This window comes from Chiroxiphia lanceolata, chromosome 3, assembly GCF_009829145.1.
Source record: "Chiroxiphia lanceolata isolate bChiLan1 chromosome 3, bChiLan1.pri, whole genome shotgun sequence".
NCBI lineage: Eukaryota > Metazoa > Chordata > Aves > Passeriformes > Pipridae > Chiroxiphia > Chiroxiphia lanceolata.
In genome coordinates this window covers 82,984,391-83,056,479 of record NC_045639.1, presented here as the reverse complement: position 1 = coordinate 83,056,479, position 72,089 = coordinate 82,984,391, and the positions used below count along the sequence as shown (strand labels likewise).

General features: G+C 38.2%; 1 long non-coding RNA gene across 1 annotated transcript; it reads left to right on the top strand.

Moving 5' to 3' along the window:
* Positions 1–34,082: 34,082 nt before the first annotated feature.
* Positions 34,083–48,391, top strand: LOC116785237. The gene is made up of 4 exons (XR_004356441.1): positions 34,083–34,285; positions 39,739–39,804; positions 47,688–47,828; positions 48,244–48,391. It is a non-coding gene; the product is annotated as an uncharacterized LOC116785237 (long non-coding RNA).
* The last annotated feature ends 23,698 nt before the right edge of the window (positions 48,392–72,089 follow it).

The following is a 72,089-nucleotide window of genomic DNA, read 5'->3' as shown; positions in this document are numbered from 1 at the left end:
TATTACTGGAAAACTGAAAAGCTGTCATACCTTTGAAATGATGCATCATGATGAAGTGCTAAACCAGAGTTGCAATTTACTCTAGCCTGTAAATTTCTGACAGATGCCAAGAAGAGGCAGGGAGCCCTCTTTGACTAAACTGGAAAAAATTCCACAAGGAAAGTAAGTCTACCTCTCATTTTATTTATCATTTCCATAAACTTGTCCACCTCTTCAGTCAACATCATAAATAACAAGGGTAAACAGTAAATGTCTATAGAAGATTGGCAGTGGCTTCCCATGCTTTTAAAGGGCTGTCCCTGTCTCAGTCAGGGCTGCAGTGCACTGCAGGTGCTGGAAAAAGGAGGTCATGTTGCAGACATAGCAGCGAGATTTCAGTCACTGAATATCAGAGGCTACTTCTGCTTAGCACAATGGGACAACTCAGCCAACCTTATCAGACTCACAGACAGCTGATTAATACAGTCCACAATGTACATTCTAAATAGTAGATTCAAGAAATCTCTTCAGATTTTTGGTGTCAAACTAAGTTTTAACTGTAAGCATCATCCAATGACTTTGCAAGATACAAAGTAGTAGAATCATAGCTCTAATTCTGTGCATCCCAAAAGGCTAGTTCTGGTCTTAGAACTCGAAATTCAAATTTGAAGAAGTAGAACTCCTAATCAGCGTCTGAAACACTTTCTAAGGGGTCTCTTAATAGACAATAGAGCTCAGCTGGCATTTTGAGAGTGGAGGTTGTCAGTCTGATTTAGACATCAGTAGGATGAGATTATCTGCTTTCTATTGGTCCATTAGTGCAAAAAGGACGGAAAAGTCTTATGTGCGTGGGTGCTGAGTATCAAACTGGTTCTCATCCTTTGCCAATGTGACATTTACAAGGTCCTGGCAAAAGCATGTGGCAGAGGAAAAATTTTAATGAGACTCCTTTCCTCTCACCCTAAAAAATGGACAATTCTTCATAATCTCTGTTAATTCCCACTTTTAAAAAATAGTCATCAAACTTTGTAATACATTAAAGTGTCACTGATGACTTCTACTCCAGAATTTGCCATGAGCTGCAAAAAAACAGAGGGATACTTCAGATAAGAATCAGTGCTTTTTGACAGAGTTGTGTGTGGGTGGAGAATGTTTAAACACCACTTGTCCATGCTAAACCTGATTCAAATCAAAGCCACAAGAACATGATACTGTGTGATACATTAATAACGAAATGAATGATGAAAGAGACATATCAGCCCAGAGGAAAAAAAATAGTTCTACTTTTTTTTTCTTTTTTTCTTCTGCACCTGAATGAACAATTTCACTCTGAAAGAAATATGCACAGTACTTCCAGAAATGACGTTTCACTGCTGCAGACTCAGAGGAAGGTGTGTACACTTTAAGACACAGGGGTAATTAACACTTCATTTTATCATTACCAGTGGTAATGGTAATGATAACAAATAATAATAAAATAATAAAAAATAATTGGTGAGTAAATGTTAACTTCCTTCATGTCCTTTTTAAATTTTATGATTTAAAATAACCACTGAAAAAGGGGTTTACTATGAACATCCCGAAGAGATAATCTAGACATTCAGGATTTTAACAATTAGTACTGCCATCTTACTATCAAACTTCAGTGTTTTCCACTGATTTGGTACCTGATTCCTCAGGTGTGTAAGTTGTCAGAATGAGATAATTGGATTCCAGTTGTGAATAGAGTCCAACACAGCAAAAACTTTATGGCATGCAATTGGTCCAGAATTGATCTAGTCTCACTTTTATGTGATAAATATAACCTGCTGAAACAAGATAAGGATGGTAATGACTTGGAAATACAGCACATCGACTATGTTGAAGATTGGTTTATTCTCACAAGGAAGAGCACCACGTTGCCTGCAATGCTTAGTTATGGATCTGCTGTAGCTGTTGAGGTGAGTGTGTAATAATTCCTACAGTCTGGTAAAGAAGCAGACTGAACTGTCAAATGAATAATTGGTTCTCTTTCTAAGCAAATCTTTTTCCATTTTTTGGTAGTGAGAGAATGCTGCTGTTGCTGTTGACTCTGTTCTATAGTGAGAGAGTAGTCTTCCTTTTCAGACCATTGGTATTTGCTTGCAGCTGAAATCTGTTTGGAGCCCCGTTCTGGAAATGAAGCCTGGGAGAGATGAGCTTGCAAGTTGCTGTCACCTGGAAGAAAACTATGGTCTGACAGTTTCACTGGGGCACAAATGTATCACTGCATTATACCAGGGATTTGTTTCTTTTCTTCAGAACCAGGTAGGAGCTGGCCTATGGGAGGTCCTTAGAAGCATTTGAACCTACATGATGGACTATCCACCACGAGGGACTAATCTTTCTTCACCCTGTTGTGAAATAGAAAACTTTCTGAAATGCCAACTGTGGATGTTAGCAACTTTCTATTGTACCTCTGCAGTGTTTTTTACTAGCCACACAGGACCGTGCTAAAATTCCAAAATTTTGATGGCTTCTTAGATTTTGTCTTCAAACCTGGACATATGACTTCCAGAATTTGCCCTCTTAAAATTATATCCCACTAAAATAAACTCTAAAATTTTTAACTCACGTAATTTTTGCAAAATGGGCACTTCATAGTAGATATGTCACACCATGTACTTTCCCATGTTTATTTTTTGTGGTATGTAATAAGGGCTGCTTGTTCATCCTTTATTTATTCTCATAGTCAAAACAAAAATAATTGGAGGGAAGAAAACACTGAAAGGGAGGTGGTGCTTCCTTCTCTGCATTCCCTATAACGGAAACATCTACAATTCCAAAAGGTGATGCAGAAATCCAATTTTTGAAGTCAGTACTCTGCCTTTTCTATTGAGAAGAGTTGAGGTGATATGAGGTACTCACTTATCATTAAAGAATGACTCGTTCTGTTTTCCAGAATGACATCTGTTGTTCACAAAATCACAGAAATGCTGAGATTGGAAAGGTCGTCTTGAGATCATGTAATCTACTAGCCTGCTAAATCAGGGTCAGATAAACTAGGTTGGTCAGGGTTGTGTCTTGTTGGGTTTTGACTACCTCCAGAGGCAGAGACTCCACACCCTCTCTGGGCAACCCGTTCCAGTGTTTGACCACCCTCACTGTAAAATACAGTGGATTTGTGTGTTCACATGGAATTTCCAAAGTTATCAGTAGAGCTGCCTTCCAGCCAATTGTCCCCCTGCATGTGCTGGTGCCTCCTCCCCAGATGCAGGGCTTCATATATCCCTTCCTTGAACTTCATGAGATTCCTTTGTGCCCAGTTCTCCAGCCTGTTGAGATTCATTATATTTCCCCCATTTACTAAAAGCCCCTAGAAAGTGAATGCAATCTGTATTGCAATTCACAACTAAAAAAATGTCCTTCTCCAATTGCAAAGATATTTTCATTTAAAGTAAAAATCAATCGAAATCCACCTGCTTTTTTAAAATATGTGAATGTATGCCCCTATTAAAAGTACATGCCATAAACTGAAATTTTATTTTTTTATATAAATAAATTGTAATGGGGAGAAATTGAAACCCAAAAATCAGGACCTTCATGTAGCTGGGTCTTTTTAGTTCACAGGCAAATCTAGATAATGTCTTTCAAAAATATTGTTATGACCCCTGTGTTTCTGCTATCCAAACAGAAGAATTTACTGCCTGTCACCTACTAGCTTTGTCATGACTTCATGTGACTGAGAAACTGAACCACAGAGCTGTTGGAAAGGTCATAGTACTACAAATATTAGAAATGAGGTGGCAGATACTGCATCCAAAATGCACTCCACTGAAAAGTCTCTGTTTTGTTTCAACAATGATTTATTTTTCTGTTTGCTTTTGTGAGATGATGCTGATTAGAGAGATACAGAGGGAGTGAGAGTACTGGTGGCAGGGGAAATGAGAGCAATAACTCAACCTCTCTGCATTCTTCTCCATAGCAGTTGGGACTTTAATTGCCCTCTTATCCCTCAGGCTTGAGATGTTGGGGATGTCTTCCTTTCATTCCTCTTCCCCAACCCCCCTCTTTTTTAGGAGACAACATTGGTCCCAAATGGACATTTTCCAAAGCTTCACAGATTGATCCCTTGCTTCAACTTTGGGCATGTGCTGCCAGGACTCATGTGTACAGAGCTGAACATTATAAAGCAAGATGAGGGGTAGATAAGAGCTGTGGAAAATGTGTTGTAACATAACCTGTGATACTGAAGCAAGAAGGCAGAAAAAAAAGATAACTGATGGTCTGCTAAAGCTATGTTTATTTACCGAGTTTCTCTGTGCTTGGATCTGACAATATGTAAACGTTTCACCTGATTTCTAGTAACTGACCAATCCTATGGCAAATTGTGCCTCAGTGCAGGCAAGTCTTGAAAAGACAAGGGAAGAAAGTGAATGAAGAACAAAGATTACCACATCAATGAAGTCTGAGGGCTGACAAAGTCATAGCAGTGATGGAGGTACAGCTTACCTTGCCAGTCTGAAACAGAACTATTTTCACTCAAACTGTCTCCCGACAGATATTTGACTAGTATTTTCTTGAAACTACAAAAAGGTGAGAGATTTTTAGCGCTTCCGCTAACAAAAACTTGCCATGCAAATCCAATGTAAACATAAACATCCCTTGTAGCCATTATTACCTAATTTTTACACAAGCATTCAGCTTTGGTGCTTAGTCTTCTTTCACTTGCTTTCATTGTACACCTTTCAGAGGGCATATGCCATATTCAGAGAGTCAGGGCACTTTGGATTCCACTCTTATTGAAAACAATACATGCAAGGCCTCCCAAGTTGCTTTGATGTGCACATTTTATATGTTAATTGTGCCAAAACCTTCTGTTTCAGCAGCTAACTGAAAAGATTTCTTAGTAGCGAATTTATAGTGGACTCCTCTAGGACACTACTTCATCTGCACAGCCAGTTTCACAACACATTACTTACACATGTTCTTTGAGCTTGACTTACAACAAGCTGTACTCTATAGTAGTTAGCCAATCTTTCCCCAAGTTATTTATATGTCACATGGGATGATGTCCCAACTTTACTACAGCAGCGTTATCCTAGCCTGGCATCCTGGCTAATTTTCCTGTCAAGAAAGGATCAGGTTGGTTCAACTTGTTCTTCAAATATCCATGTTGTCCATTTCATTATCTTGTCACTCTCTTGGAGCTTTCAAAGGATTTCTAGCACATGTCCCATTGCCCAAGCTAGGCACACTGCACTTATTACCCTGCAGTTTTCTTTTTCTCATAAGAGTACATATTCCACTGATTTGTCTTTAGTGTTTTGGATTTCATTTGCCCTTCGTGACTTCACAGTGGCATCGAACAGTTTCACAATTACTTCACATTGTTCTTTAAGTTTTAAGTACTTCAGGGTAAATTGTATCAAGTCATGATACTAGTTTATCTAAATAGCTCTTGTGTCCCTTTTCTTCCTTTGTTTTCATTTCTGTACCAGGTCAGTTACCTTACACATATGGTCAAAAGCATTCTTTTCTTTATGTGTGTGTGTGTAAGGAATGAATCGAACAGGATATGGAACATTTTGATTTTATCAGTGGCGCCTGACTGTTTCTTCCCGTTTGTTTCAGCATCTGTTTTTGTTTTTAAATGACCACGCAACTGTTTTGCAATGAATATTAAATGTGTCAAACTGTGGAATATTCAGAACATCAGTTCTGGTATACATACCTTTTGTGCACTGGGCCCATCCTCTGCCTTTGAACTCCAGTGGTTTTTTTTCTCCTACTACCTAGTATAATACACTCCTTTTTGCTCTCTGTGGTGACATCACTGTTTTTAAAGCTGAGGAAATAACCTGAGGCTAGGAAAACCATATGAGAGCATAATAAAGATCACTGGGCACCTTGAAGTACATACTGACTTTGTTATTACTCCTGGTATGACAAAATCAATAACATTAGCCGTACTATAAACCTCTACTTCACTTGAGAATGCTTTTAAATTTGCTGACCTGGTTGTTTATGGTTCTTTGTCCTCCCACAGAGGGACACTTCAAAGGATTCTTGAGCTTGCCTTTGACATCTCCCCCTCCTAGTTCGGGCTCCTTCTTATGTCCTTCACTATGTGTTTTTCATGCTCTGCAGGAGCTTGAGCCTATGGACATATATTTTTGTCACTGGAATGCCCTAATGAAGTGTTCTGAGCAATGGAAATTATCATACATGTGACATCAGTCTGGTTCATACAAACAGACTATGGATGTTTTTTGGGACTTCAACTGAAGACAAACACAGAGAGAAGATGTTTGCCTTTAAGAGGCTTTTCAATAACTAGTATCTGCCAGAAATCTGACTCATTTATCACTGAATACTATGATCAGTTCAAATAATGGGAATTTTTGACAAAGAATGAGCTACACTCTCAGATTTTTATGGTTTTCTTTTGGTGTATGGGGGAAAGGGAATGAATTTTTCCTGTTTTTTTGTCTCCAACAGAAGACCTGTGCAAAAAGTGATTAGTGGTTTCTGTGTTGAATGGGTAACATAAAAAACCAGTATCTCTTCCAGTGTCTTAAAAAAAAAAAAAGAGAGAAAGAAAAAATAAGATCAAAAGCTAAGAAAAAAATGACCCAAGAAAAGTACAGCAAAATTACTCAGCCAAGTATGTTCTATATTCAGGTTTATAACAACCATGGTATTCAAAAGCTGTGTTGCCTGAAAGACTGCGGAGAAAAAAAACTCCAGGCCAATTTAGTGTAGGAGATAAGATAAAGAGAGCAGGTGCTTTAATGAGTCCGTAGGCCTAGAGGGATACATACCACACGTGCCCTCAGACAGTGGTTCTATGACTTTATAATAAAGCCCATCCAATCCCAATTCTGTCCACCCTCAGTTCTGCCCCCCAACATGCCCCTTTGGGAGTTGGGTCTGGGGGAGTTTGGGACCCCTTCTTCCTCATCTTCTCTTCTTCAAAGCAGTGCAGTCCTTGGAGTTCCTCCAAAGTTCTGGGCTTGAAGGTCGCTATGTCTGTATGATATCTTCTGGTCCAGGCCTTAAAGTGTTTTTCTACAATTCTACCTTGAAAAGAAGACTAAACACACTAACGGAATTTTGAGGGATGGATATGAGACGGGGTAGTAGGGTTGGGTATGTGTTAACATTATGCTACAGGGTAAGGGATATAATACAGCTACATTAAAATCTGCATTCACTACACATCTACTTCTAAAATCTATAAATATTTAAAAATCAAAAAAGCTCTGAGGCATCAGTTGAATTGTGGAGCAATGACAAGGATCAGTGTATAAAGACATCATTTTCCCTCAGCCTAGAGATCATGACCCTTTCTCTGCTGCTGACACACGTGAGCTGTGTACAGGCAGGCAGTGGGGAGCGTAGGTGCTATGGCAGATATCAGCCATGGTGGGGCTCTGGCACATGAGGCAGTGGTGCTCATTCCCTGGCTCATGGCCTGCTGTCCAGCCACAAGCCCACTTTGTCACCAGTGAAATCCTTCCTTACCTTCAGTTCTGCTGCTCCATTAAACATTCATGAAAAAACCCAGCTTCCTAGTGAGTATCCATTAGCCACCAATGCTGATGTTAATGAGCAAACTGTGAATGCACCAAAGAGCAAACTGAAATGAGTCACAAAATACACTTAGGATGTGCTTCCTGTCAGTATTGGTGCGTCATTGGTAAAATACTGGTTCCTTAACAACAGGAGTATAAAGAGCAGGAATACAGCTGATTGAAAAAAGGCATTTTTTAAAGGAGTTCCATTAAAAAGATTAACTAATTTATGAGCAAATGAATCATATCTGCACATTAGCCCTTTATTTGTCATCCGAAATTGTTTTCTATTACATTAAAACAGTTTTAAATTAAAATGTAGCATTAAATTAAATTAAGGCCTGCTAGAGAAACAAGATGTGTTTCAAAACAGACATAATTTAATTACAGTTAGCCTGTGTAAATAAGAGCAAATAATTAAGTTGTGATAGTAAAACTGTGTTGTCTTGCCTTCTTTGTTCAATTTAAGACATATTAGGGCCTAGAAGTACAGTGGTTTTTTGTCTTTATTAATTCCTTTCAGTTTTACACCTGTCTGAATATTTAATGTGAAGCAGATGGTTGTTAAAAACATATTGATATACATCATTTGGCCAGATGGGAGGAAATTCTTGCTGCATTGCACAGGATGACAGCTGGCACTGATCACAATTTCAGGTGACAAGTCAATCCTCAAAAACTGGCCAGAAAAGGAGCATAATCTGGGTTCATCCCAGCTTCTCTCCTGTCGTCCACACAAGGGAAGGGACATGTGCATTCGCAGTAAGATGCTGGCCACTGCCCCTGTAAGAGTGGTATGACTACAGCCCTGTGCCTGGGGACAGGCATCGTATTACCTGTAGGAACTTCACTGTAGGCTTCAGACACCTGCTTTGTACAGGACTTCTGTCTGTGATGTTAGTGAAGTGCCATTGCTTAAAGCAGGAAAAAACCAGCTTGGAGTCATTTCATAGGGCTGAGGTGAATCAGCAGGCAGAAGAGGAAGTATGGGAAACCTGGAGGTAGTAAGGAAATCAAGCACGTGGTGGAGTCTGCAGATGGGTGCCAGTGGTGGTGGAGGCCTTTCTGGGAGCTCCTCTCTTTTCCTCCTCCATTAATAGGGTTAAAGACCCAACTCTGCCAGAGTGGCTACAACTGGGCAAATTCAGATTCTAATATCTGTATATATAGAATTATCCAATACAAAGGAGCAACAGCTGCCTTAGAAGTGAGCTGTTACCCGCTGGCAATAAAGGTATGTACATGGAATATGAAAATCTAGAGATCGAGGAGCTAAAGATTTAGAGAAAAGCCCTGAAGAAAAACATGCTTGATTTTCTGACATTTTACAGTGTTCGTTGTGACTAGACTCATAATAATCCAGTTTAGTTCCCCCTGAAGTCCATGGAAAGACTCCAGCTGAGTGCAGAGGGTGTTAAAATTTGTGTACAATAAGAATGTTACTTACAGTTGGTTGAAAAGCCACTACGGAAATCTCCACTTTGACCATTCTTTGATATAAACATCTTCACTTTTGAAGAACTTTCATAAAAATATTTGTTTGAATGTTTATGAAATTAAGCTTATGAGCAAGCATTGGCTAATCTGAAAATCAAATTTGCTTCATGAGCAAAATAAATTAGTTCTGGGCAGAAATGGAAGTAGTCTATTTATTAAAAAAGGGGTTTTAGGCCATCTGTCAGGAAACTCAAACTACACAATCTGCTCAGTTCTCAACAGATGTAAATCTGTGAAGCTCTGTGGATTTTGAGTGACCAAAAGCACAGTTCAGGTGGAAGTGAAAAAATTACAGTTTATTCGCAACTGATAAGTTGAAATTTGATCACAGAAATATTTGCCCAAAAAAGTATTCCAAACCAGCTAGAAAAAAACCCAGAAACATTTAGAAATTAATGAGATTAAATTCGCTACATTTTCCAATCATGTATTTAATTTATCATTATTGTATCTGTCTTGCTGCAATAACCCAGGATAGTTTCCCTGGAAGACTTTTTTTCTGCTTCTGCCCCTTGAAGATGTATGCCACACAGCAAAGTGGCCCAATTACATGTACAGTCTTGCTAAATACAAACTCCCCTATCAAAGGGTGGTGCTAATGAGTTCTCTTAACAGTGGTCATACTGGAAGAAATCATAATCTCTTCATTAAGTGGCCTAGGGTAGGCAGTAATGCTGAGTTTACAAAGGACTTCTGTTTTTGAACAGTGCTCTTTAACATTCTTTATTCCTACTAAGGTGTACAGAAAAGAGGAGAAAATCAAGATTGAAATATTTGAGGACATTTTTATGTACCTTAGAAAGGATGTGCTTGCAGAGAGTTAAGTTGCGGCTTTCAGCATGGGGATAAACACAGAGAATTACAGAAGCCTAAAGCTTCTGAATCTTGTGGAAGACAGTGAGCAAATCTCTGGGCTGAAGTTTTGCACTGAATCCCATGAAACAAGTCCAGTCTTAGCACCACTGTCTATAACACACCTCAACCTGGCATGTTTGAAACACAGCTCTGAGTTTCATTGCAGATCTCTATTCTCATTTTGAAAAAACGGGGTCAGTTTTGTCAGCCAAAAATGGTACACAATGAATCTTCCAGTGCTTTGTCTGAATTTTGATGGTCCTCTCTGTTACCAGTATCAGCTCTGGGGTCATAACAGAATCTAAACTCAGCAAAAATGCAGAGCTTTTTCTTACATGAATCCCTGCGTGTCCAGGCCCTGAAACTAGCACAGCATGTTTGCAACACCTGGATCAAAAACACTTAAGGGGGCCACTCTGTATGAATTCTCAGTGCATTTGTTGCTTGTTTGCTAATTAATCTTATATTTGATGCTCTTTCAAGTTTGTACATTCCAGAATCTTAATCTTTGCTTCAAACTGGGCTATAAAATGGCTGCAGAAAGGGATAAACTGTAGAAATGACTGGAGGTGGGAGAGAGAAAAAGGACATGATCTAAATTTCTAATGCCTCATAATTACCAAAGTGTAACGAAAGTTTATTCTATTATTATTTTGTCCAGCTGTCTCTTCCCAGTCTTTGGTTCTGGCCTTACAGACTGTGGCGATGTTGGTGGCAATGGGAGATGGCTGACAAACTCCATCTTCAGTAAATCACCTTCCAGTCAACATTTGTTTTTTTCTGCCTGGATCCCCTGAGCTGGGTCAGCTCAGGTCATAGAGAAGAGGGAGAGTCTGGCTGGATGTGTGAGCTGTTGATGTACTACTGCTTTCTTTGGGCCTGAATTTGTAGCCACTCCCTCTTGAGAATTCCTCTTGAAGGCAGTGGTAATTCCAAACTCGAGCAGCTGCAAAACCAAGCTCTAAATCAATTCTACATGTCTCCTTGTCAATATAATGCTACTGCTTATTACAGCATTGACAGAGAGGCTTATGTATCCATGGCACTTACGTTTAGGTAATGGGAAAAAGGAAAAAAATGATTACTAGTGCAGACTAGTAGATGCTGGGGAGCTGGGGGAAGAAATATCTGCTGAGTTTTCAGCTTTTTTGTTTCCAGAAACTCTCAGTACCAGATTTAATGGAATATATGAATCTTCTGGAATATATCTGGAAGATATAAATCTTCACAGATCCTCGACTGCTATAAGCAGTTTGGAAGGGATTTCTGACTTTTTTTTCCCCCATCAGGTCTTTCATGTAAAATAAAACAGTGCATAGTGGAAATCAAGAACTGAATCCTTCTAAGAAGGAACCTGAATGGATCAGAGAGAAGGAACGTGCAGAAGCCTTTGACAAAGCAGCTGGTGCTAGAAGCAAGTACCTCCTAGTGGAGAAAAGCTGGAAAAAACTCAACTTGAGTCATATACATCAAGTTTCAACCTTGATTTGCACTTCTACACTTTTAAAATGTTACTGTCATAGCTCTGTCAGCATCAGTCTTTTCATTTTAATGATGTTCAAGACAGTGGAGTTCAAGGGAAAACTTTACTGAAATAATTTCTCTTTTTGTTGGCATTGCATTTCTTTCATTTAACAAGCAAACAAGATGTACATAGCTCAGTCTCCAAGTAGAACCTCTAGCACAGTTCTCTGGCTTCCAAGGGGCTTAATTACAGTATTAGATTATAAACATACAGGAATTCAGATCCTGAATATATTAAATCCTTCCTCTAGACTAAGGTTTAAAGATATGACTCAGAGATGCTGGTGATGGGTCTGTTTGTTTTGAATCAAGGGGCTATGCTTTTCTCCTGTAGGTAGATAATGTCACTCTTCCTTCAGAAAATCCAAGCAGATGTTGCTCTTTTCTTTTAATTGTGGCAATACGGAGGGGAATGTCAAGACCTGGATTAGTCAGATAACGGGATGAGTAGTAGAGGCATCAGCAGCACGGGTCTCAGCTTTGCGCCAGTGCTTTCCTGCATTTCCAGGTGTGTCCTCTCCTCCACAGAAGTGAAGGAGGTAGAGGGGGGTTAATTCTCACAGGGCCGTGGGTGACTCAGGAGGGGAGAGTGAGCCATATAGGCACCAGAGGTGAGTTGCATGCATTGAGCTACCGTGATTTCTCAACCAACACACATGCAAGTGTGAAACGGTGTCTTTGTTTGCTGTTGTTTCCTTGGATCAAAGGATTCATGTCCATGTCTCCCAGGAGAGAAATTTCTATTCTCTGAAAACTTGGATCCAAACTAGATGTGAACTCTCTGTCTGTAATTACGTTTAATAGGTTTCACCGATACACGTTTTCTGACTAATGAACTTTAGCTCATTCAAGGTTGCCTTCGCTGAAAGCAAATCACATTCTGCCATGATTGAGAGAGGGAAAAAAAAAGAGAAAGAAACAAGGCTAATGCAGTATTAATAAACCTAATATTAAGCAACGGGTTCTGTTCCAACAGCTCTAAGCATTCAGACATGTACATTTTTAATCAACTGCTGATTCTTATTGAAAAATATATGAATACAACTTTCAAGAGAGGATTACACAACAAGTTTCAACTTGTTTCATTAATTACTTTTTTTTTTTTCCAAAGGAACAGCAGGAAATTGCTGGCAGGAACCTTGGCGAATTGTGTCCATGGGCCATTAAGAATGGATTAAATTTACTTTTATAACCGCATTGATTCAAGACTTTTTATTTTTTTCTTTTCTGAGGCAAGTTGATTTGGAAATGTTATTCAGAATTGTTCTTTTCCTGCAGTGAAAGTGCTAAGAAGAAAGAACACATTATTGGATTTTGTTGTTCTTTAATACTGAAAATGACAAAGGGAAACAAAACTGAGAAAAGCTAAGTCCATCTATTATGTGCCATCGGGCACAACACCTCTAGTAATGGTTTTGTCTAGTAACGAATAAATTCTACTGTCACTTGCTTTGACCATTATTATTAGCTTTTAATTAAAAGATGGTGGTCAAAATGAACTATGTGACCAGATTATAGTGTCCTACAGCAGGAGTTCTGCTGAGGTATTTAGAGAAAAGAAATGTTGACTGCATTATTCTACCTCATTTCAAAAATGTGGAAAATATTTTCCGCTTGCAGTACTAGTTTCATTAAGATTTCTGTTACCATATTCAAGACAAAATCACGAGTCAGTTTGCATGTCTCCTTGAAGGGATTAACGGAGTAGCATCTCCATTCATATGCTTAAGAAACTAATGCAGATCTACCATCCCATCATGGTTTTCCTCACTTTTCTAATTTTTAGTTGGAATGCATGATATAGTTTGGAAGTGAAACAGTTTAAGGTTTTGCCCAACAATTAATTTAATTACTGACTTGAATCCAAACCTTTTACCTAAAATCATACATAGTAGCACTAACTATTATCTTGATGATGTTCCAAAGCATTGAAGCATACAAGCATGAATCTGGTATTAAATATGTGCATTCTCTTTTGTATAGAAGGGATTATTTGCATGATTAAAACTGAGTTTATGCCTAAATCTGTTGCAGGATGACAGCTAGTCCCAGTGATATTTCTGAGTTACTCTATTTGCTCAGGGTTGTATCTGAAAGCATACTCTAATGCAAATGAAGTAATTTTCCAAATTTCAAAGATGTCAGTGGGATCCTGCAGCCTAGCACAGGGTGTATGGTTGTGTCTACTGGAGCAACTAAATTACTATCATTCTTATATATTCAAAGTTCAAGATAAATCCTTTGGAAAGACATATAGTCCGCTACTGGTCCTTTTTAGTGGTAGGAATAATTTTGGTTCATATTAGAAATTGTTTTGGCAGAGAGCAATGTGATATAACTGCAAAATGTGACAATAATTTGCAGTTTGAAGAATGCACGACATTAACTGAAATAATAATCAAGATTGCAGTAGTAGTAGTACTGTGGAAATATAAAATACAGTAATTTATTCTGTGAAAATGATTATGTAGTCCAGTGGATATTTAATTTTTAAGACAGAAGACAAAAGACAATCAAATTGTAGTTTTCCATTTTGGTATTTTAATGATCTTGGCACAATTCTTAAGACAGATGACAAAAAATTATTCATCAAATACACAATAATATTCACTAGAAATATTACATTAGAAAGGCATTGAGGGTGAAAATTACATTCACATGCATAATTTTGAAGAAAGCAATGTAACAAACTGTACTGTTGAATAAATAATTCTACAAGGTGAAAAGGTTTTGTTTAAAAATGAGAGCTGCAATAAATTTAACCTGTTTGTTTCCAGTCTTTTCTGAATGAAGATTTACATATTCTTCTTTACTGTTATATCCAGTTATTTTCCTGAATTTCTGAGGTCCATGGAACATATGGCCGTAAGGGCTTGGATCACACTAGAGATCAATCTAGCATGAAATATTGCTCCATCAGGGAAAGAGAATGAAATCTGGGACAAGACTAAATAACTACTTCCTCAGAATTCTTTCCATTCCTTTTGTTCCTATTTCTTTTACTACACAATAATTTCAGTGAACCATCACTGGGTCAGGTGTGACCATGAGAAATAATGAATCATCATTCCCCAGTCACCCCTCTTTATCCCCTTCATGACTGTATATAGCATTACACTCCTCCTCCACCCCAAGTAGAGAAGTAGCTTTTCCAATCTGAGTGCTAACCTATGTTGTATCTCTTTGAAAAGGAGTTGTTTTATGTCTCAGATAATTTTCATCACCATTTCTTTAATCTTTCGTTTGTGTTAGACCCCTCTCAAAAAGAGATGATTACAGAAGCTGGTCAGATCATTGTAGAGTGACATACTGGTGTCCTCTGCTTTATTCTTCATTCCTCCCCAGCAATCCTGCTCTTTTTACCTTTCTGATCACTGCTGAGTCGACATGTTCAGGGAGCTATTGATGGTGTCTCAAAAATCCTTTTGCTGATTAGAGCTGTTAAATAAGAGTCCACCAGTGTGTATGCAATCTGAGAGGAATTTTGCCCTTTGCTCATGACTCCATGGACATCAACAGTGAATTTCATCTACCACATACCATTCAGATCTGCAATATTATTGTATATTTTTCAGTTCTTTACAAAATTCTTCAGGTTTAACTCCCTCAACTAAGTGTGTCTCACCAGCAGTATTTTTCCCTTCACTATATTCATAAGTAGTATCCTCAGGGATACCTCCACAGATCTGCCCTGTTTTTCCATTTTGGGCCTTACTTAGTTCTTACCCGAAGGCAACTGCATATCTTCAATGAGGGTCTTCACAGATAATTTTATGATTACTCAAGGGGTTTTAGCAAGAGAATTTTGTTCTTGGCTCCTTCAAAGATGTCCTATGACGTATTATTTTCTTCAAAAATTTAAAGACTGAATAGGTCATATTTATCTACTATTTCTATTAATTATTGGTTTATGATTTTTTTTTTTCCCAGTTAACCTAGCTTAGCCATTAGGCTGGCTTCTAGCTTCCAGGATCATACTTGAAACTTTTTAAATAATTGCTGTCACTGTTGCTGTTTTGATCCTTCTGGTGATTTAAGCTACAGGTTACATGCTGTGCTTACTGGTTCAAGAGTTTCACATATGAGGTCTCTTCCAGGGTTCTTGAATAAATGCCATCAGGTATCTTGGTTTGATACCATTCACTTAATTGCTCCACTCTGAAGTTTCTTTTATTAGATCATTTGTTCTTTTCCTTTATCTTTCATAATGCTACCTGCTAACCCTTGGTCTGATACAATTTCTTGCTTAATATAATGTACCCTGTTCCATTTAGCCTTCAGGAGTTCAGACCGTCATGATATAAAATTATTCAAATATTTGCAGAGTGAGTTTTTATATAGGTTTATCATAGCAGATAAAATTACCCCAGCCTAATTCAAAATTTTACTGAATATCTACAGGTTTCTTCTCTGAACCAAGAAGATTTTAGTTGAACTACGTTTTTAACAGCTTAATGGTTACATTTTTGCATCAAACACATCAAAAAGCGACAGGTAGAAAATGTAGCTTGAGGGAAACTGACAACTTTTCTTTCCAGTTGGTGAATAATTCCCCTACTATTATTCACTCATCCTCTCCTGGACTGATCCATGTTTTGGTACTCAAATAATTTCACATGTGCATTTTAACCAGCTTTCCTGGTTTAACTCATATTTCTCTACAGAATGTCCCTTTAACTTGAACATCAAGAAGTTGGAACTCAAGAAAGAGAATATATTAAAGCAGAATGGACTAATTACACACAGCTGTAGGTATTTCAAAGTATTAAAAGCTTTTATAGTTCTGGATTTGTATTGACAGAAAGAGACAAAAATGGGAAAAAAATCAAAAGCCTTAGTTCTACTTTCCACAGATTAAATTTTGCAGGTGGGATTTTTGTATCAAAATATGTTATATTCTAGTCTGGGACATATGAAAGGTCCATGTTCTCTGCAGGACTGACTCTCCCAAAGGATCTTATTGTCATACCATTGCAAAGTTTTAAAAGGAACAGGAAAAAGGGCAAACTTAATAAATGTAACTCCAACTGCAACAATGAAGTGTTGCTTTTGGCTAGTATAGTTATGTGGTTACACATATTTCAGTTTACTCTGATTTATTGTATTGCCTTGCCTTCTTTTTCTTTTAGGAATATGCAAGAGATTGTACTTCATTTTAAATCAGAGTTATATGGTCTGAAATACCACTGTGTTAAAAAATAAGCTTGTGTGAATCAATAGACCTTTATTGACTTTCTCCGATTTATGCAAACTGAGGATCTGACTCAGTGTGTCAAACATGGTGATGAGTTAGGGCAAGCAGAAATAATACTATGCTTTTCCTCTATGAGACTTAACTTCTCACGGAACCTAAGCTGGTGTTTTCTTGGTACCTGCAGAATGTACTTTTGGGTGGAAAAAAATTTCTGCGTTTCCTTACCTAGATCTACATACAGCTTCCCTTCTTACACAAGCAAGGTGGCCTGTAGCAGAAGAAGTCTTTGTAGGCATATTTCCCCTTCCTACCACTGCAATTTGTGATGAATACAATACAATTTTCTGTCAATTTCCCATGCAGACCAGATCTTAGGTCTGCTCCTTCCTTGTTCAGTGAGTAAAATGATTTGTCTTTTTCCTTTGTAAAAAAGTTCTTCCACCTTTGACCTAGATGTCAGTTCACACAATATTTTGCCCTTCGAAAGTGTGGTCTTGAAGTATTTAATGTAGCCTTTATAGTTAGGCTCAGAGGTTACCCCCTCAAGAGAGGGTATTCATAAGTATTATATTGATAAATTTCCATAAATGACACTGTCCTAGTTAGAACAGCTGGGACCAGTTCATCACTGTATGGGTGTAACCCAAAACTGTGTATTCTATAGCCCTCCATGCCATTTCCCAGAAACTGTTATCAATAGACCATTTACACCATCTGCCTAGAGCAGGCCTGACCCCTCAGTCTATAAACTGGGTGTTAAGAGGCCTGTGAGATAGGAGGATGTTCCTGTCCTCACACCCATTGTGAAACTCCCCGCCCTGAGGGAGGTACTGGGCATTCCTGCCTGAACTGGAGGATATCTAATCTTGGGGTCTTGGGACTTTTTTAAACCACTCGTGGGGTCCAGAGGAAGACTGCACATCACCGCTCTCAACCAAACCACCACTCTCAACCCGACTGCAACCACCACTCTCGACCGGACTGCAATCACCATTCTTGACCAGACTGCAACAGCACTCTCACCAACAGGTTTTTCCCTTCTCCTTTTACTTTGGACTCAGGGGGCCCAACAAACGCCACTCTGTTCATGCCCCAGGGTACTGGGTTATACATTTGGGTTTTGTGAGTTAAAACCAATTGTTTGTCTGTATAATCGTACTTATTGTATTACTTTATTAAATTGTTATTCTGACTTATAATCTCTTTTAAGTTGGGTTCATTTCCCCTGCTGGTTTACCTTTAAACCAGCACAGACACTTTGCAATCAATTGTGCAGGAATATCAAAGATCATTCAGCATAAGTGTGCTGGTTTAAAAGTTAACCAGCAGAGGAAACCAAGCCAACTCAAAGAGAGATTACAAGTCAGAATAACAATTTAATAAAATAATACAATAAGTACGACCACACAGACAAGCAACAGGCACTAACCCACAAACCCCAAACGTACAACCCAGCACCCCGGGGCACAAACAAAGTGATGCTACCTGGGCCCCCCCCTTGAGTCCAAAGCAAAGGGAGAGGGGAAAAACCTGCTGGTGGGAGAGCTGCTGCAGTCCAACCAAAAGTGGTGATTGTAGTCCGGCCGAGGGTGGTGGTGAGCTGCAGTCTGGCCAAGAGCGGTGAGCTGCAGTCTGGTTGAGAGTGATGAGCTGCAGTCCTCCTCTGGATCCCACGAGTGGTAAAAAGGTTCCGAAACTCCAGATTTATATACTCTCCAGTTCAGGCAGGAATGTTCAGTCCTCACCTCAGAGCAAGGAATTCCATAAAAGGATGTTTAGTCCTTCCCTCAGAGCGGGGAATTCCATAAAAGGGTATGAGGATGCTCATTCCATAAAAGGGTATGAGGGTGCTCAGGAACATCCCCCCCACCACCTCGCAGACCTCTACTGACAACAGTTTCTGGGAAAATGGCATGGAAGGCTATAGAATACACAGTTTTGGGCTACACCCATCTAGTGATGAATTGGTCCCAGCTGTTCTAACCAGGACAAGAAGAAACTGAAATGCTTAACTAATAGATTATATACCCCTTAGAAGATATATCATCCTAAATACATTTGACTTGTTTTACAGCAGGCTCTGGAGACTGTGATCTAAGGACCTTCCAGTTATTCTTCTTGAAGAAAAATGAGGAAATAATATCTATCAATAAGATATTAAACACCATATGTGACATTCAGCTTGAAGATAGTTTGTTTGTTTGTTTGTTTGTTTAGGTTCTTTTATTTTTACAGGTCATTTTTAATTTAATCAAGGTAATTCCTTTAATGAGTTTTCAATGGTGAAGATCAGAAGTGGAATGCGGGCCTTGAATTTTATACCTTTTTGTAATTCCTTGAAAGGAACTACATACTACAGTAGTTTCTGCTAGATTTTATTATCATTAATAAGAAACTGTGTACATATGAACAGTTATGCTTTGTCGCTTCAACTTGAAGGTGAAGATCAGCTGACCATTGGAAGACACTGAAAAAGGAAAGATGGATTTCTGCCTTTGGGCTGTGGTATTTCTTAGTGAAATATGTATTTACAGCTATGTATTACAGTGTGATCAACTTAAACTGAATGATCTGTTGGTATAATATAAGTCATCATTGACCCTTATGGAATAAACCCATGGCTGCAGAGACAGCATAACTTGCGTTGTGGTTTCACTACAGTGTTAACAACAGCCAAATGTTTGCAACGTAAGTTAAAGCCAGCTTGCACCTGCTCACAATATGTCATACAGATAAGTGGCTCAGCAGCCACAATGCAGCAGTCTGAGAAAGGTCATTTGTGGGTGGTAGGGTTTATGACAGTACCTAGTTCCTCGGCTGAGACTTTTTGTGATGGCTCTGGTTGCGTGGTTCTGGTTTCTGTTCTCTGAGTTCTTACTCATTTGAGATTAGACTAAGACTAAAATACATCTTCAATCTTAGCATCAGACCTGAAGTTTTGTCTGGCTTTCTTTCTTTAGGAGGTAAACCACTCAATGTGATTAAAAGTCTGTTTCAAGCCTCTTAGGGGCAGAAGCAAAATATGATTTAAATCTAAATATCAGTCCCATAAAGTTAGCACTGTTTTGCTTCTGTGCACAACTCCAGCAAACACACAACAAAATTTGAAAAGCAAAATAATACCCATTTGGGAAGGCTCAGCTCCAGATGGAGTGCTGGAGACATTTAACACATCACCACCTCGACCAGAGAGCTTTCTGAAACCATCCAATGGAAAACCCAGGTACTGGTGATATGGTCAAATCTGGATCAAGTGTCTTCCTGAGGGCTGCAGGGAGATACTGGTTCCTGCCAGGAACATGGGCTGGATGAGTGGACAGCCGCTACTCATTGGCCCCAGAAGAGCAGGTTTCCCTTCTCCCTCTAGGAAGCTGATTGCTGAGGTAAAAGTGGATGGAAACAGAAAGGAAGATATGGGAAAGGCTTTGATAAACTCATCAAGAAGAGTGACACTGACCCTTTTCAGATCTGTGCATTTGTGATATTCTCCCACAGTCCTCTGAACTTGGAAAAGAGAGAGATTTCAGGCACCTCCAACATTCTCCTCAAGTTGAATTATTTAGAAGGTAGTTCAAGACTGATTGGGCTAAAAAAACAGAACACAGCATGGATCATTGAGGCTGGAAAGGTAATCTAGATTCTGGTTTTAGAATTTAAGGCTTTTAACGTGTTTTATATTAGGCAGACTTGAAATATAGGGCTAAAAGAACAAGGGGGGCAAAGACCAGAAACCCATATATTTTCTCATAAGAAACTGCTACAACCACGGATTTAAACAGACATCAGACATCCAGTCTCCAGAGTGCACCAGTTTTTACAGGAACAATCCTGATAGTGCTCTGCCTATGAAACCATGGCTTAAGGCATAGGGACCTGAATACCATCAGTCAAACAAAGACTTTTTTCTGTATGGGTACTCTAATTACTAAGCTAAGATAGAAAGTTGTTCCAGTCTCCTCCTTCAGAAGTTCTATTGCGAAACAAAGAAAAATTTCTCACTGAATTTTAGGGGTCTGTCCCTATTAGATGAGGCCTCACTTATGCAAAAGGAAGCCTTGTCTTTGAATACTGACTGGCCAAGGAGGTAAATTCTAGGCTGCTCGTACTTAGGCAGATCAGAACATGGGTATGAGCGAAGTACTCCCTGCCAAAGAGAAGGAGAGCTATCAAGTATATGTGTCTAAAGGACTAGGATAGTTAGGATTACTGCCTGAGAAGAGGTTTTTATGACAGTGGTTTGGGATTCAGGTCACTAAATACTGCCCATGTCCTGATTTTGGGTACTTCTTTTCTAACCTAACACTTTGTTTTAATTGTCAAATCCAATAGCTTACAAATGTATATATCAAGAAAGACATATAGCTAGTTGATAGTATACACCGTAATTTATTATTTGGAGATGCAAGAAATCTGTAGTAATGATACAAGCTCAGTGACTATAGCATAGTTTCTAACATATGTGGAAACAATCTGGGTCATGTAGATCTGATAATATGCATATCATTTGAAATTGGAAAGGTGGGATCATTACTGTATAAAGTATGCATTCATTCAAAGGTATGCACATTTGAACTACAGAGAAATGTCAGCTCTTTCCAAGAGTCTGTGTCCCTTGGTCTAAGCTACAGAAACTTTAAAACAAACTGGGGGTACAAGGTACAAAGGTACAGTGAATTGCATTGTGGCAGATGTATATGCCTGTGCATTTGAAAAGCAAGAAAAGGAAGGCATGATTTGATAAGAAGGAATCTGACTACTTGACAAATTTAGCTCTAATTTACCCTGGGAAAATTTACTTTTTTTTTGAATGGAACTAAATATCCTTCAGTGTTTATATCATTGGTCTGAGGCGATTTATAATCATGTCAGCTTGACGTTCCTTGACAGGTTAATGAGGTCCATAGTCTCAGTGAGACTTTAATAGTCAGAAATAAAAACAAAGCAACTTTATTTCAATGTTCTTTAGGACCAGCAATGGAAACACTGGGCAGACAGATGTCAGCAGATTTTAAAGTTAATGAGTCAACATGGACAGTAGCAACTTGAGAGAGGTTGAAAGGACCTTTCCTTGTTTGGACACTCTACAGGTCTTCATATGTGATTGAACTATATGGTCCAACACAGAAAATTAATGGAAAGTTAGATATCGATATTTGGGAATGACCATATTTGAACTTTAGAAAGTGTAAAGCATTGTTTTTATCCATTCGTATTTGGTGATATTCATTGAAGGTAATAGTTCAAACATTATGAATATTGGAGATTATTTGGAGGTCAGTTTTTCAGTTTCAAATAACAAGCGGTTTATTTATGATTTGCACCAAGTGATATGGATTAAAATTTCTGTAGGATTTCTTGTTTCTAAGGATCAATGGAAATAAGACCTTTAAAAATCTGAACTTCAGAATCTGTTTAAAGCACAGGATTATTCTTCTTAACCTTGTAAAATTTACTTCTTGTACTGATTAGATTTAAAGAAATAGTTAATGTAAACTAATTTATTCATTCATGCATTCATCCATTCATTCAGAAAAATAAAATACAACAACAGCAAATCTTACATTTCTGGACCCTAGTTCTGCAGATCATAACACATAATACAATTTCACACCCAAATGAATACCTTGAAATCAAGACTTTTTTAAAACTATATTAATTAATTTTAAAACACATCGTGGAGAAAATTATTAAAGCCACTCTTTATTAATTAACCTACTGTTATTCATTGACACGTATGAGAAAATAAGCAGGCCCATACTGAGTCAGCAACTGTAGAGGTATCCCAGTATGTATGCAGCAGACTGCAGATGTGCAAGGAGAGGGTAAGAAAAGTACGGAATAATTCTCTCCTAGACTTCAGTTATTTTTGGTTCTGTAAATTTCCTGAGTTATATGTGAATTTTGGGGCTTCAATGACCATCACAAAATGGCTTTTCCACCTGTTTCTTCAGACCGTCCTTAGCTGCCCATAAACTTTGCATCCACAGCATCCTTTGGCAAGGAGTTTTGATGGCCAGGTGTCTGATGTCAGTTTTTTTTTCTTTGAATCTCACTTCTTCTTTTCTTTTCCGTCCTGTACTTTTTTCTGTATTACAAAACTGAAGGAACAGTCAAGCCCTATCAATTATGCTTAAGTCAGCATAATTTTGGAGGCTTCTATTCCATCCCCCACCTCCCAGCTCTCTCTTTTCCAGACTGAATCCAGTTTATTCATTCCTACTCATAGAAGGTATTTTATTCATTTAGCAGATCTGAAAACTACGATGAGCACAATTAGTTGCAAGAAGAGTTTTAGCATGTTTTATATTAAAAAAACAGTATTTGGGTTGTGGGAAGATAATACAATGAAAAATATTTTGGGAGAAAATTACAAATATGTCCCTGTTAGCTACATTTCAACTCTGTCTCAGAATTTGCCTCTGTCACTGGTTTAATGAGGGATTCTTCCCAATCTTACCCTCTTTGAAACAGTTATGTTTTCATCTTGAAAAGAAAGAAGAGGGATCCCGCTTTACCTACCTTTTTATTAACAGTTACAATATAGTTAAAATATGTTGAATATTTGGGACAATAAGCAATAAAAATATATATATAATTTTTTTCTTTTTAAGTACTACAACCATTGAACAATGCAAATGAGAAGAACAGAAATAAGAATAATATTATTTTTGTGACTAAAGGATGAAAGAATATTAAACTCTTTCTGCTTCTTCTCCAACTTTTTCCTAGGAGAGATCCAGTTGCCTGTGGTTTTGTCTGTGATTTCCAAAATAGTAGAAACAAGACTCGGATGGATGTCAAATAGAAATGACTATGGCACTAAACTAATGTTCGGATTTGCAGAAATCCCTTGCCTAAATCTGAGATGTCAGTCTAGATTTAAGGTTTTGTCTTGTTAAAAATAAACTGTTTTAGATAAGAGTTTATATCAAGCTTCTATTTCAGCTAAATGCAAGAGGGATTCCTTCTAGCTGACATTTAACTCAATGTTTCCAGATATTTATATTGTATGGAGAAGTAAAACTGAGTTTTGATGGACCATATTCCATTCTCAAAATAAGAGAACAAATTATTCTTGAGATTAACTCTTTCCAAAGAATTTAGCTTTGTTATGTGAACAGATTGATTTCTTTCTAAATTATCTGTATTTCAAGTCTATTCTATAATGATCCCCGAGTATATTACTCTACTGATGGACCATAATTTTACAAACTGAAATGATGCCGTTAAGATTACAGGGCAGTGCAGATAAGACATAAGGTACTTGTCCAGTTCCCTGATTACAAGAGCATGCACAGACTTTCAATCTCAATGCCTTCTAACATTACATTGAAGTTTGATTTTTAAAACTACTTATGAATGTAACTTTGAAATCCGTTTTCCATGAACATGAAATGCAATCACTTGCATACTTCCAAAAAGTAAATCCAAAAGGACGATGAACATAACTAACGCAAATTAAATTGCTCTTAAAAAATGTCAGTAGAAAATCTGTGGTATTATTTTCCCAGCTTCTCGCTGAAGATATTAAGGGATTTTATGTAAATATTATTGAAAGGTGATATCCTCTTTTTTTGCAATGTAGACACACTGCTCATTGTGTGCTAATCCAACTGCTGTGGTGTTCAGTACTTCTGTAGCAATTTCTACAGAGGAAAACACATGAATTTCATTTCTAAGGTACCTGCTGAAGCATTCATCTCTAAAGATTAGCAACCACTCAAAATGATGTTGTATGTAGAACTGTGCCATGCTTTCATTAAACAATCGCATTTGTACACTTTCATACAGAAGCAAGCAAATTTGATTCAGATTTCTAAAGACTTGTGAATTTTTATCATGAGGGGAGTGGGTTTTTTGTGCTTACCAATACATTGTTTTGAAGGTAAAGTTTATGCATGATCAGCACCCCTCCCTATTTTTCCCTCTAAGTTATAATTTCACCTCTTTCTTTTTAACTTGGTGTGTTTCTGCTCATTCTGTATCTGGGAAAAGTGCAAATAGTCCTGCACTTTGGGCTGAGTCCTTGGATGATTGAAAGAGTGCTTCCTGACACCCTCCTGTTTTCCGACTGTGGACTGGAGACCACAACTCGACTTTGAAAGAGATATTTTTCCTCTGTAGTGTACTTGAATAGAGACTAGTCTGTTTTATTCTTTTACCCTGACTAATTCACTCAGAAACCTATGATATTCCAAATCTTAGGTTTAGAAGAGGCCATACACTAGAACCAGTGATGTTGAAGAAGCACGAAACTCATGTATTTCAAAATACAGGCAGTTAATGAAGAGGTGAGGGGACTGAGACAACTGGTGTGGAGACAGAGATTGCAATTCATTAGGGAAGGAGTAAAGGGGTAGAAAGAATCCATGCTTGAAAACCAGGAATGAATTTGCTTTCTGTGTCCAGGAGGGGGTCTGTGTGAATGTCTCAGGTTTTCTTGGCCTGGCTTTACATGCAGGGTCTGTAGGGACAGAATAATCATCATGGTTCCAAAGCGTTTTTGGGGCAGGGAGTCATGATAGCAACAGTGAAGGATGTCTGAGCAGAAACAGTCATGGAGAAGGGACACTGTGTGATATACAGCCCAGGCACAGCCATGACAAACCCAGCTTGCCTTGTGCCCAGATGTGCATAGAGGAGATATACTACTCGGGGGAAGTCCTATTACTTAACCTGCCATCCATTTACATTAGGAAAGAATTAGATGGCCTATCCATGGCAACTGAATACTGCAGTTTGGGAAAGCGTGTTACACCTTGGGTCCTTAATTTAGGGGAGAGAAAGGCCAGCCTGAGTGACAGCAAACTGATCTCTTCCCTTAGCAGTTTGTTTGAATGGCTTTATTACTGATGCCATTTAATATCTATGGTGTAATCTAGATCTGCTTTACCCTGATGAAATTTGTTAATTCCCCTAATCTCCCTTATATCCCTCCTCCTAAGTACTTTACATAAACTGTTATCTATTGACTGTTTCAGAGCACTGAGGTCCTGGGATTCATCCATGGCAGTGAATGTTTCTTAGCTCCATTTTTCTTCTCTTGTGCCATGATTTGTTCAAAGATTCCCAAATAAATACAGCAGAAACTCTTAAAACAGTCAAAACAATGTCACAGGACATGGCAACATATGCCCATGCCGTGACTCTTGGAATGTGAAAACATGAGAATCTTGACTTAAAAGGAATGTGTATTTGCTAAATTTCAGAGAGGAGGACAAAGCTCTTCAGAGATTCAAAAATGCAAATATTATTCAGTCTTCCAAACATAAAAATGATAGAACATGTTCTTACAATGACCAGGATATGTTGCTTCTCTCAATGGCTGATGATTTTTTTTTTTCTGGAACAGTTTTTACCAGATTTTCTAAAGAAGCCACTGAAAAATCCTTTGGAAAAGTCATTCTGGTTTGCAGTATGTTTACTGTTGAACTGATGTAATTTTTCCAACCACGTGAACTCAAGAAAAGTACAGAGAGAAGAATGAAGAAAAAAATCCCACCAGTTCTATTCAGTTAGGGATTTCTTTGACAAAATCTCCAAGTAATTCCTTCTCAAATGTAAGATTCAGCTCCAGGTTCAAACACCTTAGTTGTTGTCAACTAAAGTACCTAAGCTCCCATAAAAGTCATAACCCTGTTGTATCAGCTGACCAGCTGTCTGAGCTAGGAATTCAGGTACCTCAGCTTTCATATCTAGGGCTATTTTAGGTGTCTGATGGTATTTAAGGCACCTGAAAAAAGCTTAGAAATGTGACTAAAAGGAAATCCTTTTCTGCAGAAGCATCTGGAAGCTCAGTGTGATTGTTTATTTTCTTATGACACTCAACACCTACATTTACGCAACAGAGCTGACAAGCACAGCAAGCATTTTCCCCCTTAAATTTACAAAATAATTCCAATTAATTTGGTACATTAAGGACCAAAGAGCATCTTGATGGAGCATTAGAATGACATAAATGTCCAGACAGATTCAGCAACAATAAAATCAAATGTGAAAATGAATCAGTACCATTCAATGCAGGTTCCAGTAAGTTCTCTAGTTTTTTTTGTTTGACAATGTTTCTACAATAATACTTTTTAAAGTCTTCAACCAATTGTTTCATGCATTAAAAATCACAGAAACTCTGCCCAGTATGCATGGTAGGACTTTCTTATTTCATATCCATGAGTTTCTACAGTTAATTACTACACTTTTAATTTTAGAAATAACTGAAAAGTCCTTTTTCCAAGATTTATAACCCTACATCAGCATTAGCAACGTTGTGGAGACTTGGCAACAAGAGGACCAGTCCAACAAAAGATCGGTTAGTCAGCTATTTACAAAAGCTTGTTTCTGCCCTTCTCTGTTGTAGCAAATACACCTTCAACCTTTTCCAAACTCTCCCACTTCCCAAACAGATGGTGTTTTTAGCAGCCTTGGAAGGTCCCCAAATTCAGACTATTTTGGAATGAGAGAAGTAAGATCTAAGTCTTGGAGTGCTCACAGAGAAGGGTCTGCCAGACATAACCTCCTTTGTGCAGAAGACGATCGATTTCCAGCACCCTGCTGACCACTTGCTGGGAAATCTGACACGAGAAGAGGATTCCCCCCTGGAGAAAGCCAGCACTGGCAATTTTAGGCTATGTGTGCTATAATCAGCTTCTTTGAACCAACTGGACTAAATGAAACTGTGTTTCTGAGTCCCCATGTGCGATAATAAGTAGTAGATTTATTTACAATATAATGTACCACTGACAAGACTATGTGTGACACAAGCCTAAAATGTGTTGGATACACTTATGGGCCAAATCTGCCCTCAGTAAAAATCAGCACAGAGCCACTAGAAGGCATGAGTTAAGCTGATTTCTATGAGGTAATGGTCTCATCCAACATTTCGCAGTTTCTCATTTTTTATGGAAGGGTTTGAAGTTAAATATATTTCACATATTTTCTTTCTTTTTTTTTTTTCCTTTTTTTCCTTTGTAATAGTAGAAGGAAAAATTTACTTTGAGGAAAATGATTGCACAACCCCCCCCCCTCCTGTTTTTGATTATTTCTCAGGAAAGGTTGAGCATATTTTTCATCTTTTTGGTTTCATTAGATGGTCATGGTAGAGAATGACTTCTGTGAACACAGTTTTTGCTTATGAGATCTGGCTTTGAATCATCTTGTCATGGTTAGGGTATACAGCTTACAAAAAAATGGCTTTTCTTTTCTGCATTGCTGAAAACGCATAAAAGCCTTTTCAAGCTTATGGATGCTCAAGTAAATAGTTTCATTTTTAAACTTGCATAACAAAGGCATAACACAAAGGTGGCCTGATACACTCTGAAGTGTTGCCAACCTTCTTTTCCTTTTATAGATCACCAAGTATTTCCAAATAATTTAGGGAAGGAGAATAAACAAAATTATTTCTATATAGCTCTAGGTTACTTATTCTGTTTTACACCAGACTTTGGGAAATTCTTTTGATCGAATTCTATTAAGGTAATTTGGACCAGAAACTGTAGTCTCTGCCAGTGGAACAAATACAGTATTTTACTAGAAAAACTGAGATCTGTTTAGTGTATTTCTAATTGATATTTCCAGATCTTTCCATATGCACTATGTCTATGTTGTTAGAAGTTGCCCGTGGAAAAGAATACTTCACAGCCAGAAGGGCTAATGAACTGGGCCATTTCAGGTTACCTTATAATCATTTTTGTCAAACTTTCTTGGCAATATCACTAGAGCATTAAAAATGTGCTAATGCAAAAGGGAAAAGTTGATGTTTGGGTTAAGATGTTTCCAATCCAAACACAAAATCAAAAACATGTAAGTTAATCAAGAACTGGACAGCAAACACTTGGCTTCATAAGGTATAAATGATCTATTTTGCTTATTAATTACCAGTAATAAAAAGAAAATAATTATGACACAACCTATATTTTTCTTCTTTTTCTCTTTCTCCCCCTCCCCTGCTCCTCCGCCACCTCCCCAGTTTATGATATATTTTCTGGATACTGTGAGCTCTTCTGACTGGAAACTCTAAGAAGGGCTTAAATATAAGGAATATCCTGTGTTTCTTTAGACTTCAGTTATTTCTGTTGCAAGGCCCTAAAGCCTGCAAAAATACTCAACCGCAGTAATAATTGGCCAGAACAGATACTTTATACATGACCAGTAGGATTTCAAATTAGCCTAGAGTGCATTGTGGCACTGAACTGCTATGTTCCTAAATACCTATAGCAATATCAATTTCTGTCTGAGTGTAGTTTTGGCTATTTTCAGGTGCTCAATAGTTTAAGGTAACATTTACACCAGTGATATCATACAGAAATGCTAGTCAGGAGATCATATCCACCTAAAAACAGCTCATGTTGTGAAATTGTCTAGAAAGTACTTTCCTATAATTTATATTAAAATCAGTATCTGAGGGAAAGAGAAGTGAAGAATAAATATTTGTGTTAGTTCAATCAGCTTTTAGAGTGTTTTAAAATAAGCCTGAAATTACATCACAGTAAGATAAACATATTTCTTTTATCATCCTGATAAAATCATGCCATGATGTTTGTCACCTGAATAAATCCACACAGTACTTGCTTGCAAAGCCAGAATACTCTTTGGTGTAGTATAGTAAATAATATTCTAAAAATAAAAATCAACTGAGATGAAAGTTGTCCTGTTAGTACAAGCATGGTCTTTTTTTTTTTTTTTTTAATATATATGTGGAATTAGGATTTGGCTATTCCTTGTAACATGAATTTTAAGTTCTGTAAGCCAAGAAGAATAAAAATAAGGCAAATTCAGGTCTTTCAGTAGCTGTACTTCTTGAACCTCTGTACAAGATAAAGTTAATTTGTGTGCAATAAATTTTACACTCTTATCAGAAGTTTGAGCGGAAGTACAAACTCTGTGAAAAAGTGCTATTTTTGCACTTGAAAAAAACCAGACACTGTTGATGGGTGATTTACTGAGGCAAGTAAATATATTGCTTTGTAAGGGATCCTAGGATAAAATATAAACTATCACAGTAAAGAGGACCCAGCTCTTTTCCAAACTGCAGGCGGGATGCTAATTCTGGCAGTCACTTGCTGGTCCTGTGAGAATGAGTCATGTATCGCCTGCAGATACAGTGGTAGCACGTGGGGCTAAGTACCACTCACCCCCAGCTTCAGCTCCCTGCTCTTGGTGCACCCCAAGAGAAGGTGGGAACCCTGCTTCTCTCCTTTCTCTTTACAAGGTACCTTCCCTTGCTTCTCAACACTGCTAGGACCAGCTCAGAAATGAAAAGAAGTTGGGCAAATTGAGGCAAATAGGTATTTCTGTACAATAAAAATAGATCAAATATTTTACACAGAAATCACACACCCACTTAGTTTTAGTGAATAAAGTTAGTCTATGTGCTGTAGAATTATGCTTTTAAAGTTATGACTCATCCCAGGAGTTATATTAGCAGATGTTCATGCAGCTCAGCAAAAAGACAAAAAAATAAGAAAAAATGCCCCCTTACACTTCTAATTTTCTCCCTACCTCATTACAGAGTTGCAAGACACTTCTCTCTCTCACACTTTGAGTGTCACTCCGTACAATATCAATAAATACAGACAAATACAAATATCACATGAGAATCGAGTATGCAGGGAGAGTCAAGAATTTAGAGATTTATTTAGATAAAAGCCTCCAGACAATGCTGGCAAAGATACAACTGGTACAATTTTCTGGACATATGAAAAAGAGTATAGAAATACATGTAAACATAGCATTAGTAAACACAACATTAATAAGATGCTGCTAGACTCATCCTGATGACCAGAATTACTGAAGGATGTGGGATACTTCAGAGTTCAGGAAAGGGTTACAAAGCAATCAAGAGTCTGCGAGCAAAACCCTTCTGCTGTGAAGCTTAAGTGGTTTAAGGTGGTTCTTTTTGGTTTGACAAAAAAGAATATTAAGAGGTAAACCAGTACCCTGTACCTGGTCACTGGCAGGCAGAGAACAAGCCTTACATCTGTTTAATCTACTTTGCAAAACTTTCCAGCACCTTGTGACTGAAAGTTGACTTTTGACAAGTTTACCCTAAGAATTTCTATTCATAAAGGTAGGAAAACCTCAAAAGAACTTTCTGGGCTGATGGTGGAAGGGCGTTTTTTGGATTTCTTAAAACTAAATTTGATCTCTCTAAACATTTGGTTTAATACAGATAGTATCTGAATGACTTTGTTTGTTTTTTGGGTTTTGTTTGTTTGTTTTGTTTTGTTTGTTTTGGTTTTCCTTTTTTGTTTGTTTGGTTTGGTTTTTTGTTTTTGTTTTTGTTTGTTTGTTTGTTTGTTTTGTTTTGGTTTTTTATTGTTGTTTTAATTTTATTTGTTTGTTGGTTTGAGTTTGGTTTTTGGGGGTTTTTTTGAGAGACAATTTGTAGCCAGTTTTCCTTTCCTTTTCCAGGCTAAGCTTTGCTCACCACTCCTGATTCCTATAATCCCTCTTCCCTCAGTGGTGCATAGGGATGGAGAACGAGAGTTGTTGTCAGTCCATAACTCAGCTCCCTTCTGCTGCTCCTTCCTCTTCACATTTTTCCCTTGCTCCAGTATGGGTTTCTCATGGGTTCACCATTCCTATGAGAAAACCTGCCCCTGTCTGGGCTCCTCCCCATAGGCCACAGTTCCATGGGCTCTCCACTGGCTGCAACTTCCTTCATGGGTGAAACAACCTGCTCCTGCATGAGGTCCTCCATGGGTTGCTCTTTGTATATCTGCTCCACCGTTGACTTCCATGGGATTCAGAGGAACAGTCTGCACCACTGTGGTCTTCTCCAAATGTTGGAGAGTCCTCATGGTTCAGGACCTGGAGCACCTCCTCTCCCTCTTATTCCTTTGACCTTGTTGACTTCAGGGCTGTTTCTCTCACATTTTTACTAATCCTTCTCTGCCAAGCAGCATTTTGTTCTTTCCTAAGTACACTTTCTCCAAGGCACCACCATCTCGGTTGCTGGGCTCAGCTGTGCCCCGCGGTGGATATGCTGGAGCTGACTGGAACAGGCTATGTCTGGTATGGGGCAGATCTGGCCTCTCCCGGATCTCTGAACTCAAGACAACGAAAACTAACAGCAATGCAATCACCTGTGACACAAAGGAAATCAGTGTAGGTCTTCTGTTGATCTCTTCTGGCATTAACTCCACAAAAAAGTGTTTCAAAATGGTTTCATGGTCAACCAGGCACAAGTGCTGACAGGTAGCATTAAGTTTTTTTCACACCACATTATTAAAAATATGTGACAGCATGCAATTAATTTTATACAAACTGGTGAGAGACAGCAGCTAGGTACCTACTTTATTTGTTGCCAATTTATGTTGCATTCCAAATGGGGCCTTAGAGTCAAAAGGCTCTTTGTCACAATGCCAGCATGCGTCTGAGCTCAGGCAGCTAAAGGTGAAATCATATCACGGTGGCTCATGTGTGCAAATTTGATAATACTATTGCTTTCAAGTCACCTGCAATGTACTGATCCTGCTCCACAATGCAGTGTACTATGGCCTCCACAACAGGCCTATAATCCCTGTGCATTCAAGTAAAGCTGAATTTTTATATCCAATATATAAAGCTGTTTATCATATATCATTGTAACTACCAAAGGAGTCTCCCCAAAGACTCTAAAAAGGCACTTGTTGTCCTAAACAAGTCCAATGAGAAAAAATGTTTAGAATGTCTTCAAAATAAAGTAAATCAAAGTAGAGGAATACTTTGAAAATAATCTGTCATAATAAAAATATATAAACGTGTATGTCAATTCTTCCCTAACGTAAATAGAGCAATACTGATTTATGGCTGCAGATAAATTCATTCCTAAACTTTAAATCACTACCCTAATAATTTCCTTGAGCTGAAACAGTCCTCAACCCTGTGCATGTTTGAGTGTATTATATGTAACTGAAGGGGGCACATGTGCCCCCTGATGCACTGAGGAAGTGAGTTGAAATCAAACTGTTACAACAGACACACACTTCCAAAGAACTCCAACTTCTACTGTCCCAAGAATTCTAACTTACTGTCAAGAAGCACAAACCCTTGATCTTTCAAAGAATGAAATGCATGGTGAGTTTGTAGAAGTCAGAGTTTGTAGGTTAAATATTGTGCTGGAGGACAAAAATGTATAAAATAAGTGCAAAAAAAAAAGAAGTTGAGAAAATGTTGGTGATTGATGTGACTCTTTGGTCAACATCTGCCTGAGAAAGCCCCTATTCTATGGAGTATCCAAGGCTGGGGAGAGAGAGAGGGGATAAGGAAGATGTCATGGAACAGACTCCCCTCTGCACACCAGGCTTCCTGGTCTCTGTTAGCACTGGCTGTCATAGCACTGCTTCCTGCCACATGGTCCTCTAGGGTGGCAGAGCTATCCTCACATCTTTGTGACAGTATAGATCCACAGTAGCTTATTTCAGTATTGTTTTTATTATTATTTACATTTTAATTGATTTTATTTTTATTTGTGTATCTCAGTTTGCATGTCCTTAATGTTAACATCATGTCCGAAAAAATTACTCCAGACGTGCAGATCAGTGCAGAAAATATATGCATTTAAGATGATCCTCCTCAAAGGTAGATGTCCCAAGAAGGCACAGCAGACAGGAATGCCTGTTTCTCTCCCTTGATTGTAAAGATAGTCTATAGAAAGAGCTCTGTCATGAACTCTTGCATCCTGCAGATGTCTAATGACAGATCAGCATCTGTGTCCAAGACAACATACTGGAGAGCCTGGAGCTGAGAGTAGAGAGTTGAACATCTTGGAGTAGGTGATTCTTGAATATTAACCAGCTTTTTTGGGCTCTGTTTCTTTCCAGGGCATTATCCCACGGTACTCAACCAAGCAAGTCCTTGAAGAGGCCAAAGTCTACTCTCCTGAAGTCCAGGGTAATGAGTTTGTGTCCTACTCACTGCCCTAAGGATCTTGAGCTCCAACATTTCATGGTTTCTGCAGCCAAGGCTGCCCTTAAGCCTCATATTTGCCTCCAGCCTCCCCCTGTTGGCAAGAACAAGGTCCAGGATAGCATCTCTGCTCATTGGCTCCTCTACCACTTGGAGAGTTATCATCAGTGCATTCCAGGAACTTCCTGGATTGCTTATACCCTCATCTTCTTGGTCTCCTTGGTCAGGTGGCCTGTATCAGACCCCTACAATAATGTCACCTTTCCCTGCCCTCCTTTTAGTCCTTACCCATAAGCTCTCAGTCATCTTCTGGATTGCTTATACCCTCATCTTCTTGGTCTTCTTGGTCAGGTGGCCTGTATCAGACCCCTACAATAATGTCACCTTTCCCTGCCCTCCTTTTAGTCCTTACCCATAAGCTCTCAGTCATCTTCTCATCCATCCCTAGGTGAAACTTCATGCACTCCAGCTGGTCGTTGCCATAGAGAGCGACACCCTCTCCTCATCTCCCCTGCCTCTCCTTCCTAAAGAGCCAGTGTCCTATCCCAACATTCCAGTCTTAGGAGCCATCCCACTATGTCTCCGTGACGCCAATAAGATCATAGTCCTACAGGTGTGTGCATGTCTTTGGCTTCTCTTGCTTATTTCCCATCCTCTGTTTGTTTGCCTAGAGGCATTTAAGTTGGGTCCCCGATGAGGTTGACTTACTGACTGGAGTGGCTGGAATTCCTTTGTTTTGCTCTTCAGATGCTCTCTTCCTGACCTCTGCTCCCCCTCCAGACTCCAAGCATCTGCTGCTGATGCTGGCATCAAACTGGTAGGAGTGGGATGGGCTGAGGTTCCCCTGCCCTGGCAAGTTCACTTCAAAGCCCTCTTCACCACTAGCTTGGCAAGCCTGTGGCCTATATATGTGCAGCATTCACACTGCATGGCTTTTGCTTCAGTCTTGATGTGCAGAGTCCCTTCCCACTGGGACAGACCCATACAGGGTGCACATGCACTAAGTCCCACAAAGCCAGTGTCTGTTTCATCAGAAGTTATGAGTTTTGGAGAGCTTGGAAAATTAGGATCCAAGTCCTAGCCTTGAAAAAGACACTTCAAAGTAGGAATTAGATTCTTGTTATCTTGGTGCTTTTTTCTGTCTGAGAAGCTTTTTTAATCTGAGAAGGCCTTTTAAATAGTATATCATAAATCGTGGAGTAGTTGCTATTGTCAGCCTGAACAACAAGCAGAATGTTAATTATAGAGTGTGTAAAATTAAAGAGAGCAAGTTAATTAAAGGCAGGGAAAGGCTAATTGAAATATTTCCTTTTTTTTTTTTTCTGTTTATTATTTGATCCTTCTTCTAAGTAGGTGGGAAAAGAGACCATTTCTTTTTCATTTTTCCTTTAATTTTTTTTTCCAGTACAGCTCTGGGTTTCAGACTATTTCACAGTTGTATATGAGCTGAGCAGCAACTGAGACAGACAGACTTTTTCTTGAAAAAAGGGAGAGAAACTTAGAAAGTTAACATTTAGCAAATGTCAAAATACGCTCTAGGCCAGTTTCTCACTTGGTGCTGCTGGAGGTTAGTGCCTTTGACGTCACTGGAATGGTTCCCATTTTCAACAGGTGTATCCCAGCCCACTAGCCCAATATTTGCACCATATACACCATAGAGGAAACAAAGGAATACTGAGAGAGCTTTATCTATTTACCTAAAGAAAAAAAAGCTGGTTTTTTATGGGTGAGTGTTATAAATTTGCTGGTTGAGTGCATGTGCTCAAACAAAAGGCTATATTATTTGTCCTACTAAGTACAGTCTGTTGGATTTTCAAAGCTGGTTTGCTATTTACCACAAATACAGAGGGCTTTGTACTCACTCTGACCTTTGGTTCAGAATTTATCCTTTAAAATGTTAACGATTTCTCTAGATTTGAATGAAACACATTTTTTTCTGTGTGGTATGGCCAAAATTCTTGTTTCAAGAATTGTTTGGTGGTCATAATACTGGTCTCACTTCAAGAAAGACATTGAGATTCTGGTGGAGGGTCTAGAGAGTAAGTCCTGTGAGCTGAGGGAGCTGAGGTTTTTTAGCCTGGAGAAGAGGAGGCCCAGGGAAGACCTTACTGCTCACTACAACTGCAGGAAGGGAGGTGGAGACTGACCTCTTCTCCCACACAACAAGTGACAGGACAAGAAGAAATGGCTTGAGTCTGTGCCAGGGAAGGTTCAGACTGGACATCAGGAAGAATTTGGTTAAGCGTTGGAATGGGCTGTCCAGGGAAATGGTGGAGTCACCATCCCTGAAATGTTCAAGAAATGCCTGGACATGACACTGGATTAATTGACATGGAGTGTTCAGTCAAAGGTTGGACTTGATGATCTTGGAGGTCTTTTTCAACCTCAATGACTTGATCAAGAAGTTTAACAATGGTAAGTTCTGGATTCTGCATCTGGAACAGGGCAGCACCGGTTGTGTGTATAGATTGGAGAGCAAGAGGCTGGGGAGCAACACTGCAGAAAGGGACCTGGGAATCTTAGTTGATGGCAGGTTGAATATGAGTCAGCAGTGCCCTGGTAGCCGGGAGGACCAACCCTGTCCTGGGGGGTATCAGGCAAAGCATCACCAGATAGTCAAAGGAAGTGATTTTCCAGCTCTGCTCTACACTGGGGTGGCCTCACCTTGAATATTGTGTACAGTTTTGGACCCCACAATGTAAAAAAGATATTAAGCTATTAGAGAGCATCCAAAGGAGCCATGAGGATGATGAAGGTTCTTGAGGGGAAACCTTATGAGGAAGAGCTGAAGTCACTTGGTTTGTTCAGCCTGGAGAAGAGGAGACTGAGGGGAGACCTCATTGCAGTCTACAACTTCTTCACAAGGGGAAGTGGAGGGGCAGGTACTGATCTCTATGCTCTAGTGACCAGTGACGGGATTCGAGGAGATGGCATGAAACTGAGTTGGGGTATAGGATGACCTTATTCCAACTGCTTATTTGGTATCTAGCTTCCATCAACGCTGTCTCCGTACAATCCTAAACATCCACTGGTCAGATTATGTGACCAATACATCTGTTTTAGAACAAGCAGCAGTCACTAGCATTGAGGCCATGTTGCTGAGAATTCAGCTGCGTTGGGCAGGGCACGTCTCAAGGATGAAGGACCACCACCTCCCCAAGATCTTGCTTTATGGTGAACTTGCCTCCGGCTGCCACAAGAGAGGAGCCCCGAAGAAAAGATACAAGCTCTCCCTGAAACAACATCTCAGCCTTGGCCATATTGATCAACATAACTGGTCTACTCTGGCCGCAAACCGGGAGGTCTGGAGACACACCATCTGTAATGCTGCCGTTTCCTTTGAGAACGCACGCAGGATCACTCTTGAGGAGAAAAGACAATGCAGAAAGAATCGTATCCTGCTGAATACACCACCTAAGGAGTCTTTCTGCTGTGCCTTTTGCAATTGGAAATGTCTATCTCGTATTGGCCTCATAAGTCACCAGCGTACCTGTAACAAACGTGGATAGTGCCTTCCTAAATCTTCGTTCGCGAAGTCCAGCCATGATGATGATTTGGTATCTATCACAGAGATTGAAAAGAATCTTTTACCCAAAAGCTTTCCAGTGGTAAGATATTCCTTGCTCTACTGATTTCTATGTGTTTGGGCCTTCTTATTGCTTAGATAAAAAAAACCTTTGTTTTAAAAAGTCTCAGATGATTGGTTGCTGTTTCTGCAGCCAGGTGAATGATGAGGAAAACAGAAAGAAACCATTCTTTTCAATCCAAGGAAAGCTTTAAGGAGACTTAGAACTGACTAAATCCTTTGGGGCTAAAGAGAAAATAGGAACAAGAAGAAAATGTCTGTAGCAGAAAAGCTCTTTCTCTGTGTGTGTGTAAGTGAAACAGTTGCATTTGTTCTTCAGACTTTTAAACCTTTAAAAACATCCTGGTCTGACAAGATTTCTGTATTCTCAAAGTCTTCAATTCGCAACTGCTTGCTGCTGAATTTAAAACCTGGAAGAAATTGCAGCAGACTTTTGCTACATTTTGTACATCCTACTCTTTTTCCTGGTTTTGGCTATGGTAAAGCTAGTTTTCTGTGTTTTGGAATTAGGATGAGAATGTTAACACACCAATGTTTTAGTTGCTGCTGAGAAGTACTTACAGTAAATCGAGGAGTTTTCATCTGCTCATATTGCCCTACCAGCAAGGAGGCTGATGAGGGCCACATGAAGCTCGGAGGGGACACAAGCAGGACAACTGACCCAAGCTGGCCAAAAGGATATTCCATGCAATAAGATGTCATGCTGAACGAAAAAACTGGAGAGAGTTAGCTGGGGGGCAATGGCCTGCTGCCTGGCAGGGCATTGGTCAGTGGGTGATGAGCAAGTGCATTGTGCATCACTTGTTTTGTATAGTCTTTTATCATTGTTATTATTTTACCTTCCTTTTCTGTCCTATTAAACTGTCTTTATATCAACCCATGAGTTTTACGTTTTTTTCCAGTTCTCTCCCCCATCCTACTGGGGAGCAGTGAGATGTTTAGCTACCTGCCGGGTTAAATCCCAACACTCCTTTTTGGGGCCCAATGTGGGATTTGAAGGGTTGAGATAATGACAGATCTGACCAGAACATTTGTTCTGGTTACAGAACAATTTGCTAAAACAAATTCGTTACAAGTATTCATTTTATTAATTTAATAGTCGTTGGTTACAATGTTGATTTATTTACTCTCAGAGTTGATGCAGTTGTTCTCAGGGTTGTGTTATGCAATATCTTTCCTGTTGTGCTGTTTATCATCTCAGGGGTTGGATTAAGATTATAATTTTGCTGTACCTTTTGTATAATACTACTTTATGATTTGATAAAATGACTAGTTGTGAAACTAAACTGGTATTTGTACACAGTATTGCTGTTGTGTCTATACTTCAAGAACCTATCAGAAACTATTAATAATTACATCTTTTACCATTTCTCCTTGGACAAGTAGCCTCCAGGCTAGTTATAATAGCTCTTGAGAATGTTGAATATCATTGGGATGTTCAACTATTACATTCCTACTACTATGTCTCCTTAGTGTGTTACGTGTCTTGCTTAAGGTTAAACTTAAGCAAAAATTGTTCTGAGAGTTCCAGCAATCCAAAGAGGATATGTCCTACTCCTCACCTGTACAAATGAGTACCTTAAGTATGAGGAGTAAGAGTTCCTCTGTTCAAGAGGGAGGATATAGTGGATATACTCCCCAGGGTAACTACAATTTACCTGTGGTTCCACAGGGAAGACACTAGGAAATGGGATAGAAAATTTACCTCAGCCTTAGAAGTATGAGTATCTGAATTGCAAGGAAAAACAGTCACTAAAGGAGAATCCCTCTTGTGCAAAATTTCCAGGAAAATTGCTGCTTCAGTTTCCAATGGGCAGTTCCAAAAAGAGTAGAAAGGCTGATCGTAGTTCTGAACTTAATAAAGATACTTCTCATTTGTATTTACAGGAAGGGAGTTACAAATACTGTGTCCTGGACTAGAGAAGATCTCCCTTCAGCCAGGTGGAATAGGAGTACGGCACAGTTTATATTGGACTATGTGGATCCAACTGGCCTGGCACTTAGACCCACAGGCTCTAGTAGACACCAGTGCGCAGTGTTATCAAAATATAAAGGGGTAAAATCTATCTGGATTCTGTGACAGGGGGAGCATTTGACTTCATTGTTATGTAGGTCATAATGAAAATAGTAAACAGTATTGACTCCTGAAACATGTTGCTTGCGACCAATCTCACAGTGACAATACTCCTCTGTGTGGTGTCAGAATCAATGTGCAGTACCACAGCTTTTGGTATAGATGTTTTTGTCTGGCAAGCTTGGTGCTGTGACTACTTCCCTGGGGAGTGATCACATCACCAAGTTTACCAGAGTTCAAGAAACATGATACTCTCAGGCACATGGTGTGACTCTTGTGGATGGTCCTGTGGAGGGCTAAGGGTTGGACTTGATGATACTTGTGGGTCCCTTCCAATTCAGCATTTTCTGTGATTCTGTGTTCTTCTAAGCTGTGTTACAACCAATGGAGAGATTTAATTTGTGGTTCCATAAGTAAGATCTGAATCATCTTTTAATTTACAGCTATTCAGTAGAACATGGGTGGCTATTCTAAGCGACATTTTCTAAGCTTGAGGATTAAATATAAGACTTGGTCAGAATCTGTTTTCATCAGTGAGAATGTAAAGTTTTTAATGTAACCAAATCCAGTATAAGGGACTAATTTAAAAATATTCTCTTTTCCCATCTAGAGCACATATTTCTTCTGACCGCATGGGCACATGAAGTTTTTCCAGGGTCTAGGGGTGTTCATTCCAGTAAGTTATTTTTCCACTTAATATGTAAAAAAAGAAGAATGCTTTGCTTTTATACAAAAAAATATATTGTTCTTTATATATAAAATCCTTCTGGTATCTCTCAGAAATTACATACGCTACATGTGATGCTATATATAGTTTTGAATCTATTGTTGCTACATTGTATTTACATATTGCACTTCTCTTCCTCTACAGAAGTCTGGTTTCCTCATCCTTCAGAAGCACATAATTATTATTTTGGGGTGAATTTGTTTTTCCTTGCTGACAGGATCTGTTGACACACAAGTACTCACCTTTGAGACTGTAACTTTTTCTTTTTTTTCACTTTTAAATAAGAAATATATTCTGGGAGATTTTCATGGTAGACTTTTTATTTGTTTCAAATGACAGGACTAAACAAACCCATTCCTATACTCCCCTGCTGCCAACAGCCTAAAGCATTCATCAATTGATCCCTTTTAACCTGCAAGAATTCATTTTCTACCTTGCTTCAGTTTCTTGCCAGTCCCAGATCACCACAGCTGTATATTTTGCACACAACTTTTACAACCTTTTCTCAACTTTCCTTCTGATGAGAATGGAGGAAGGCAGAGGAAAAGGAATAATAAATGTTGATTTTGCTTTTGCCTTTTCTCAGAACTAGTAAAACCAATGTTTCTTATCCCACCACTTCTTATATGTGAACAGCTGATGCTTTCTTTAACATACTGCAGTCCAGGCTTAGCACTGGACAGACTGTAACATTTATTAATGAGGTGAACAGTATTGCCTTTTTCTAGGCAAGAGTAAATGTTTTCTGTGGCAAAGAGTTTTTGTGCTGGAGCATGTGAGCTTTTTTTTCTCTGTCGTACTCTTTCCCTGATGTGATATTATGTTGTGAGACTAAGAACAAGGTCAGGAAGAAATATGCTTGAATACTTCTGGGTTGATTAATCCTTAAGTTTTATTCTTAGGAAATTTTGTTTTCACATTTCTGGACATACTGAAGTCTGTGACCTTGCCCTAACTATGCTGCAACCAGACATAGGATTCATGAGCCATTATATTGCTTTCTTTTTCTGACTTTATACCTCCAGTTTTCATATTTTTATATCTGTGTGGGAGGTTGATGCAATGTCTGATGTGCTTCTAAATGAAAAATCACCTCCCATCACCTCCATAACTGGAGTACTTTTTGATGAATTAAGCTAGGTGCTTTTTAGTGTTGAAGAGCAACATCAAGCCTCTCTTGAAAAAGAGAGAAAAAGCACGAGATTTTTCTCAGAAAGTCTTTGAAAAATTTTCAGCTTGTTTCTAAGTATTGTTTCAAAACATAGAATTTATTTTACCTGCTCCAGTCTTCTCCAGTAAATGCAATGCACAATTAGCAAACTATTCTAGTATTTCAATTTAACTTATTGTACGTCAAAGGATAGGCACACTCAGATGGTCTAAACTCCACTGAAGATGGAGCTAGAGTAAAGGCAATTCCAATTGCATTGCATCTCATGCAAATGATCTTGGAGACTTAGCATTCCTGGGCTTGTCCTGTACTTGGATAAGAGACCATCTGGAAGTCCCAGATAAAGTAGGCACAAGCCAAGATGTCGTGGCTGAACATTAGACCACAGAAAGTGAATGAGTTAGAAGGCTACATTCTCCCCCTCATCACTGGGGGATGAGTCAGAGAGCTAAAGTTACCAGTACTATTTTCATTCCCTCAGTGAGAAATGTCTCAGTCAAATACTGCAAATCAAAAGCATTAAAATTAGTGAAGTTATATGAAACTTAAGCTTCACAGGGACCTTTAACCAGGGTTAAGCAATCATACCCTCTATGATGCCTATGTCTGGAAAATTATGTAAACTTACCAAAACTTTGTAGTATTTCTGTACTGGGAGCCAACACAGGGCAACGAAATAGCTGTTTTGTTTTTGCTGCTTTCACCTATCAAGCAAGTCCTGGGTGCTATAACTGGCATCGGAGCTTTTCTCTATCCATAGGTCATTTTACAGAAGTGAAGAGATTGTTTTGGCCCCCATTTTAGCAGAGAAAGGGAAAAGTCTTCTCTACTTCTGAAAGAAACGTCCTGCAGCCATTTAAGGAATAGTATGATGGGGGAGGTTGCCCTGTGCAGTACAGTAACTAGCATTTTTTCAAAGCAGAAACTTTGTGTGAAGTATTCAGTATTGTAGGGAGGGCTTATGCTTCCTTGTGAGAAGAGAACTGGAGTGTATGGATTACTGAGAGAATGTAGGAAGGATGAGGGAAAGGGGAAAGAGAAAAGGGACCATGCAGATAAAACTTACCTAGGAAAAAAAAGAGAGAATAAACTACTAACTTTTCCTTTTATGCTAAATTTTCAGTTCCCTCTTTGCAATGAACCAACACCATAAATTGATAATATCTATATCATCTATGTCAAAGATCACTAGTTCCAACATAGGAGAATTTACACACATTGAAAATTTGTGAAGCTGAAATTTAATATTTGGCCTCATAATAACAAGGCTTAAAGATATTCCTATGGTAAGCTAAAAGATGTGCAACTTTTGAGATGACTGGTTCAATCACAAAAAAATGGAAGAATGAAGTTCAGGTGAAAAGCTACCATGTACATTGTCCTCACTATTTCTCACCATGCAGATTCTGAATATGGAAGCAGTTCTAGCTTTGTGTTGCAGAATTTGTCTTCACTGAGTAGCTCTTTTCACTCTTTCATTCTCTCCTTCTTTTCTGGCAGTGAAAACACATTCTTTTCCTCTGTAATGTAATTATACACAAACTCACAACCTCAACCATATTACCATGATCTAGCGTCACCCACAATCTGGCAGATGCCACTGACTGAAAACACAGCTCTACTTCAGAGTAAGTCATACAGATGTACTGTTTCTACATATAAAAACACAGTTTCCATGGTATGACAGCACTGTCTGTACATACTGGGGACTGACACCTAAGCTTCTTGTGTGATGATTCATTCTTCAGCTCTCATAAGCAACATTAATTCAGAAAAAGTATGTGTAATGATTCTTATTTAAAGATTCTGAATTTTGAATAATTTTGAAATTACAGTAATTTTTACTTTAATATCATTGCCAGTTAGGTTGCCTGACTCAGAACGTGTGGTTTTGATTTTAAACAGCTATTGACTTTGTTTACTTGGGAAGCAGGGTCAGTATTATACTTGGAGATCCTCTTACTCCCTGAATTCATCTTTAATTCCCATACTTTTTGTATAGACATTTAAGCACAGTATACATACAGTATTTTCTATGTGATACAGTGGCTTTATTGTATTCCACTGAAAGCTATGCAATTCCAGTAAAGTTGATTGGATTATAATGTCTAAGACTAGTGTAATGGAGCATGAACTTGAGACCTTGTAAATATTGAAGCACAACTGGCTTTGCCCTAATATGAGTTACAAACAAATAATAAGAGAGATGAACCATTATATTTAATTACTCTAATTTCCTGTCTTTTTTTCTTTATTTTCCATTGAAATAATTTAAAACACTGCCTTCCAAATAGGTTTGAAGGTGTGTGCTGAACATGAGCCCATCAGAATATAGTACTTTTCAAAGACAGAAAACTGGATGTCAGTGTTTGAATCACCTAATTTGAATCACCTGATCACTAAACCCCAAGTTTTAGTTTAGCTAGTTCCTGCAAAGAAGAAATTCGCACTGTCCCTGTCATTGTCTGAGATATGTAATTTATGTCTTTGACCCCTTTGTAGACAAGCAGGATTTATGGAAAATGGAAGGTTACAACAGGGTTGTAAAAAGTGCTATCCAGTTGTGCTGTTGCTTAATTCAAAGGGTTAAGCATGAATGAATCTTACATGAAAAAGAAAAAATTCATTCTCTAAAAGAGCAAATCACAGTATTTAAATATTGAAGAAACAAAATATGAGGAAAAGGTGACAGCACTTAGCAGTCTTTTCAAACATATTTTTTCAAATTTCTCTAGGCAGAGTTTCCTGGAAAGAAATTCTTGAAAATTCATCTTTGAATGGGATTCTAAAAGCACTGTCAATAATTATGACTGTTTATGGGTGAGGACGTATTTTTGTTTAAGGTCTGATGAATCCTGCTTGTTTTGAACCACATCTCATTAAACTAATTTACAAGCAAGCAAATGTAAAATTAATAACTTATTTTCCCGAAACCAAACATTTCAGTCAGGTTTTTATATAAAGTTTTCATTCAAGTGATTTTTTTAAACAGCCATACTAATCAGGATCAAGAATCTTAAATCTGAACTAGATCACCCTCTTTGCATTTCTGCTTATAAAAGTTAGTCTCTCCTATAGCAATACAGGGGATAGACGGTTTTAGAATAAGAGTTGTTAAATTATACTCTCATTCCAGTAGCTCATCAAAACCTATCCAAGAACTGAATCTAACCTTTCAACATTGTTTTTTTTTTGTTTTGACATCCTCCAAATGGCTTGCCAAAAGCTCTGGAACACTATAATCTCTATTGGAAAGTAACTCCCTCTTGGAAATACACTTTAGCTTCCTTTGTTCTTTTCTCTCCTTGATGGGCTGGATGCTGCTTGCTCCCAGAAATGAATAACATGGTGTGCAGTGAGTGCTATAAAGTCAGGGATGTGAGCCAAGAGACAGAGAGAGATGCTTGTTCAAAGTCATTCATCCAGTGACTTCACTGGAAGTTGGAAATTATTTCTCATTGAAGAAAAATGTTTGCCTTTTAACTTAACTGCTCTTGCACTCTCACATTGTAAAGTATGTGAATGCTAGAGGGAACACAGAGAAACTGAGTCGAAACACCACAGTCGCTGTGAAAGTCATTCTAGAAATTCCTTTTGTATTGCTATAAGTTGTTAAAAGAAAAAATATTTTGTGTTCTTGGCTCTGTCAAAATATTGGGAATTTGTAAGAACTAAGTTTCAATTCTACTTGATAACTAGGCAGGAGCAGGAGGAAACACTTTCCACCATCTTGCCATCCATGACAAGCAACATATGTCTTATAGAAAAGACTGCAGTATCGGATCATCTAAAAGTTAGCATATTATATAACCCCTTGAATATCCATCACTCACAAACTCCAGCTTTGTCAACATGTTGGCATATAGACTTTTAACCAACACAAGCAGATCTGAATTATCTTTATTTATTTTTATTTATTCTTATCCTGGATGAGAAGATCCAATGTACCCTCAGTAAATTAGTGGATGACACCAAGTTGTGTGAGTGTCAATTTACTGGAGGGTAGGAAGACCCTCCAGAGGGATCTGGTCAGGCTAGAGAGATGAGCCGAGACCAGCTGTATGAGCTTCAACATGGCCAAGTGCTGAGTCCTACACTTCAACCATAACAACCCACTGCAGAGCTACAGGCTGGAGGAAGAGTGGTTGGAAAGAAGCCCAGCTGCAAAGAACCTGGGGGTGCTGTTTGACAGTGTCTGAAAAAGAGCCAGCAGGCTTGTATCAAGAGTTGTGTGGCCAGCGGAACTAGGGAAGTGGTTGTCCCTCTGTACTCAACACTGGTGAGGCTGCGTCTCAAGTACCATGTCCAGTTCTGGGCCCTTCACTTCAAAAAGGACACTGAGGTGCTGGAGTGTGTCCAGAGGAGGAAAAAGATGCTGATGAAGGGTACACAGGGTAAGTCCTGTGAGGAGAGGCTGAGGAAGCTGCAAGTGTTTAACTTGGAGAATAGGAGGCTCATGGGAGACCTTATCACTCTCTACAACTGTTTGAAAGGAGGTTTTTAGCAAGGTGGGGATTGGTCTCTTCTCCCAGGCAACTAGCCACAGGATGAGAGGACACAGCTTCAAGCTGTGCCATGGAGGTTCAGACTGGACATCAGGGGGAATTTCTTCACAAAAAGGGTGGTTAAACATTGGAAGGGGCTGCCCAGGGAGGTGGTGGAGTCACCATCCCTGGAAGTGTTCAAGAAACTACTGGACATGGCACTCAGTGCCATGGTCTAGTTGACATGGTGGTATTTGGTCAAGGGTTGGACTGGATGATCTCAGACGTCTTTTCCAACATACCTGATTCTGTGATTCTCTGACTTTCCATTTGCTTCTGGATAAAATTCAATATATTAGAACTACTTGAAGTCCCCACACCTTCACTTTAGTTTTGTGGGGGTTTGTTGCAGTGCAGGATTTTTTAGGACAGCATGCTATTCACTGAAAGTATCAAACCACATTCACACACTTCACACAGATATGACATCGCAAACTGTGATTACAATACATTCTCAAACTCTCTATAATTTTATAGTATCTTCCGTGTTTCACACTGTTTAGGTTCAACGTAAGAATTCAAAGGCTCATTACCTCTCTGATATGCTGTGAACTTATTAGCATAATTAGAAACTAAAAAATCAGGAAGTGATATTTGATCCAAGGAGTGGTGTACCAGCAGGCAATACAAGATGGAATAAGTTTGTAAGAGTACTGCAAAATTTGTTTTGTTTTGATTCAATGTTTAAAATGCTTATGCTGCCAAAATTATATTTAGAAGACAAGCTATTAGGGTAGTAAGTACAGAGGAAATCCTTTGAGGACAAAGGACCACTATTGCTGCTTCAGTCATGCAATGACTTTGGCTGTGGGATTTTGGCTGTGGACACTTTAAAATGTGTTTTTGAATTAATGTTGTAGAGAAAGGTGAGAGAATGACATTACTGCTACAATACTGGTTGTATCACAAGAGTGTTGGGATTAGAAGATATTTTGTGTCTTATTTAATGCATATGTTTGAACATGTATTTGTAAATGTATTTCTACGTATGTGATGGTACACTGACACCTACTTACCTAGCCATTCATCTGTGGATAAAACTTGTAAAACAAAATAATGCAAGTCAAGAAAAAGGAGAAAGGGGAAATAAAAGAAAGATGGATTGATTATTCTAGTGACAGAACTTAAGAACTGATCTCAAAGTCCTGCCACATTAAAAATTCTTTGGGTAAGATTTATGGCATTTACTTTTAAGGACTGGAATATTAATAACTGTAAAAGCTAAGGAAAGGTTATCACTGACAGTAATAGTGATTTTATAGAGTGAGAATATTAAAGTTATGTTTCTCATACAAAGAAATCCATTCTTCTAAGGAAAAAAAAGAGAGGATCACACAGGGCTGTGTTTTCTAGCACAACCAGTCATACTTTATTCAGCCCTGGACGAAGGAAACTTTGGAAGCAATTAAGCTGGTGTCCATGAATGCAAAGGTGGCACACACATTTACTGTGCATTGAAATGCTCTCTCTTACACAGGAACCTGATATATTCTGCAGGTCCATTGCTCAGAAGTCCTGGGAAGAGCCAAGGCCCTAATTCTGGGAATTACTTGCTGTCAGGAAGCGGGCAAAGCAAGACCTGGAGTCACACTTTGAATGAGAATGGTTGTCAAGGTTACTGATGCTGAGTGGAAGAGAGATAGGAATATGGAACCAGAATGTCAAAGTGAGATCTGGCATGAAAACAGACATTATTTCAAGGACTTACTAGCAAGCGGACTGGCAGAAAACATAAAGGAAAGATTAGGGTTGGTAACATAAAAGGACCTTGTCTGATAGCATTACAGAAAACAAAGAGAAGGAAGAAATGTGGTAACAACTAGGTCTCTGTAGGGGTTGAGGCCTTTGTATTTGGAACACAGGAAGTAGAAAATAAATTGTTGCAAATGATAGGAATTTGAAAGAGGCACTTATCTTCAGCAAACAGTGTTTATTGTTTTGGTCTTACCCCTTCTATTAGGTAAGATTATCTTTGTGGCACTTACTTGATTAGATAGGAATATGAACACCTGTAAAAACTAAGTGACATCTGATTCTGAAAAACCTTTTTTTCCTGATTTACAGGTCAATATTGCCTAATCTAATGTGTCCTGACTGAACGTTTTCACCCATGACAGGTACACCTGCTGCAGCCCTCCAGCCAGTGACCTGTGTCTGACCTCAGATGTGTAATAGTTGGCTGCAGCCATGTAACACTGACCAGCCCCTGTGCAGGCTGACCCCCATCACGACTGCATGGTGGCTGTTGTGGGAGGCAGGTAAGACCCTCCAGGCAATGAAGGCTGAAGTGACCATATTTAACCACAGACAAGACGCAGCTCTGATATAAATGGAGCCTCACCAGAGCGGGTCAGTTGAGCCGGTCCTCCTTGGAGCAGTGGGTCTGCAGGGAGTCTGCAGCTGGGGCCTCTCCCCTTGGGTCAGATTGCTGCCCAATGTAATTCCACGACGTTGAGTGCTCTCAACTGATTGGGTATATGATTGCACATTATGGGTTATCCTTCTGAAGCATAAAGAATTCTTAAATTATTCATGTAGTACCAATTCCATGTGACATCATGAATCTGTATTGAAATGCTGATATAACTTTATTTGGTTTAACTGTTTTATCTCTCTTAACTGGTTTATAAAGTAAATCTCATTTGAGTATATCATGTGTCTCAATTTTATAAGACTTCATGACATCACCTGGTACCTCTATGCAGAAACAAATAAGTATTTGGAACGTGAAAACTTTCAATAAGGATGCAGGAAGTATATTCTGCATTCAACATCATCCTCATCATCCAAGTTTGGACCCGAAGAAAATGAGGGGAATAAAATAAGGGAAAAGATAATTCATATTGCATTTTTGCCTGCAAATTCTGTCAGTCTTAAGACTTGTTAAGCAGTAAGACAAGATAATCAATAAGAGAATGGATATTAAAAATTTCGTATCCAAACTACCTTCTCTCCTCCACCATTATAGGTATTGTGGAAAATACAATAATTATATTTCTTTGTCTGATGAGGCAGAAAGAGGGTTTTTGTTTTAGTTTTGCTGCTCATAATTCTGGTGTTTTGTTCCTAGTTCTTAGGAAGTACAATTAAAATATTCTAAAACTAATTAGCCTTTGCCTCAAGTTCAGATGAGCAATTTTTTCCCTACATAGTTTTGCTCAGCAAAACCATTGTACAGTTGCAAAAATGATAATAGCATTAAAATTATAACCTCAAATTAGTTCTACTGGGAACTGATCATGTTTAACAGTCAAATGAAAAATAAAATACTGATTAAATACAACAAATTATTTGGAAAATCTCTCTCAGAAAAGATTAATAGAAAGCCTTCATGTCAGACAGAAGAGAATATCAGAAACTATGTGGGAAGCTACAGGAAAATTAGTATAAATTATTTCCTTTTAGTTCTAGATTGGTCAATTTTTATCACATTGGTGATCTGAAAAGAGAAGGAATAGGAGAGAGATGCATACGAGACATTGCTATGAAAGCACTCCATAAAACTACTAGTGAAAATCTACAGAACAAACTAATCACAGTCGGTGAGTAAACAAGATCAACAAACAGGTCAGTCTTGATACGAACAAGATACTGCAGAGGAAGATATGTTTAATCCTTTCTCTCTTCTCAAGGAGGCTTGCAAGTTGAGCTGCTCCTGTTGATAAGGTTTTCTGGAAAGAAAAAGACCGTAAAACTATATAGACCTCAAGAAAGATGCCCTGTCATGCACTGTTATGTGTCTGGATGTGTTGAATTTTCTTGTCTTGAAAGACTATAGCACCCCAAAGAAGTTTTGGAATAGTCACTGATGATTTACACTCTTAGTAGCTAATTCAGGTGAACTTTGATTTTGACATCAACTGATTGTCAACAATCAGTTGTCAATAAAAAATTCATTTTAGATCTATCTTGTTTATGGAGTAGTTTCATTATGAAGACCTGACATTTCTTTAACTTTATTATATCTATTTTACATGGTACTTTATAACTCTATATATCAACTCCAATTGACTTGTTCCATGTAATATAAAATCCAGTTTTGCACTGTACATCCAATCAAGTTCAACCAAGTACCTAATTTGATGTAATGTCAAGTATGTGTTTAAAAACACTATGAAAAAACCCTAGATTAAAATATATTGTTGGCACTGTTCTTTTATTAATATTTATAGATGATGTGGTGATATTAAACCCAATTGATTAACTGAAATTTATTCACTAGAAGTTTAATGCCTAAAGGTTTTAGTACTTGTATGTTGATTACCTATGCTATCTAAAGTACTCAGCCCTAGGGTTAATAATCTTTTGGGACAACCCCAAAAGGCAGCCTAAAAATGATCCTATGATATAACAAAATGAAATAAAATGCAAATATGAACACAAACACAGAATTTGTTAATTTGTATAGATTTCTGTTACAAAAGATTTAGAGAATTTAGCAACTCTCAAATAAATCTAGGCATGAAATGTGCAGAGTCCTTGCTGAGTACCAATTTTATCTCTTGCAAACTTTGCTTTTTTTATTTGGGATTGATTTACTTCAACAGTCAGTAATCATCAGGATGCAGCATATGCATTACAATTAATTAAGGTACTTAGAGAAAACAGACATTCTAAACTCAGCTTATATAACTTTATAGTGTCATATCAGCTTCACTATGGAATGGAAAGTTATAAAATGCCTTGTTTCAAAGATACTACTCAATATATAGATTTTATTGATGAACCAATTAGAAAAGCAAAACCTACACATTTTACTCTTTAATCTACTGGCCTTGTTTTAATGATTTTAATTTCTTTTTCTTCTCCAGATTTGAGTGGCTGTGACTTGCTTTTCTTCTACAACGGTTCCCTGCTCGGTGTGCATGTAGTGAATCTCTGCGGATCTGACATAGTGAGTGCAGTCATGTTCTACTGGCCCTCTCAAACAACAGCTGAATATTTCATTGTCCTCCTTTCTCAGACAGCAGAGTAGCTGCTGTTCCCCTTGGAAATCCTCTTCCACCCTCCTGGGAAGGAGGGTAAGGACATCTTTGAGGCAACATTAGGAGTGCTGGGTGTCCCTTGCCTTTCAGGGAAGTTCCACCACTACTGGCTGTACCATGTCCTACCTGCCCTGGAAGTCCCACCCCTCCTCTGGTCATGAAGTCTCTTTACTTCACCTCCTTCTGTCACCTGTGGTAAAATGGCTTTTCCATGTGTTGGCAGGCAGCCCTTTGTCTGGTTGGCAGGACCAGTGGCTTCTTCCAGTTTACCCTGAAATACAGGAGAACAAAAAGCCCCTACCTACCAGATACACCAAAGTCACCATTATTAAAAATGTCATAACCTCAAGGTTTTCATATGGCAGGTTTAACATTTTTTGAACCTGTCATAGCCATGTGATCACAAAGCACCCTCTGACTGGCTGCTTGTTTCCTTTGGGCATGGAAGTGCTGTTACATAAAAACATATACCTTTATATATATTTTTCTCTATTTATAGATAGGAGTGTACAAACATGCATAAATACATTCTATTTATTTTTGCACTTTATATTTATTTATATATCAATATATATCCAAACATTAAGATAAAAAAATTAAATATATATACGCAAATGTATCAGTACATAATGTACCAGGTATTCTTTAATTAGAGCTAATGAAACCAATAATTAAAGGATAATTAATATGAAGGAGTTAAATAAAAATAAAAGGCACCACCTGTTTGGAGTGGATAGAATTCACAGAGATGTGGGACCATGGGCAAGTTACAACAAGCCTACAGTTAGTCTCTGTCTGTTCAGCTACTTCTCTCAGGAGCCAGGGAGCTGCAGGATAAGTTGACCTGTCTGTCATGATGGGACTGGTCAGCTCTGACTGCACGTTTGAGTCTGTAACGAGAGACAAGACACCAACAGTCTGGCCCCACAATCCAGGGAAAACCAATCTCATCTGGCTGTCGTATCCCTCAAGGCAGAGCAGCATCAATGGGTATCTTTGGCAGCACAGGAGGACCAGATGTCACGGTCTGGGAAAGCAAATAGATTGGTGGCCAGGGTTGGCAGTGACATCATGAAGGCATTCTGGACGAAGTGACCTCAGCAAGGGAGCCTTTCCTTCTCCAGGCTGAACAGTCCCAGCTATTACCCCCTTCTCATATCAAAGATGTTTTAGTCATCATTTTTTTGGCCCTGTGCTGGACTTGCTCCAGTAAGTCCATATTTTTCTTTTACTAAGTTTCATAGAACTGGATCCAGCACTTCACAAGTGATCTCACTAGAGCTTAGTAGAGAGGAAGGATAAACCACATGGTAATGTTCTTCCTAATGCAGCCCAGGATATCCTTGGCTGAAGAGGATATTCATTATGTTTACAAGTAATATGGCCTAGTGATGAAGTGAAATTGGAAAGAATTGCTAGACTGATGCAGGACAGAGAATTCACAATGATTTTCACCAGTTGGAGAAATAATCTGAAAAATATTAAGGATTAAATACTACAAGGAAGAAAGAACGTATCCACTTTCGGAGATAAAAATGTAGAAAGTTACAGCAGACCTGTGAAAGAGAAAATATTACTTATAGAAGATGACAAACTGAACAAAAGTTAGTCACATCACACTCTTAAAAAAAGAGACAATCATCATCCTGGGATATATGAAGAAAAACAAGAGATATATAAAGAGAAGTTTCAATTGCATAAAAGATGAAATCATCTTACTGTTCATTTCAATTTTTCAGAGTCCAGAGGCCAGAATATTGTTTTGTTTTATTCACCACACATTTAGGAAGATGAGGACTTAGAATGACTAAAGAACACCCCCTAGAAACCAGTGTGAAGAGCTTACTCCTTGTCCTAGCTCATCCTGTCTAAATCCTCTTCCCTGTGAATGACCTGGGATTCTCATACTGTGCCCTCCAGCCAAGGCTTGAATTCCTGGATTGTATCCTGGGTTCACTCACAAGAGAAAAACCAACCTATCACTTTTTCCTGCCTTCTTCTTGCAGGATCTTCATCCCATTCCAATCAAAAAGTCTATTCCAGTCTTGAGAAGTCTAGAAATAAAGACACAGAAATAATTACCTGTGAACACGGCTTAAAAGCAGCTGGATAGTCTAAGAAATATGATGAAAGAAAGAAAAAATGGCAGTCTTCAAGTCTATAAATAGAGAGAATGGGATCTGTTCTTCAGATCTCTATTGGACAGGATGGGAAGACATTAAATTGCAGTAGGAAAATGCAACTTGAATATTATGGAAAATTTCCAGCTACGTAAGGGTTTGATTAGCTCTGGCTTGTATGGTCCGGGGAGCTGGGCAAGTTCTTGTCACCAAAGTTTTTCAGAGATGTTTTGATATACTTTTGCAAGCACTGACAAGGGATAGTGGATCCTGCTTGAGTCATAGAAACATCTTACCTCTCCAAGCTTTTCTTTCCCAATGTAATTTTCTATAACTCTCCTATACGGTAGTAAAACAGAAATGCTGAAAGGATTTTCTTTTGGAAAGGGCAGAGTTTAGGATGGGCAGACTGATTTGTGAGATCAAAAAAATGCCATATTCTTCAAACAAAATTCAAAAATAAGAGATACTTCAGAATTCAAGGCCTTTTTTTTTTTTTAACTTGAGCAACTCACAATGTATCATTGACTTTTGAGTGGTACAAAATAGGAGAAATATGGTCCTACAGATACAATTTCCTATGCCAGCTCCTCTGGATTTTGAGTTTACAAGGATTATATTATGTCAGAAAACTCAGACGTGTTAAGAAGTGACAGTAGTCATATATAAAAAGAAGTTTTCACAGAGACCTGCTAACTCAATAAAAAACCCTCACTGGAATATGTATGAGGACATTCATTTTAGCATAGGAAGCACAGAAAGTACAGTCAACACTGAAAAATTTATTCAAGAACATTCCCTGAGCAAAAGCTTCTGTTTCAAAGGTAAAGTGATGTTTCCTAAATCAGTCTGGAATGGCAGGATAAGAATGCCAGGTCTGCTGGGGAAAATGAAGATCAGTCTTTGGCCTGTTGCATGTCTCCTAAGGTTTACTTTGAACTTCTTTTTACCAAAAAAAAAAAAAAAAGGTAAACCAACACATCTATTCTTTCCATAGTAATTCCTACAGATAAATGTAAAGGATTTTGTATATCCTCAAAGACTGGAGATTTTACAACCTAACCCATAGCTTCCTGATGACAATACGAACTGTTTATCAACCTGAATGAGTTTCAGGGGCTTAGTGTGAGATCCTGAAACGCAACTCCAGGTAAGGTTTTGCAGAACATAAAATTTTCTGTCTTTGCATAAAGTGAAACAAATCATACCACTTACCCACTCTTCTTAAATAGTTAGTGGGAGATATAATTTCCTCCAAAGGTGATCTGCAGAATTTAGCAAACATTGTAGGAAGCCACTAACAAAAACAGAACTTGTGAGTTCTGAGGAAAGTTTCAGTAATGTGTTCCCTGTGGAGTCACAACCACTTCTCAGCAATTCCCCTCACTTCTGGGTTCCCAAGCCTATGTATGTGGCCTGTACTGCGCTACCACAGTGGACCAGGCTGAGTCTCCCTCTTTCCAGGCTGGCTTCAGGTTGTAAGGTGCATGTGGGGACTCTGGACTGGAGTTATAGGGCACTTCCATGTGACCATGACATTCAAGTAATTTTTCAAAGCCTTACTAAAAAGGTGAGACATTTATAGTGCACTTACTTTTCATTTCTTTCCCATAGACAAATGCAACAAGTGAGCTTTAAAATCAGTAACAATAACCACAATAAAATATGCAAAGAGTTTGCTATTGCAGCAGGATGTGAATTTGTTTAATGAACACTTGATCAGAGAGAATGGAAAGATTTTGATGTGACTGCTATTAGGGGCTATTCCAGGTATTTAGGAGCATAACAGATGACTCTCTAATCCCATGAAGGGTATTATTTATGCTTATAATTGAAACCTGACCCTTTTATTAAAATTGGAATTAGATAACTGGTATGACTGAAGCTCATACTGATAATATTGTATTGACTAGCAGGGTATCTAGATACTGTAACTCTGCAACTTAAACTCATTGCAATTCAAACCATTAAAGAGAAGTGCTAAAAATTTAAACTAGTTTCCATGTTTTAAATAAGTATTTTTACAAATATTGCAAAATAAAAAACAGAGTTAATGGTATTTTTTCAATATTTAATATTTTATTGTTTATCAACAACAGAAAGTACTATGCCTTTTTGCATATCTCAAAACTTAAAAGGTTGTATAACTGACCTTTCATTAATCTGCTTATGTTGCACCCTCTTACTGAAGCACATTGTTTTGTCTACATTTGTCTCATTCCAGTAGATGATAATGTAAGATAAAACTGTTGGTTATATGAGAATTCTGTTTTTAAAAATTCTGCTAAATAGAACAACTGTTTTAGAGGTCAAGATGGAAGAAGGATCTATTTGTACTTTTTCATGTATCAGTCTCTTAGAGCTATTTCCATGTGCAAAAATGTATGTGAATACAAAGTGAAAAATAAATGCAAGATACTTAGGACTGCATAGTAGGGCTCTACACTAAAATCTAAATTAAATAATTCCTTAATTTGTTCTCTTCTCTGCAGATGTTCCCATTGATTTAAATATGATGGCTGGAAGTATAGGAGACTGCATGAAGCAACCAAGTAAACTAGTCTGCTGTTAACCTAACTAGTTCTGAAGGGAAGGAGGTCCATGGGAAGACTACATGCCTCAGATGTTCAGAGTTGTGGGTCTGGAGTTATAGGAAATACAGGCATACAGAATGCAGGAAATACAGACGCCCCATGCCTACTGTGTAGCCATGGTCAGGATTTGCTGCTATATTTTACAGTTTCCTTGAAGACTTTTAATTATCAGAACTACCTTTAAAACTTCAGTGTCAGTTGTTTCATCCCATGATCAGAATAAAATAGGGCTGTTCCATCTGGCTGTTATTGAAATACTTTGGAAGGATTAAGAAAAGCACTTAGAATCAAAATTACCAACTTGTAAGCGCAAAAAAAATATGCAGTGCCAAAGACAGGGAAGAAGAAATCTTATCAAAAATAGCTGAGGACAAAAAAGAGATGACAATCAACTGAGATGACCTTAAGAATAAACATCACTAGATAATATGCAAAGGGTTAACTGGAAATTCATGTAGTGATAATGAAGTGATATCTAAAACACTCCTCTAATGCTAGGAAAAAATTAAGCTACTACCATATTTTTTCTCAATTAAACAGTTGAAGAAATTAATCACTTGGTAATTTTGTTTCTAAAGGAGAAAAATCTTTACTAAGAGAAACTTTGCTTAAAACTAGTTTTTAGAAGCCCTTAACACAAATATTACTACACTGAAAACCTTTCTACATACGAGCAGTCCAGCTGGATGGATACTGTCAAGTAAAACCAAGATCTCACGTGACAACCACACGTCTGTTGCAGATTCCAAAATGCTGTAAGATACAGCCTGGATTCATCCCACTAATCAGAAGGCCCTTAAACAAAGAAACCACTACTGCAGTATGAAGGCCTATGGTCTCTCAGGGTACCTGGGATCCAAACCAGCTTTTGACATCTACAGTCATCAAGTATCCTCAGGTATCTTGCGTAGTCAATAGCTAAAAATGGCCGCAATCCACCTCACCCACTTTAAATGACTTTGCTATGCCTTCCTGGAAGAACTTTTCTCCTTCACTGATGAAAAAAGAAGGCCAGACAACTGATTCAGATGTGGGTGTGAGTCTATTTGGCCAAAGAATTCCCCCTCATTGTGTCAAAACCATCAAACCCAAAACAATATTAGAAAGATCCAACAGTCAAAACAGTCATTAGAAAACTGTTTAAATTTATAGTCTTTTGTGAAATCTTTATCCTTTTTCTTCCCATTAGCAAAGTTTTTCTTGTTCTTTACTAGTGGTGCCTTATCAGCATGTAGTGTTATAGTATGAGGCAGTTTTCAGCAGGTGCATGTTAAATGCTTTTAGAAATAAATAAAGAATGCACATAATATGCAAAAATTAATCAGTTCCTGAATGGACATCATACCCTCTGATATACCAAATTAAGGGGCCTCTGGAATGAATGATTTCCAGCTGGGAGAAGGTTAGTACAGCTCCTAAGGACCTAACATGGGATGAAATCCCATCTCACCTCAGCAGGAAATACTTGCAGATAAAAATAATGGCATTCGCATGTAGCCACAACATGACTGTGCAAATGCTCAGGGTATCAGTCCTGAATGCTTGGTCTCAAGATGAAGGACTCTCCTAACTTGTTAAGTTTCTTCAAGCTTCTGAGCCCCATCTGCAGCCACTGCTTCAGACTAACAATTGGCAAATTGGCCTGTTCAGGCAAAATGTAAAAGAAAATAGCAAAAACAGACATTGGAAAGATGCAAAAGAACAGAGGCAAGTTAACTTATATTAAAATTAAAGGTATAAAACTAGAAGGACAGTGATTTTTCAGCTCAGGAAACCATCTAAAGTGTTTGACCTTTTCTCATTCTCCAGCAAATTTTTGTTTCCAGGTAAATGAATGTTTACTTTTACAGATGACTTCTAATTTGTCTTTCTATTTTTTTTTTTTTTAATCATGATTAGCTTCCATTTTGGAACAAGCCATCATTTCAAACTGGAAAAGAACTCAGATTATTTTCATTGAACTAAGATTTTTCTGTAACAGCAATTTCTCAGAAGTGAGAAAAAGAAGTATGTTTGTATATAATAGTGTTTTGACCAAAGACACAGTTAATTTCTTCAGGTACAAATAATAAGAGTGGGGGTTGTTAATTTTGTTTCTTTGTTTTTCTATGAAACATGGAGGGCATCAGTTTCCGACTATCTTGGATTATTGTGAGGAAGTCTTCATGAATATTTGGATTGGATACTTCCTCAAAAATCAGTGGAAGAGCTTGTAGTTGTTTAACCTAGATTTCTTGCAATTATTTTTGAAACTAAAGGTTGCTTTGCTGGTGAAATTTAGTGAAAATTGAACAATTTTGGTGACTATTTAACAAATAAAAATGGTTAATAATAGTCAATATCAATACTGCTACAAGACAAGATTCCTTTTTGATTAGACTTGAGAAGTACTGACTCCAAAGAAATCTTTTTGGCTGAGCATTAATTTTTAGATGCAATTCACTCTCTAAGACTGTTGCTTAACTGTCAGTGTTATAGGGTAAACTTGGGAAGATACCATTTAATCACTGCAAATCTGGGCAGTACAGCATTTCACCTCTCTTCAAATGTATATGAGATACAAGTAAATTTTCTGACTTTCCCATTTACCTTAAGTCAGATTCTTTAGTGCAAGAAGTTTCCTTTCTGATTTATTGTCCTGAGAGGGTACACAAAGTGGTCAGCACTCCACAGTGGCCATTACATTAAATCCTTCAACAGTACTGACCTTATTATCAGATAAAAATGATGTTAAAATGAGTGTTAAAATCAAAGTGTGTATGATTTGCTCTCATTTTCTCACTTTATTAAGCTGGGTTCCCTTCCAGCTGCTGTCAGCAGTGGTAATAAGCTTATGTTCATAGCTGGTGCCATCGACTTTCTGGACTGGGCCATGCAATTTTCTAATTCATTCTCTGTTCTGCTTTGTATTTCCAAATACTCTCAATGTTCAGGACGAACTTCCAGGTTTCAGTGCTATTACCAAGCATTCTGTGGATGTTCCTGTACCTGGCATGTATAGATTGGTTTCCTTAGGCAGAATTCACCGAGACAAAGAAAAAGATTTTCATGAATTCCAAGAGGCCTATAAATCTTCATACTTAACTGCTGCATTATGCTATAATTATAGAGTTAAGTCTTCTTTGCAAAAGAATTTTTTCCCTGATTTTAAGTAGCACTTAGATTGTCTAAAGGAAACAAACTAATCAAGGGGAGGCCTTTATGGTATATTTTATAATAATATTGAGAACTGAATTAATTTAAGCAGAATATGTGACAGCTGAAAAACATGCAAAACATTCTTTACTTGAATCCCATCGTTGGTAAGTTTAAGTTTTTGCAGGAGATTTCCTGTTCCCAGAGCCTGGAAAGTCTGGAACACTAATAACTTTTTCAATAATACTGAAGTTCTTTGACTTTGTTTTCAAAAATTTGTAGATTGATGACAAAATTGTATAATTGCCCATCCTTCCAAAACCTCACTGGTTTTGATAGGAATGTGGATGATTGAACTAGTCTCATTGCATAAGATGACAGCTAACTAACAAAAATTTTCTGCATACGTATACATAAAGCTCCTCAGTCTTTCCTTAAATCATTTTGATTTACCTTTGAACTTTAGCAATGCAATTGAGAGTGATACAAGGAAAGGTTATCTCATTAAGTGGAAGGTAAATGGACAGAAGTTTAAATGGATCTTACAGATGCAACTTGTTTAAACTTTTGCAACTTTCCTAATAAACTGAATATTTAAAATTCACTTTTTCTGAATCTAGACTGATACACTTAGCCATGTTGTGTGAGAAGAGAATTCTCTGCAACAATACATTGTCTCTGCAACATACAACAATACAGGCAGAATAACCTGTTATTGTATTACTTTCTTCTGTTCAAGAATGGTTTGTGGAAATTACCTGGCATTATAAAATGGAAGAAAATTATAATGGATGAGAAAGTCCAGCAAAGACATCTCCACACAAAAGCTTCCAGCTTTTGGTGTCTAGTCTTGGCAATGCAGAACTGGAGTTGGCTATTAAGCTCCCCTTACATTTTATCTCAGAGAGGGATCCTCAGAAAGTACTTCTCACCAGTAAACTTCTAGGCTACACTGAGGTGAAATGCAGAGGAAAAGGATGAGTTTTACCCACCTAACAAGGAGTGACACAGCAGAGGTGGATAGGGACCCAGGTCTTCTGTCTGAATCCTGAGCTCTGAATCTTCCTCTGGAATTCAGTGCCAAAGGAAAGGGATGATTATACTGAATGCCACACAGCCCATGGTATGAACAGTGAGGTCTAATTCCCTGTTTGAAGGACAGGTTTAAACTTGTGTCTGCCATATTAGTAGCGACCACACACTGAGCTTTGGGTCTTGTTTACTAACTTCAGTGTTTTCAGAGACTGGTAATTTTGTTTTGTAGTGTTTTGGGACATGGACCAAATACAGGCTCCCACCAATTCAAAAACACTTTTCTGTTCCCAATGTCTATGTAACCTGCATGCAATTATCTACATAAATATAGGCATCTAAAGGGTTTAGCAATTAGGCAGCAGTTCTGAAGCTGTCAGTGGTACTGAACTGAAAGACTTGGACAGAGAATAAAATGCCTAAGTCCGAGGTGATTTGTTTGATTTTTTTTTTTACTTCATTTTCAAAACTCCTGTTCATTGCAAAAGAAGATGCTTTGTGTAAAATAACCAAACCTAACCAAACAAATCTCAAACAAATAAGCCAAGCTTGATTATCTTTCCACTTCAAGATCATCCTATAAATCTGACACATTATTGTGAGGGTTTTTTTCCCCTCTGGCTCAAAAAGACCTGGCAGAAATGTGGGAAATAACTAGCTCGCAAAGGTTTTGTCGTTGTCAAAGAACACATAAACTGTGAGATAAGAATTGAACAAAAAAATTGTCATTTCTTAGAGCAATTTTTGTCACAATAAGCCAAACAAAGTGGAAGACTGAAATACAAGATCAAAGAAAATATTTGAACAGTTCTAATACATGTAAAAGTTACTGTTACAATTAAATAGAAAAAGAAAACAACAACAATATAATCAAAACAAGCACATCAGCAAAACTACAGGTTGTGGTGTTACTCTTTCTGCCAGAACTGTCATCAAAGATGAAATTCAGACTTCACCACAGCTTAAGCTCAGCCTAGGATATACATCTTGAAAACCTAGTGCTCACTTAAGTAATGAAGTGAGGATCTACAGTCACTGCTACCAAGTTGCTCTTGGGTTACCAAGAATAATTTTGTATTGCACTTACATCCAGGTTTTCTGGAATGCTTGGCAATGAAATTGGTTTAGGTCTACTACTACTCCTGAAGTAAGTGGAATTTTAATCACAAACAGAAATATAGGCTGAATTTGTACTATCAGATAGGTAGTTTGTATGTGGTACTACGTCTGTATCACTGGTCTCTAGTGGATTTTAATGGGAAAAATAGCAAAAATAGGATGGCTCTTTAGCCTTGATGCATCAAAGGTTTAGTGATATCCTATCACAGAAATTGTATCCTGATAATTCCATCAGTTTGAGATATCTGATACTGAAACGATTAAACCATACATAGACTTCACAGCATCCTACAGTAATGTTTTTCACAATTCCACTAGACTCTATGTGACCAAACAGATCTGTGTTTGAAAGTAATATCTGATAATTTAAACAGACATCACTGGTTCTTCCATCACTGAGAGAAAGAGTGAGTTTGCATAGGATATTCAAAATAGCTCACTCAGTCTAAGCCCTAACTTTGGTTCTAGAGTTGGATTCTTGCATAACACTGTTTTTTTCTTTGGTTCTCTATTTCTTTCTAATTATTCAGATTTTTTTCCATCTCCTTCTGTCATTTCTGAGCTGTCTTACAACTTTTTATGTCTCCAAGACTGTCTTCTTTAATAACAATAACAACAATGAACGAATGTACCTCACTGTGAACATAAAATTTTTCCACAGTCATTCTTTTGCATTTCTTTATAGAATCATAGAATAAAATCCTAGAATTGCCAACAAAATGATATATAGGTTAAAGAAAACTAATGACTTTCTACTGGGGATTCTGGCAATTGGGAGCTACATCTGGCGGTAGCTCCCTGTTGCTAAATGCAAGGATTTTTCCTCTCAGAATGCTTTTTAGTGAAAGCAAAAATAAAATTTAAAAAATGAAAATAAAAAAAAAAAAGAAAAAGGAAAAGAAAAGTGGGGGTTTGATTATAAAGGTTTTGTGACCCACAGTGGGACAGTGTTTTGTTTTGTTCATTAAACCAAACATTTCCCTTTAAGGTACCTGTGCATTTCAGGCAAAGCTATGTTCACATCCAAACAAAATTGCAATGTCAAAATTATTAATTTTGCTTGGGATGTGTTTTGTGAACTGCTAAACCAGTGAGTTTAAATATTTAACTTTTTTTTTTTATTAAGGGTGAAATTAAACATAAAAATATTAGATTTCTCCAAAAAAGGCAGATTTTGAGCTTTTTCTCTCAACTTTCCTTTTTACTGATTGAAGTTTCAGACCAAATATTGCATTCTGAACGCTACCTTTCACCAGGGAGATCAGAAAAATGATCAACATCATTTGTTTGGAACCTCTTACAGTACGTTTTTGAAAATTTGGAATTCTGAAATCTGTCCCCTGCACTTATGGGAAGGTGTATTGTATCTGTTGTTGCTTAGTTGCTGGGATGAAAAAAGGTGAGAGAGGAAAGACAGAGGAAGGTCATGGAATCATAAGATATGATGAATTGGAAGGGATTAGGGGTAGGGGTAAGGTTAGGGTTAGGGGTCACCAAGTTCAACCCCCGGTCCTGTGCAGGACACCCCACCAATCACACCACGTGCTTGAAAGTGTTGTCTAAATACTGCTTGAACTCAGGCTTTGTGCTGTGACCACTTCCCTGGGGAGCCTCAACCACCCTCTGGGTGAAAAACTTTTCCCTAATATCCAACCTAAATCTCCCCTGACTCAGCTTCATGCTGTTTACTTGAGTCCTGTCACTGATCACAAGAGTGTAGAGGTTGGTACGTGAACCTCCATTTCCCCTCATCAGAAAGCTGTAGAATGTAATGAGGTCTCCCCTCAGCCTCCTCTTCTCCAGGTTGAACAGAACAAGTGACCTCAGCCACTCTTCATATGGCTTCCCATCCAGAACCTTCATCATCCTCATGGCTCTCCTTTGGATGCTCTCTAATAGCTTAATGTCTTTCTTACATTGTGAGGTCCAAAACTGCACACAATATTCAAGGTGAGGCCACCCCAGTGCAGAGCAGAGCTGGAAAATCACTTCCTTTGACTATCTGGTGATGCTTTACTTGATACTCCTCAGGACAAGGTTGGCCCTCCTGGCTACCAGGGCACTGCTGACTCATATTCAGCTTGCCGTCGACCAGGACCCTTTCTGCTATGCTGGTCTTCAGCCTCTCATTCCCCAGTCTATACACACAATCAGGATTGCCCCATTCCAGGTGCAGAATCCAGCACTTGCCCCTGTTAAACTTCCTATGGTTGGTGATTGCCCAATTCTCTAATTTGTCGAGGTCTTTCTTCAGGGCCTCTCTACCATTGAGGGAGTCAACAGCTCCTCCCACTTTAATGTCGTCAGCAAACTTACTTAGCATTCCTTTGACCTTCTAGGTTGTTAATGAAGGTGTTGAAGAGAACTGGGCCTAAGATGGAGCCCTCCAGAACCCCACTGGTGACCAGTCACCACCCTGATGTTACTCCATTCACTCTTTGTGCCTCATCTATGAGCCAGCTGCTCACCCACTGTATAACATGGTAATCCAGCTGTGTGCTGAACATTTTTTCCAGAAGGATACTGTAAGACACAGTATTAAAAGCTTTGCTGAAGTCAAAAAAGATTACCTCTTCTGTTTTCCTAGATCAACTAGGTGGGTTACACTGTTGTGGAAGGAAATCAGGTTTGACAAGCAGGACTTTCCTCCCATGGAGTCGTGCTGGCTGTGACCAAACTGGAGAACTGCATTGTCCTCCAGGTGTTTTTCAACACCTCCCAGAATAATCTTTTCTATGATTTTACTTGACACTGAAATGAGACTGGTAGGACTCTTTCTAGGGTCCTCCTTCTTGCTCTTCTTGAAAATTGGGACAACATTTCCCAGGTTTCAGTCAGCTGGGACCTCTCCAAATTCCCAATACCTCTTAAAAATCATTGAGAGAGGCTTTGAGATGACATCAGCTAGCTCTTTTAGGATTCTGGGATGAATGCCATCAGGCCCATGGATTTGTAGGGGTCCAGCTGGAGCAGCAGATCCCACACAATATCGGGGTTGACTGGGAGTCTCACAGTCATGGTTCTTCAGCTCAGAGCACTGAGACCCCCTTGGTCCATCATCTGTGTTGAAGGCAGAGGCAAAGAAAGTGTTAAACGCCTCTGCCTTGTTTCTGTCCCTGTTTCTGAGGTGACTATCCTCATCCTTTAATAGACCGATGTTATTTCTAATCTGTCTTTTGCCATTAATATATTTGGAAAAACTCTTTTTATTGCCCCCCACATTTCTGGCCAGCTTCAACTCCAGTTGAGCTTTGGATACATGAATTTTCTCCCTACAGTGACAAGCAATGTCTCTGAATTCTTCCCATGTCATCCTGACCTTGATTCTGCTGGGCATACATCTTCGTTTTTTTTTGCCTTATTTCCAAGAGAAGATCCCTGCTCAGTCAAGCAGGCCTTCTGTTCCACCTACTTGACTTCTGACATTTGGGAATTGCCTGCTCCTGTGCCCTTGGGAGGTGACGTTTGAAAAGTGACCAGCACTGATTTATCCCAGCACCTGCAAGAACATTTTCCCAGGGGACTTTATTCAGTAGTTCTCTAAGCAGCCTGAAGTCTGCTCTCATGTCCAGAGTTGAAGTTTTGCTGGCATTTTTCCTCCTGTTAACAGAGATTTTAAATTTGATTGCTTCGTAGTCACTGTGGCCAGGACAGCCACCAATCTCCACTTCACTTGTGAGATCCACTCTGTTGACAAAAAGCAGATCAAGTCAAGATCATACATTTTTTTCTATTTTTAATAAGAATATTTCAGCAGCATGAAGGCAGAGAATATCACACTACAGGGAAAGTAAATTTGTGCCAAATCTGAGAGCAATATTCACATTAGACATTTTCTGATACCCAGATTGAGGTAGTTTTGTATGGGTTAGGATGTGGTAAAAGTAGAAGGAAATAGTTGCTGTCAAACAAGTCTTGGTTCTGTTTCCTCCTGGTAGAATACTTATTCTGAAAGACAATACCATTATTCTTGTTCCATTTAATATGGTAAACTTTTTCTTGAACAGATGGAAAAAAAAGAAATTAAAAATTTAATTGCATAAATGCAGTTGAAATTAGTATAAGAATGCTGTGATATGAATATGACTGGCAAATACACTGATTAAAAACAGGCATTGTGGAAAAACAAAAACATGGTTAAGATCTCAGCTGGTGGCACTCTGGTGACAGCAGAGTCTTGATGTGACCTGTTCTATTGTAGTCAGCCTTTCCCTTGGAGCTTGGAAATGGCTCTGGGAAATTATGAGATTTGTATTTAAAGCAGTTTTCTGTGCTGGTATTTGAATGTTGAGTAACATAAGTAAACACAAACATCACCTGTATAAGAAACAGACACTGTACATGAAGTTCAAGGTAAATCAATAATTCACATACATAAGTTAATTCAACTTATACATAAATAATTGTGGATATAATGACCAGAGCATGAACTGGGGAGTATTTTAGACTTTTTAAAACCTAACTTTTACAGATCTGTAGATAATAATTTCTGTAGGGATTTTTAAATACCTAAGCTGCAGATGAGAACTGGGCAAAAACACTAGCTCAGAATGTTTTACTACTGGGTGCTTTTTTTCCTGTTTTTTCTTTTTCTCCTCTTTCTTCCCAGTGGGTTTTTCCTAGGAAAAACTGTGAAAAAGGCAGAACCAGAAAATTTGAAATGAGTTCTTATCATTCATTTAGGCAGAGTTAATAAACATTTACATTCACAAATATACATCTGATATCAGACCAACGAACTTTGGTATTTTTATTTAATTTTCATAAACAGCACCCTAAACCAGCCACAAATATAAAAGCATTCATAGTTAATATACTTTAGTTTATGTTATTGTCTCATAAAATCTAGGGATAACAAATATTTTGCTCATCCTCTTTTACTGGGATTCAAAATATTGTTTTTCTACTCACCATGGGTTTGGGTTGTAATCCATACAATCCAGGTAAACACTGTATTTTCTGTCTTTGCTGATGTCAAAACCCAAAATTCAAATAAAACCTTCTGTCAAAATCACCAAGTTTCACCTAATCTTGTGAAAAATCCAGATATTTTGCATGGTATCCATTCAAACCACAAATCAGGACAGCTTTTCTCAGTACTGTGTTTCATAATACAAAAATGCTTGTGAAGTTCAGCAAAACTTTCGAAGAACTTGGTCTGAGTTTTGCATTTTAAAAGAATTAAAAAACAGATGTTTTATGTGATTTGGAGTTTTGTACTGAAAGCTTTGCCCGACTCTTCTCTGCAGTTAAATGAGACAACATTCACTAAGACAACAGTATTTTGTGAAGACTTTTTTTCCATTTCTTTTAACACGGTGCTCTTTGAAGAATCTTATGAGAAAATTGATTTTTCTAAACCCCTAAAATGAAGAGAAAATGACAGAGGTTGACAGGTCACATATAATCCCAGTTTTATGATGCTGTGAATGCACAGTATGTTGCAAGAGGAATAGAAGATTGCAGTGGAGATTTGTCCTGATATCCAGTAGATGCTGAAGATTTTCTAGCCTTCTATCTAACTCCAGACTAACCACGTTCCATTTCACCTTCTTTTTTTATCATTTGAGTTGCTCCTTTATGATTGTATGATTTACAAATACTGTTACCACACTCAGTTTACACAGCTTCGTATGTGACTGCCTAAACAGAACAAAAGACAATTTTTATGTGGCTGGTACGTATTCTTTGAACATTGCTAAGGTCTTACTACACCAATCATTCACAGACACTTGCTGAACTACTAACTCATAACACCTCCAACAATACAAACTGCAACATGGAGAGTTCCTTAATATATCCTAAGGATTGCATTGTGTTGAAGGAAATGCTCCAGAAAATATTTTTCTGAAGGTATGTATTACATTGTTGAAGCAGAACTTGCTTTGAATGACTGTAGGGTAGAATGGGTTGAGAATTGTTCTGTTTTATATGTGGGCTAAGGTACTCTAGGTAGAAAAATGCAAAACTCTTTTATACGTACTTCGAAGTTTAGTTTTCACACGTTGCCATTTATTTTTGTCCAGTCTTCCCCAGAATTTGCCGATTAGCCTCTGAAAATCTGGTTCCTACAGAAACAATCCAAAGAACAAAACTAGGGGAAAAGAAAGGGGAAAATGTGGAGGTAGCAAAGTTTTAGTAATAAAACAATCACCTTAAGATCACATTCTTGATGCTGAGCATGGTGTATACACCAGAAAAATATCCAGAGAGGTTTTAAAATGGAATAGAAAGGCTACAAGGGGAAAGGGTGTGGGGAGAAAAAGGAAAGTTCTCTGAGAGCTTTAGGGAAAGTGTAACTTGACTCCTTGAAACTGGGAGTTAGATAAGAGTATCTCTAAAATTATTCTATGATACTATGAAAGAAATCCCTGCAGCCTGCTAATCCATATCTTTTAGGATACCCAGAACAAGAAGTTCAAGCATAGATCTAAGAGGAAAAATACAGATTATCTTGGAAAGAGAAGACAGAAGAATTTAGAAGTGTTTATCAGGGGGCACATAGTTACTTGTTTTTCAACCCAGCATATGGGATTTAAATGACAAAATATGTAATAAGAGTTAGAAGAACGTAAATTCTGAAACGCTGCAATCAGTCTGACACATTTACTCCCCTTGACAACAAATTAGCATTTGCAGACTTGCACTCGAAAGCCAGACATCCTTTAGTTAGGTCCAGTTTCGAATATACTGATCCTTCCATTGAAAAGAGAGATAAAAATAAGAAGCTGTCCTGTGAAAAAAGTAAAGGCAAAAAGACGTTTTGTAGCATTGCCCAAGTAACTTTAATAGTTATGAAAGGTACACAGAATGCCCATGATCTCATAGGAAAAATATATGTTTCTTACGCCGGGCAATGGAGTTATGAAAAAAACATCTGCCAGCCAAGCTCTGTCTACCAGTCACTTATGCCAGCACTTAGCGGGAGGGAAAATGAAAAAAAAACAAACCACAAAAAAATCCCCAAAAAACAATCACCCCCAAAAAACAATTCTGCAAAAAACCAAAATTCAGCAGTTAATACAAGCAGTTGAGGATAGAAGCCTTTCACAAAAAAATGTCACATATTGAACAAATACATAAGCTCATCTAAATGACTGCTGAAAAAGATTTTTTTCACCTGATCTGAAAGGAAAATAACTACTTGGCAAACTTTTTAAATATGGCTTATGGCTAGATGTCCTCACAGTTAAAGGCAAACAGAAAGAAGCTTTTGGTAACAGCTGCAGCTCTTTCCAATGATGTGAGCTAGTCTTCTAAGGCCCTTTGTTTACCTTTTTCTAAAGCTGACATTTTTGAAATATAATATTGGAAATTCAGTCATTTCAATACTGATCTTCAACTATAAACAATATATATATTGTCTTTAGGGCAATACCTATAGGATGAAGCTTTTTCAGAATAAAAGTTGTGGGTGGTTTTTCATTTTGATTGGGGCTTTTTTTGTTTTCAGAAAGCAAGTTTTTCTTTGTGAAGGATGAAATAGAAAAACTAGTATTGCTTTGGAAAATACAGTTTTCTAAAGTGACTTAAATAAAGTTTTTTCAACTATAGTTTTTGTGATATCCTATTGTTTGCTTTCTTATTCTTATGGATTTTCCTCTTTTTTTTCATAATGAGCTGGCTTTTTGCATGTATGTTTTTGAGTCTTTTCCATGTAAGTGCTTAGGGATGCCTAAGCTTTAAAGGCACGATACCAACACTTGGGCTTTATAAGCAAGATACCAACAGGAAAAAATGAAGAATGTTGTCATTATGAAAATGTTGCTGCTGCTGAAAAATTGTATTTCATACAATACTTGTTTTAAGAAAAAGTATTTTAAAAAATTATTATTTAATAACCATAAGGTCAATGCAAATTACTCATGTCTCTAGGGATCTTGTTAGTTTTAATAAAATTTTGCAGAGAAGATGCAGGTTTTGTAATTTTAAATCTATTAGTCATTTTATGTAGGAACTCGCCAAACAATTTTTGAGGAGGGTTGGAGTGCAGACTCATAGAGATTCTGAACAAGAATTTACTTACTTTATCAGTTCAGTTGTTGCAACAGCTATTTAAAATAGTGTAGATACAGAACAAACTACTGGAGCTTAATGATGGTGAGAGTAAGGTTGAGTTTTACAGGTAAGAATTGGGGACAAGGCCAACAAGCAGATGTCATGGTGGGAGTGTGTTCTAGACCACCTAACCAGGCTGAAGAGGTAGATGAAATATTCCATAAGCAGCTGGGAAAAGTCTCACAATTGTGATGGCACTTCAGATCATCTACTCCATAACCTTTCCCAGCACCAAGGTCACACTGTCTGGTCTTGCTTTTAAAGATTAGTCGTGCTGCTAAAGACTTCTCCCAGAACAACCAGAGAATCAGGCCCACGCCAGCATGGGTTTATGAAAGGCAGATCCTGCTTGACAAAGCTGATCTTCTTCTGTGACGAGGTGACATGCTTAAATGGATGAGAGAAAGGCTCTGGATATTGTTTACCTGGACTTTAGTAAAGCCTTTGACACCATTTCCCACATCATTCTCCTGGAGAAACTGGCTACTCATAGCTTGGATGGGTCTAGTGGTGGGCTTGGCAGTGTTGGATTAATGGTTGGACTTGATGATCTTAAAGGTCTTTTCCAATATAAATGATTCTATGATTCTATTCTTTTACCTGAGTAGATGTAAACTCTCAGTTCATTCTAGTATGACTCAGTATCAAGCCAGACTAGGGGTGTATTCTGGTAGTCTTCATTTTTTGTAGATAAGGAAACACTTTCTAGATCAGGAAGCCAGGTGTCATACCTCCCTGGTGATGTCTCACCCTGAAGGCTAACAGTCTGCCCCATCTTATGGACTGATGCAGTACCCCAGTAGAAAGTGGGTCAGTTCCAGGTAGAGAACCTCATGTAAGAACATTTACCCGAGAAAACAGAAATCTTGGGTGCATTCCTCCTCAAAACAATGTATTTGAACTTAAATAAATTTTAAGTTTCTACTCCATTCCTTCATTTAAATCTTTGTATTAATGTAAAATTCTGAAATATTCATTGAATAAATAATAATAATAATAATAAGGATTTGGCAAGTTGAGTAGTTAAGAGATGGGATACCTGAGCTCAGACACACTACACAAGGCAGATTGGTACCAACAGGAAATAACAAGAGACCCTCAGTACAGAATTTTAAGGAGTTCTAAGGGTTTTAAGTGAATAGGTATTCTTTTCTGGGGAAAAAAATTTCAAAGCATTTAATACGGAAGATTAGAAACAAAGAACTGCAGAGAAGTGAGGTTCTCTTCCATTATTCAAACTACAAGCCTGCAATACTTCCTCTTTTACAAATACCAATATCAGAGTTTTCTCCCTTTGGAGAGTGAAAAGTGTGTTGTATAACTAATTATTTCGCAATCCATTCCTGGTATTGTTTGATCCTCATGACCATGGAAATATCTTGGCACCTTTCACAGGTGGGATGTTTGTGTGAGACCAAGAGTGTATTGTTACACCTGGTCTGAGCCCGGAGACTGAAAGCACATGGAGCAAGTTCCTCTCTGCTATGGCTTTGGCCAGGTTATGTGTTGCAGCCAATGTTACTGACATTGCTGTGCAAGTAGCCTGAATCATTTAGTGTTTTGTTAGAAGAAGAAAATGTTGTTTCTATTATATACATATATTTCTGTACCTAGACATGATTTCATTACAAGTTCAATAAACTATAATTGCTTTTTTCCCCCCTCCTCAGACTTGTCTCTGTGAATTATTTCTGAGAGTAAAAAGGAGTCCTACCAGCTAATGTGTTGGCAACAGATATGAATATTTCTAGGAATTGAATAAGAGATCAGGTAAGAGGGAGTTAAAAATATGGTGAGCAAACTACAGAACAGCTTTCAGCCTTCTACAACAAATCTGCATTGCAACAATTAGTTTTAGATCTGGTAGGAAGATTTCAATGAAGTATAATATGACCGTTTGTTAAAGTTGAAAGCTTATACTCTTACTGTACATGAAACCTTCAGCAATATAGGAAAGGCTTTTAAGAAGCTCTTTGTGTTTGCTCTCCCTGCTTTCCCAGCTCCCAGGTTGCCAAAGAAACAATGACCCCAGGACCCCAGCACTACTGGAGAGGATGGCTTCATGCAGGCTGCTCTAAATCCGAGTTTTCCTAGGTCCCCTTTTTTCCTCTTGTGGTCCCACAGCCTTTCCCGTAAACTGGGGCAAACTTTGTTGTTCATTTCACCACAAATTTCAGAAATATGGGATTGTGCTCCATATCAGAATATTTTGAGATATCACAAACCTCTCTTGATGAGAGCCTTTTTAAGTGCATCTCCAGTTACTCATGTCTCTGACCTCCTGCCAGTCATTCAGGGGTCTACTTCCAAGACTACTCCAACATCATGACTTTGAATAAAGTCATGGGATATTCAAGGTGTTTGAAAATCAGGTTCAAAGTAGAATGGCTCATGCTGAAAATTGCTTTGATTTGCCCAGAATCCCATCAATTTTTAGCAGTACTGAAACAAGCGTAAGATAAGATGTGGAAAAAGTATTTATTACATTTTGGAAAAAAGTTCCACACAACTTTTGCATCCAAGAAATGCTCCAGCAAGTCTTTTGGGATATACCGGAGAATAAGTCAGCAGAAAGTTTAGGATGTGTGTGCACCTTTTCATACAAGCGTTAGAAAGCAAGCTGTGACTGTATGACTGACCATGTTCCCCAGAAAGACACTTGTTCCAAAGCATGTATAAATTGTCTCCGCTAAAATGTGGTGGGTGTTAAAATTAGGTAATTATCCAAAAAGTTGATACAATTCCTCTTTCACAATGTGTCACTTAGCCATGTGTCATGAACCCCCAAGGACTCAAAAGTGACCATAGGGATGCAAAATGTTTTACTAGTAGTCAGTAGCTCAGTTCCTCTGGCAAGGAAGGCATCAGAAACAGCCAAAAGGATCACAGCAGGAACAGAAAATCTGCTCTTAAGTCCTTGTAATGGCTCAGAGAAGCTCTGTCCCTCCAGGGCTTGAAGTGGCTGCCTGCACCTGTGGCCAGCGTGTACAGTTGCTTCTACCTCACCCAGCCTGAAGGAGTTGAACTGCTTTTGGATGAGGTCTGGATGAAGACAGATGTGCTTAAAGGGGGCTGGTTTTGACACAGTTAAAGAATGCTGAAGGTCCTAATTTGGACCTTCAGTAGTCCTGGCTGTGGGTTCCTAAATTATCTGTCCAATCTGGAAATCAGTAATTCCCAAAGTAAACAGTTGTGAGTGGGCTCTTCAGCTAGCTGTAAATGCATCTTCAATAGGGCAGCCTTGAAGTGGGACTGGTCTAGAAGTGAGATTGCAGCCAGATTGGCACTTGACCCCTTAGCTAGTAGCAGCAGTCCTTGAAGGAACGTTATAAATCCTGTGAATTTCCACACGTGGAAATCTTTTCCGGCTATCTTTTCATCTTTTTGATTTAATATTTTCTGGGTTCTTGTTTGTCTGTTTGTTTGCTTGCTTGATTTTTTACATTTGACACCATCAAACTTAACACAATTTCAAA